The 71,211-nt window shown below is 38.9% G+C and overlaps 5 protein-coding genes across 9 annotated transcripts; 1 reads left to right on the forward strand and 4 right to left on the reverse strand.

The window, feature by feature from the left end:
* Window positions 1–2,535: 2,535 nt before the first annotated feature.
* On the reverse strand, window positions 2,536–6,050 carry LOC111022390 (transcription factor bHLH81). 2 transcript variants are annotated; one of them, XR_002602969.2, is made up of 6 exons: window positions 5,420–6,050; window positions 5,129–5,257; window positions 4,749–4,814; window positions 4,285–4,347; window positions 3,126–3,194; window positions 2,536–2,931 (listed from the first exon to the last, which is right to left on the reverse strand). XR_002602969.2 is itself a non-coding variant. In XM_022299558.2 (5 exons), exons 1-5 carry the CDS (start codon window positions 5,846–5,848, stop codon window positions 2,884–2,886), a joined length of 741 nt encoding a protein of 246 aa, XP_022155250.1. In that variant the 5' UTR covers window positions 5,849–6,047; the 3' UTR covers window positions 2,536–2,883. The 2 variants fall into 2 exon arrangements, 1 of the variants encoding a protein (XP_022155250.1); XM_022299558.2 differs by lacking the exon at window positions 4,285–4,347 and having other exon boundaries at window positions 5,420–6,047.
* Window positions 6,051–11,528: 5,478 nt separating this feature from the next.
* Window positions 11,529–14,733, reverse strand: LOC148208339 (protein NRT1/ PTR FAMILY 5.10-like). 3 transcript variants are annotated; one of them, XM_088119292.1, is made up of 4 exons: window positions 14,384–14,733; window positions 13,226–13,779; window positions 12,397–13,147; window positions 11,529–12,014 (listed from the first exon to the last, which is right to left on the reverse strand). In XM_088119292.1, the coding sequence occupies exons 1-4, from the start codon at window positions 14,699–14,701 to the stop codon at window positions 12,000–12,002; spliced, it is 1,638 nt and encodes a 545-aa protein (XP_087975418.1). In that variant the 5' UTR covers window positions 14,702–14,733; the 3' UTR covers window positions 11,529–11,999. The 3 variants fall into 3 exon arrangements, with proteins under 3 accessions (XP_087975418.1, XP_087975417.1, XP_087975416.1); XM_088119291.1 differs by lacking the exon at window positions 11,529–12,014 and adding an exon at window positions 12,026–12,207; XM_088119290.1 differs by lacking the exon at window positions 11,529–12,014 and having other exon boundaries at window positions 12,213–13,147; window positions 14,384–14,732.
* A 6,470-nt stretch (window positions 14,734–21,203) lies between these two features.
* LOC111022389 (protein NRT1/ PTR FAMILY 5.10) lies at window positions 21,204–24,009 on the reverse strand. Its single transcript, XM_022299555.2, has 4 exons — window positions 23,230–24,009; window positions 22,911–23,128; window positions 22,180–22,712; window positions 21,204–22,082 (listed from the first exon to the last, which is right to left on the reverse strand). The coding sequence occupies exons 1-4, from the start codon at window positions 23,348–23,350 to the stop codon at window positions 21,263–21,265; spliced, it is 1,692 nt and encodes a 563-aa protein (XP_022155247.1). The 5' UTR covers window positions 23,351–24,009; the 3' UTR covers window positions 21,204–21,262.
* A 1,059-nt stretch (window positions 24,010–25,068) lies between these two features.
* On the reverse strand, window positions 25,069–27,461 carry LOC148208340 (protein NRT1/ PTR FAMILY 5.10-like). 2 transcript variants are annotated; one of them, XM_088119288.1, is made up of 4 exons: window positions 27,120–27,461; window positions 26,812–27,029; window positions 26,170–26,720; window positions 25,069–25,976 (listed from the first exon to the last, which is right to left on the reverse strand). In XM_088119288.1, the coding sequence occupies exons 1-4, from the start codon at window positions 27,256–27,258 to the stop codon at window positions 25,145–25,147; spliced, it is 1,740 nt and encodes a 579-aa protein (XP_087975414.1). In that variant the 5' UTR covers window positions 27,259–27,461; the 3' UTR covers window positions 25,069–25,144. The 2 variants fall into 2 exon arrangements, with proteins under 2 accessions (XP_087975414.1, XP_087975415.1); XM_088119289.1 differs by having other exon boundaries at window positions 25,069–25,955; window positions 27,120–27,458.
* Window positions 27,462–68,400: 40,939 nt separating this feature from the next.
* On the forward strand, window positions 68,401–70,694 carry LOC111022354 (protein NRT1/ PTR FAMILY 5.10). Its single transcript, XM_022299520.2, has 4 exons — window positions 68,401–68,692; window positions 68,774–68,991; window positions 69,074–69,591; window positions 69,800–70,694. Exons 1-4 carry the CDS (start codon window positions 68,458–68,460, stop codon window positions 70,602–70,604), a joined length of 1,776 nt encoding a protein of 591 aa, XP_022155212.2. The 5' UTR covers window positions 68,401–68,457; the 3' UTR covers window positions 70,605–70,694.
* Window positions 70,695–71,211: the final 517 nt, after the last annotated feature.

Here is a 71,211-nt window from a genome sequence, read left to right on the forward strand (position 1 = left end):
GCTCAACTTCCACTACCCATCTGTGATTGCCTTGAGACTGAACAATCCTACGTGGTCTCATCTTCCAGGCATAAGAGACACAGCCACGTGCTCCCACTTGAATTAAGTGGTCCCCAATGCTTTCATTCTTCAATCGCACCCAATGACTCCTAAAGGAAAGCTTCTCTCACTGATCACTTGGCCATCCCAACCAAGTCTGTTACCAAGCTAAATACTTCATCCTTGATTTTAGTGCCAACTGTAGTTCCTCTCCTCAATGCACTCTTTCGCCTACATGACGTCATCAGCTCGCTAACCCATCTTACAATTGGGGCTAAAATCCGATAATCTACTGAATAACTCACCAAGTTATTATTCTTTTCCTTTCCTCTACTTTCTAGTTGTTAAACCTGAACTGATGGTAGATTCTCCTCATCTATCATGACTGTCAATGCTGCTAGTTCTATCAACTCTTTCCCTAAACCATCTGCAGTCATGTGCATAACATGTCTCTCTGATCTTTTAACAATGTCAAACCTCAACACATATATTGAAGCTTCTCTGTGGCCTACAACCACTATCTAGCTCGGATCCCCTCATGAGTTTCTACCTATTTTCTACAAACTTACTTCTATAGCCTTCGTCATCCAACTTCTCTGCACATATCAAATTCATTATGAAAATGGGTATATATCTGACATCACACAAAACTAATTAACTCGATCCCACTGTTAGTCCGCAGACGAACATCTCAAATTCCTCTGGTCTTGGAAATTTTACCATTTCTCATTCTCAACATGTCATGATTCCTTGTAGTGAAGGACGTGAACCAACTCCTTTCTGAAGATACATGCACCAATAATTCACTGTCCACTACTCATTCTGATGACAGGTCTATAGGTATCGTGTCACTCTCAACGCATGCCAAAAACATATCATCTGACACCACGTTTGTCTGTTCTTCTTATTCCTGGTCCTCCTTAAGCTTCTTGTAGTGTTTCTTGAAGTGACTCTTCTTACGGTAGTAAAAACATTCAATCTCGCCACTCCCACTCTTGTAGTTGTCTCTACTGTTTCCCTTAATTCATCTTCCCTTTACCTTTACTCTAAACTGTCAAAACTGACTCCATAGAGTTCTCTCCACCAGAAGTGGATGCGGAATTCTTCATTTCTTGTGAATCTTCTCAACAATTGCAGCATCACAGATTTCTGGAAACTCCAAATTTCAATTTCACAACAAATACGACACAGTCGTTTTCATTGTTTCCCAACTATCCAGCAAAGAAAGACAGCAGGTTTATAGCTTTCACTTCCTCTGAAAAAGAGATCTCCATCGACTCCAACTAATTCATTAGTTTAGTCATCTTGTTTATGTTGGAGCTCACCGACGTGTCTTCCTTCATATGAATGTTGAAGTATCTCGTGATGAGATACACCTCGCTGTTGGCAGAGGGTTTTTCATATCTGTCCATTAGCACCTTTTCGTATCTATCCGTCAGCGCCTTCATCAGTTCTATCGTCGTCATTTCATTCGCCACGAGACTTGCCACGTTCATCAACAAGCACAACCTGGTGATTTTTTACGGCATGTTCATCCATCTCCGTCCATTCCTTATCTGATCTTTTAGAGTTTTGTGCATCTTCTTATACGTGAGAAGATCATTCACTTGCATATTCCAAAACCCGAAATTCTCCTCGTCAAATCTCAAAATCCCTTTGATGTTGGACTTTCCATTGGATCTCATGACTCTGAACCTACGCTCTTATACCCTTGTTGGGAAAATTGCTTATCAAGAACTTTTTCCCTTCAACAGTTCGTTAGTGAAGAAACTAAGCCAACCACAATAATAAGAGAATATAAGGAAAACACATTAAATGACACAAGCAATTTATACTGGTCCACCCAACTGTGGGCTATGTCCAGTGTTCCGCGACAACGAGTTTTACTACAACAATACAATCTTAGGAAAAAACAAGAATGAAAAACCTCACTAAATACCCACGAGAACTGGTTGCCGATGATGCACAACAATAGCGGGTCACCTCTATATCTCTACCAAATATCACTGCCACTATCGCTGCTCACTTTGATGCAACACCACCAAAAGAAATGATTTTTTTCAATTTGTGACACCAACCTAAAACAATCCGCTAAATAAAGCATGATCGCATTAAGACACAGCCCTTGGCATCTCAACACTACGACCAAAGGCATTAAAACACAAAACACGTGCAGGCATTAAAACACAAAACACGTGCTATTTTTTTTTCACGACAATGCCACGACGCTACATCCTCGACTAGATGGCCTTATGCACCAACCCTTCACCTATTTTTCATCCTTCTTCATTCTTGCCTCGTCCTGACTCGTTCCAACATCGATTTGACTCCATCAATCCCAACATTAAAACTAATTCATCATCGTCCAAAACTATCGGTTCTATTATGAGATTACAATAGAAAAACAAAAAGAATAAAACGATCCTGCAATTTCAATCCCATTGCTTTTTCTTGATAATATTGGGTGGAAATTCAAAATACAATACACAGAACAAGTACCTTAAATCAGATACCTAATGATCTAAATGTTCTATTCAATAATTTTTTAAAAAATCCCCAACCTCCCCCCCCCCCCCCCCCCCCCCCAAAAAAAAACAATAATTTAGCAAATTTCTCCAGCATTTTGTTACACCTGTTTATTGCGTAGGAATGCAATATATTTCAATGCATGCATTACAACGTTGATATTTTCCTTAGGACCAGAGAGAATACAATATTGTTTTGTAGCTAAAACACCTTCATTTACTTTACTGCCTTTCAAGTCCTCAGAAATCTACTAATTTACACTAAACGTGTGGAACCACGATTTCTGTGAGCCCGGAGTGGCGTTCTTCGTTCGACCTATTATTCCTTAACCATGCATTTGCACCCGCGCTGGTGCTCTGTGAGTTCCTGTCGGTTTTCAGGAAACTTCAGTTTCTCAAAATTTCGACACATTTCAATTGAAACTTATAATAGCTATGCGACTACAGATTAGGGGTCAAAATCGAAGTAATAGCCGAAGAAATGATTCTCCAGTTTCTAGCAGTTTCCATATAACCTAATAGAAAATCATGAACAGGATCTAGTTCAGTTGAATTGAATACCTGAATCTGCCTTTGAAGGAATTTGACATACTCTACTGCTTCTTCTAACATATCTGCAGTGTTCGTCTGCTGCAAGACCAAAACAAAAAATCAATACATAAATTTACCAAACAAAATATACACGTCATCGTTTCACGTTCTAAGTTAATCAATATTGAACAATAAACTTTTAAATTAGTTATAAGTGGACAAGATTTTTTAATCTCCCTTTGACATAAGACCTTTGGAGTAAAATTCAAAAGAAAAACCATGTAGCTTTAATTTCAAACGTACTATGGAAATTTTAGTGGTCTTACCATGAGAAATTTAAATATTCAAAAGCCCAAATCTCAAAATCAACCATCTAGATAAGGCAAGTCACCAAAATGCATTAAAGTTCTTTCCATGCTTGACCAATAGTTATGAATGGTAGCGCGTAAAACAGTCAATAAATTTGAAAGTTGTCTTTTTTCACCAAATTAAAAAAGAAAAAAAATAGCAACCACCTGAAGGTAAAAAATTGACGGGAAAGGAATGACACAAAAGTTAAAGACAATGAGAGCTGTTCGGATGTCAACCGACAAGGTCAAACAACTATGCTATGCACAGGCCAGCTTGCATGCATCTCGACTAATCACGAGCCAACTGCCTGACCCTACTACATTTGGTTGACAAGGTAACTCGTAGGATATTAAATCCTAGGTAGGTGGCCACTATGATTTGAACCCAATCCCTCTAAACCCTTTGCTATTTACATTGGCCTTTATTGACCATTAGGTCATCCCATGATAGTTTATTACATCCATAAATCCATACATATATTTATGTATATAGACAAACGCATACATCGATGTTCAAATACTCTCTCAACCGAAGAAATAATCCTAATCTCACCCTTACACATCTGATATAAGTTGCTTTCCTAGTCAACCTAATCTTCATGGACTATTGGGCATAAAGGATGTAACTGAAGGTCTAAATACATATGTTTAGTATTAATGAGCTCCATCAACCTTGAAAACTAGTTCAATAGATGTTATAATTTCTTTTCATATTAATAGACTGACATTCCCTTGCACAATCCACAATCAATACACGAAAATACCTCAAATGAAATAAATTATAACATATATGTCATGTCCATTTAATTGTAACTTCGGTAAAATACAGGAAACTTTACCCGTGCAACAATTTGTAAGATAGCTTTGTTGCCCACCGGATGAAAAGTGCACTAATCATTCTTCTGATTGATTAACAGAAACTATTACAAACTGGTATGAATAAATAAATCACTCATAATCTAATAGTTTAATGTCATTTGATATTAGTACAGTATAGATTAAAAACAATACAGATGAAACTTGAAAGAGATCGACCTTTAAGTTCAAACCACACAATCTTGTCTCCATTACTCAACTAATTGTCTAATGTTAGACTTAGATTTCATTAATAATCATGCATAAAGTTAAATTCAAGTCAAACTGGAAGTTTAGAATGGAATTCATGGTAGAACGGCAAGAATAAGCACATGGCAGGACAAGTACATAGTCATTTCTTAATATATGCGCACGCGCACACAGCTGATAACATATAAGATAGATCTAAATTCATTTGTACTCCTATGATCAATCATGGTATAGTTACCTTATCCATGTTGGGCACAACCTCCTGAAGCTTCCTTATTCTGTCACTAATTTTAGTCCTGCGAACCTACCCACGGAAACAACGAAATTAATAATTAATGGACATCTCTTTTTGTTGTGTGTGTTAAAATGACATACGGATTGAATAAGGACGCGTGGCAACATGTTACACAAGGAAGCAAACTAGCTTGATAAAACAAGAACAGAGAAAATGGGCAAAATACATTTTAAATCAAACTTTTAGACACAAGCATCAAAGTTCAAAGGATGAAACGTCCCCAATGAACCAATCTGCAACTGCTGGTGCTATGTTAAAATCCACATGATGGGTTTACTTGGATGAAGTTGAAAGAAGATTCAGGCGAAAGATGAGAAACTAACCCTCTCAGCAATGCTCCGAGGATGCGTAGCACAGCCGCGCTTGGCCCGAACACGGCAGGGGACAGAGTCCTCCAATAGCTTCTCCATTTCCATGTCTAACAAACTGGAAACCCCACTTTCCTCCCTTTTCTGCCCAAAATTTCACTTACAAAATCAAACTATTATTCACTATCCCACATACTTGACTACTCAACTTAACTCTGCTCTACTCTCAAATCAAATCAAATCAAATCAAATCAGATAATTTCTACTCCTGATTTCGAATCGCGAAACAGAGCTTAAAGAGATTACCAGCTGAGACGAAAATTTGGAGTGGAAATTTTGGGCCTCCACCTCTCTCCCGCGCTTGGACGTGGGAGAGATGTCGAGACCCGGGGAGGGCAATTCGTACTTAGCGGAAGTAACACCATAGGCAGAGTAGAAACCCTCGCCGAGAAACTCGGCCGGAGAACTATTCTGGCGGGCGAAGGCGGGCGAGGGATTGGGATTGGGATTGGCGTCGAAAAGGCCTTGATCCGGCGGGGAACCGAGGGCCGGGGAGTTGCCGGCGAGAAGCTGAGTCAAGCACTGATTGGGCTTCAGAGGGTCTTCCTCGTCGTCCTCTAGAAGCGCTTCCAACCAGGTGGCCGGAGCTGAGCGGAAGCGAGCGAGTCCGCTAGCACGGGGCCCGAGGTCGCCGCCGCCGCTGCTGGTAGTACCGCCACCAGTTGTGGATTGCATCTGCTTCCCACTGACTGGTTCAGGAGATTTCTGATGGCTTTCCTGTTCTTTTTTATGGTTTTCTTTTTCTGGGTTATTTGGTTGCTGAAAGGAAAAACTTGCGTGGGTTGGGTTCTATTTTTGTTGGGGAAGAATTCAGAATTCTATCTATGTTTGGAAAGGGTCACAGCAAAGGGACCAGATTGTTCCTCTTCTCTTTTTTTATTTTGTTTTGTGTTTTTCCCTGAGCCTGAGCCTGAGCCTGAGCCTGAGCCTGATCCAGTGCGGGTGCGGTGTACGGTAATACCCAATTTCTGAATTATACGAACCATCTGATCTGTTGGTTACGGCCGGAGACGGAGATGAACGCTGATTCAGACTCGGTGACGTGTTACCGGGAACTCCGTGTTTAAATAATAATATTAATAATAAAGTAACCTCATGGATTTCATCAAATCGCCTTGATTCAATAAATACTTTCCCTACGCGAATCTCATGGCGCGTACGCTCCAACACCTTTTTTTTTAACTTAATAATATTTTCGTTTTTGAAAGAGAAAACACAATTAGAGATGAGATCAATATCCTACTTTTTTTTCTTTAATCTCTATCAATACTTTTCTTCTTGGTCATTTAACTTTTCAAAAAAAAAAAAAAATTTGGCTTCTTTTCGGTCAACTATTTAATAATCTGATAAAAAGTTAAAAAAATTCTCTATTTCGTCTTTCTGTTCTCTTTTTTCTTGACATAGTTATCTCATCATCTTGTTCGTCTTTGCTATCAATTATCATGACTAACAACTCAATTAAAGTTTAGAACATAATCGAAGCTATTTCTAAAAGGTCAATATCAAAAAATGTATTTACCTTTTCAAATGTTATTTTGTTCATGAATTTTTGTACTTTGATATTTAAAAAAAAAATCGTGTTGAATTAGCAACTTTATTGTCTAAGAGGTAAATAAATTCCCATATTAAATTAATTAAATTTGATTGTCTAATCTTTTAAGTTATATTTATATAAACTTATCGCTCGTAGGCTCCATAGATTCATTAAAAAATTGATATAGACCTTCAACAACTACTATCTACACATTATTTAATTCTATTAAGGTCAATCTTTTAATATTGGTTTATTTATAGCTATAATTAATTAAAAACTTATAAGAAAAGAGTAAAATTTAATGTCATGGTTACATAGATGGAGTTTGTTTCAAGTTTAGAATTAAACTCTAATCAATAGTAATTATTAATGAATTATAATAAATGAAAAGTATCTTATTTGTAGTTGTAGAATGAAAAAAGAAGAATATATGAAAATGAAGTTCGAAGAAAAAGAAAAAAAAGAGAAATTGAATGGGGCCGGGGAAGGGCGCGTGGAGGGAAAAGGGTTTGTGGTTAAAGAAAGTTTAATATGTAAATATGTTTAAGTTTGTTTTGTTGGTATTATTTGGGGTAAAATTAAGGAACGCCCATCCCCATCCCCATCCCCATCCCCATCCACACTTTCATGTTTCATAACTAACTTTTTCTTTGCTTTCATTTTCTTTTCTTTTTTTAGCGTTGTCCTTCCAAACACATTTGTTTTCTAATGGCTCGTTGGTAAGTTTTCATTTCTATTTTCTCTTTTTTTTTTATAAAGAAATATAGAATCACATGACTCCAACACCTATCAATTCAATAATGATAAAATAATCTTTATTTATGTTTTAGAACAAATAAGAAACGGGAACAAAAAAACAAGAAACTTATTTTGTTGTTTCTAAAATTCTATACAATTTTGAGAACGTTTCTAAAAAAGAGAAATAAAAAAATAAATAGTTGTCAAATGTTTAGGTTTCTTAGTAAAATTGAGAACGTTATTATAATATCATATATGTCCATTGTATCTAAAATCCATGTATCTCATTGCCTCCTATTGCCCATGTGTTTACTGTTTATTGCCCAAAATATCCTCAGCGTCTGTTGATGCAAAAATCTGCCAAGTCACGGAGGACGATCTGAGAGGTCAACACTTGGAGTATTCTTTAGAGATACCTGCAAAATAGGTAGGCCACTCCGACGTCCAAGTCAATAATAATCCGAGCTCAACAGATCAGCGTCAGACAGTTTTTCATACCTTAAGTGGGTGGAGTGGAGGTGTATTTATACGGATTTGAGAAGTAATTACCCATCCCATCGAGGTATTTCACTGCTCTGGGTCAGGTCACCTGCTATGGACCGTTGGTCCGTGTTGGTCTCTGGATTTATCCTTGCCTTGGAGCATAATACTTAGAAGGTTCTCATCCGCGTCTAAGTAACTGGGGTTGACCTCTAATCCTTCGAGAACAGCTCGACCTAGGACAGCTTGCCCTCCAATATGGAATCGTCGATGAATTTGCATGACGTCAAAGCTTGTCCCTTAGGAGCTCGGCCGTGGATGAGCTTAAGAGCTCTTCCTATATGAGCTTATGAGCTCGACTGTAGATGAGCTGATGAGGTCGGCCGTAGATGATCTAGCCACGTGATAGGTCATATTTTTGCCCCCAACAGCGTCTAATTAGATATGTTGCGCAAAAGCATCTATAAATAAAGGCCTTTATGGTTCATGATGTGGAGAGGATGAAAGAAAATTGAGACACAGAAAATCAAAGGAAAACAACATCCACTTTTATATTTTATCCGATTTTATAATCTCTTGTTCTTGCCTTGGTTTATTTCTCAATTTCACGGCACTTTTTCATTTTTGTTTATTCATACTTTTGAAAATTTAGCTAAATTTGTAAAACTATCTTTGTTATCTTTGAAATTGGACAACTTGTCTTGACAAAATTTAGAAATAAAAGTGGTTAACTAAAATAAGAAACTACTTAGTTTGAGAGTTTAGGGACACAAGTGCATGCATATCAATTGAGGAAGTTTCATGGTGTTCCTCTATGTTGACACACCTCGCTCTCGCTCTCGCTCTGAGATGAAGCAATATTTTTGGAGTCAATGCAACAAGATTTTCCAAGAAGCGTCGGAAAAACAGCAAACCAACTGGAAAAGCTGCTCTTGACGACTAAAAATTATCATCGCTGAAAGCGTCGACATAGGAAAAATAAATAGCAGAAAAACTTGGAGCAAAATCAATCGATAATATGTAGAAACTCACTTGAAAGAAACGAGAGGTGGTTCGCAGGAAAGCCTGTCAGATAAATAAACAAAGAGCTTAGACTCTAAAGTTCATGAAACTCAATCTGACAATAAGAAAACAAATTAGATAAAAAAACATAAAAAAGGGGGATTGAGAGGGGGAGAGTGTTAAAAGAAAGAATTAAGGAAGGAGTTTAATGGGCCTAAGTACAAAAAGCCGCAAGCTTTTATTTTTATTAATTTGTGTGCCACCTCTTCATTTTTAGTGTGCCCTTCTGTTTCATCGTGATAAAAGGGTTTCGTGAGATTTTCTTCCACACGGAGGGAGGTCATTTTCGAGAGAGACATTCTGTGAGCTTTACCGAGAGCTCTGTGAGGAATTTTTGTGAGGAATATTGAAGAATTTTAGAAGTTCGTCAGAGTGATTCGTAAGCATTTTTCTTTGAGAGAAAAGTGAGAGGAATAGAGGTTTTGTGAACTCTTGAAGATTCTCCTAGCATTTAGTAGAACCTGCAACGAACTAGACGTAGTCTATATTGGATGAACCAGTATAAATCCGATAATTTCTCTTCTCTATATTTTATTGTTCTTGTTGCTTGAGGTTTAAGTTGGTTTATCTACTCTTTGAGCATAGTTCCGATTTGATTTAATTATGTTATAATTGGAACCAAAACCTGATTTGGGATTAGTTAGCATATATAGTCTGAAAATATGATTGAAATAATATTTGTTAGCTTGTGTTTTATCCCTAACAGAGTGAACAAGAGTACGAGTGTGGGAGAGAAGACCGAGAGCTAGTGATGAGATGGGAGGAATCGAAAGTGAGATGAGAGAGTTTAAAAACAAATGAAACGACCTCAGAAAAGTTATATCCTAATCTTACGAAATATATATTTTGCATTGGAAAAGCAAACTTTTCTGAATTGATAGCGTCTGGTCAAAGTTAAGGCTAAGGCTATTAAGAATTGGTGCATAGATGCAAGTGAATTAATAAGCTTTCATGATCTTGGGGCTCTTATGCAACATTCTTAACAAGTCTAAGCACAGTTGCTGCGCAAGAAGAATGTTAGTTTAAATTTTATTTGTCTTCCCACTCTCAAAATTTCCATTTTAGCCCTAATCTTTTAGATTTGTTCAATAAAAAATATTTATTTTAGTTTCTGAACTTTAGAAAAATATAATCATTTTAGCCCTTACATTTATTTCATCTTTTAACAACTTGATACTGTGGCTTCATGTATGTGTATATCAATATATTAACGTGAGCATGTATTCGAACAAAATTGTACTAAGAGACCAATATAATATACTAAGGACCAAAAAATTACTTTTTTTAAGTTCGGGGACTAAAATAGATATATTTTGAAAGTTTAAAGACAAAATAGTTATTTTTAAAAAATGGCTAAAATACGAGAAAACTCCATTCAATTTTCGATGGAATTGGAGTTTTGAGAATATATAGAGAAGAAAATAGACATTTTGGGAGTTGGTCAAGGACTCTAAATTAGTAGAACAAATAAAAAATTTAGGGATTAAAATGAGATTTAAACTAAGAATGTTTTATTTGTATAGGCCTACGGCTCACGAGCATGCATCTAATGACTTGAAAGATAAATTGTGTAGCTCATCTACTAGCTTTACCTAACTTTATTTGACATTTGAGATCGAAGGTGATACGAGTGGAGTAGTGATTGATGTGTTCCTAACTTCATTACTAAAGAGTTGGAATGGTGCTTCCTTGGACTTACTACCACAATTATTCTGTAGACGATTTTGAAAAAATGTCACAAAATGTTTTTTTATGTCACTATATCGTCTATAATCAAGAAAACAATAAATACCACGATCGACAATGAGCCATCATTAATATAAGTTAACTATGACAATTAAAAGTTGTCACAGAAAAAGACTTCAATAACAATTACTAGCGTCATAAGCTCTCTTGATGACCGTTGAAAAGTGTCAAGAAAAAAAATCCATTCTTACAAATATATTAATGATAGTTTAGTAATAGTTTAATTGTTAAGAAAATGTCGTTGATAATGACAATATTTACCATTAAGAATATGTTAATGTATGATAATTTTTTTTATCACAATTGTGTTGAATTGGAGTTTCTAATCATCATATGATGATGGTTTTGAACGTCAGAAAAAGTCTCACGACTTTACTTTTGGTTTCACTCAAAATGCCTCATACCAATGAAGATAATTGTCCTATCTTATATACTTATGATCATTTCCTTTCCTAGCCAATGTGAGACTTTGTTTGCAATTATCCTACAAACCTAACAACATTCCTAAATTAAGCAAAATCAAATTTATACATTACATCAATTTTTACACAAAATAGAATTAAAATGGGAGAATATAGCATAAGTTTTAACTCCTAACTCACAAAAGCTTCTTGTTACAAGTCAATTAGTTGTAATCAAGCTTCTTGTCTTTAGTTTTTGCAAGACCTATGTAAGAAAACAATATCAATTATCAAATATAAGTCACAAAAACATTTTTTATGGTTTTTTTTTTCTGTTTAATTTTCTTTACTAAAGTTAGGCGTAGATGAGCTCACAAGACTCTCTCAACCCATATTGGTTGTTCTTCAATCCAAATTCTTGAATTTTGTTGTCTCGTTGTATGAATTAGCGTTTACGACTCCACTTTACTTACGTCCTATGAAAATGAGATTCCCTCGATTGCCCTATTCCTACATCTTTCTCTGATATCATCTCTATTATCAACTGTACTTTATTATCAAAAGCATCGTCCCAAATTGATTAGATTCTACGCCCTTTGGAATTCGTTTCAGCCTAGAGAAGTCGGATTCTAGCTTCAACTGCTACCATTATCCCCTCCATATAAATTCATTGTCTTTGTAAGCTCAATTGAACCTCTAAATTGCATAAATTTTGAAGCAGCCAATCATCATGGATGATCATTCCAAAACCGGCCCTTCCATCATCTGTATTTAGCTTGAAGTTCGGTGGGTCTGGATGTATATGTATCCACTTCTCTACTCTTTCCCTTGTGTTCTGTTGTTCATCTGATCGCTTTGTGATCGGCTACTTTCCAACAATCTGCATAAACTTGGCGCTTATGCAATGAGATCTTCTGTCAGATGCTTGGCTTAGACTTCTAGCTCAAGATGGATGCATGAGAGTTCTATGCATAGGTGAGAGCTTTATAAACTTCACAACATTATTCTTGAATCTTTGTGTAAATTGGACATCGTGTTGATGATTGGCATGGTGTTTGGGAAGCCATGCACACCTGAATGTAATAAAAAAGGCAAACATATACTAATTCTCCTTTCTTTCTAATTTGTTTTAAGGCCAAAGTTAGACAAAAAATACTCTTGAGGAAAATTTTTATTTGATGCACACACTAAACTGTTGATCTTCCTGCGCTGTATTTATATAAATAGGAGTTAGCAAAATACAAATATGCAACTAATCCTACCTCTCCAAGGCCAGCGAGAAGCCAGTAAAAGTAATCAAGATGCGCCCTGTTCATATTGTTATCAAGCCAGCCATCTCTTCCATACCCAACGGTTGCATCTTCAACGACGCACACGAGAACGCCGCTTAGTAAGCTCCCGACCCCGAAGATGCTGAGATTCAGTGCAAGTCCCAGGCTCTTCAGCTCGCTCGGAACTTGATCGTAGAAGAATTCCTGCAGACCCACCATCGTAAAAACGGTTGAAACTCCGAGCAAGGTGAATTGAGGAATCAGCCACCACACGCTGATCGGGATCGTTGCGTTAGGGTTGTCGGTCAAGCCGTGTTCTCTAGCAATCGACAGCCTTTTAGCTTCGACCAGAGCGCCAACCACCATTGAAATAGTGGATATGAACATCCCAACTCCAATTCTTTGCAGCATTGTGATCCCAGAGGGTTTGAGGGTGAATGTTCTTGCTATTGGAACCACAACTCGGTCGTAGATGGGGACGAAGAGCACGATGCCTAGGCAGGCGAAGCATTGGATCGAAGCAGCGGGGATTTTGAAGCTCGGTGTGATCGATCGGTCCATAGTGTAGCCTTGCTTGACGAAGAAAGTAGAGCATTGTGATAAAACAACGGCATATGTCAAGCTTGCTACCCAAATGGGAATGAGCCTTAGGACGGCCTTCGCCTCCTCGACCTCGGATACGCTACATGTCGTTCCACCTTTATCGGAGCCGACTGGAGCAACCAAAGCCTTGTTGAGGAAGCTGCAGAGTTAAAGATGGAGTGAGTGAGTGATATTAAATCAGAGGAACTTAACAATCTTCAGAAACAGAATGCTTAACTGTCCAGATTTTTGATAAAGCATTGCATCTTGATCACCTAATTCCTCCAAAACAACAATGTTCAAATTAGGCGTCGTCCTCCAATTTCGAGCGGCATTGACAAAAACCCGACCAATTCTGACGAATGGTTTGTCCCCGTGGTCGGGGACGGTGATGGTGACGCAACGATAAGTTGGAGTCCCGAGCAAGAAAATGAGGAGAGCAAGTAGTGAGGAGATGCAGGGAATGCCGAAGGCGAGACCCCAACCGAGGTTATCTTGAATGTAGCTTAAAATGAAAAGTGCAGTGAAGGAGCCAAGAGTGGTAGCAAAGTACCACCAGTTGAAGAAAGAGCATTTGGCTCTGCATTCTAGATCAGGATCTTCCCCATCAAATTGATCACACCCAAATGCCTGAACACAAGGCTTGTGTCCTCCTTGTGCAAATGCCACCAAGTACAGAGAGATGAAGAACATCACATCCATGAGAGTCCGAGACGAAGCTCGGGTGCCCGACTCGTCGTTGAAACCGCTGCCTGAAGCAACCACAGCTGAGAGTGTGAGTAGGCTGAGCCCCTGCAGTTGATCACTCCATTCAACAATTCTCTTCGGGACAGTATTTTGCAGTACTTGTCTCTAAACTCTAAACTACCAAAATTATCTTTTATAAATAAAAACAAATGACACCCATTTGATATCGTGAAAAATACTTTGGTCCTAACAACCTATCTTACGAAAAATATTTGACAAAGTAAGAGAGTGAGAAAAAGAAAAACAGAGAACTCTTTGAAAAAATATGAACTATCAATTTTTTTTACTGATTTCTTTTTTGTTGGTGATCTAAGTATTGTATTTTGCTTTCGGATTTGTATGACATAAATTCCCCTCCAACTTTTGTATTTATTTAGTAACTAACAAGTGCATCACAATTACAATGAGGAGAGCAAATCATAAAAATAAATGTACAGGGAACCAATTTCAAACTTTGAAGACCACATAACCCAAATTAGGTGAAATTGAAATTAAATTCATAACTGGACCTAGTAATAAGTCTAGAAACTGAGAATGGAAAGTTGAAGAGTCATTAGAAAGTTTTTAAAGTGGTAGGAGGTAAATAAATGAAGAGACCAAATAAATTAATATATATTGAAAAAGAGCATTATATTTAATATCTATATACCAGGACGTAAAGAGCGGAGGCGAGGAGAATTGTAAGGTAGCGTCCGAGGTAGGAATCGGCCAAAGAAGCGCCGAGGAGAGGGAGCAAGGAGGCGGTTCCGGTCCAGATGTTGACATTCCGGGCGGCGGCGGCCATGGACTGCCCCATCTCTCCGGTCAAGTACGTAATGAGATTGGTGTTTATCCCGTAGAAAGCGAAGAGCTCGGCAATTTCGACGGCGATTATGAAGGCGGCGGATGTCCACCGAGATCGGAGCCGGGGGGCGGCGTCGTTTAAGATGAGCGGAGTGGCGGCGTCGGAGTGGGAGGCGAAGGCCATATCGGGCGTGGATTGGATTTGATTATTGAAGAATATAATGTTAATAAGAAAAGAAAAAAGGAAGCAGAGAATCCGGAGGGAGTGACAGATGGGTGCAGGCCTTGTCACCACTTCCTACCATACGCTTATACTTGTCTTTCTGCATGTCTCCTTTGGAAATTCAACCATTTTTTTCTTTTTCTTTTCCTCTTATTTCCCAATGTTTACCCTCAAATTTGCATCACTTCACTCTCATCACATTCCTCTGCTCTTCTTCTTCTTCTTCTTCTTCTTTTCTTTTTTTAAGAAAATAAATGTAAAGAACTCTTCTTCCCACGTTAATTTTTGGAGTTAAGTTACAAATTTAGCCAATAAATTTTGATATTGTCAGTGCACCAACCTGGACTCATATTACAAGACAACTATTTAGTTGTCAAGAAAATACAAAGATATTATGTTTTAGGTAAGTGGTTAATCTGGTTTGAACCAGTCAATTTCTTTTAATTTTTTAGAATTTATATATCAATTTAATCGCTAGACTTGTAGTTTAATTATATCGTTTAAATTTGTAATTTTGATTTTATTTAAGTTTATGCCATTAATATTGTTAGTTAAAATTAGCTTATGTGAGAGTATATTGATTAAGACTAACCAATGATAATTTAATATAACATAGACATGTATGTGTACCATAAAAGAAGTTCGCTAGCAAGATAACTAGACTGGAAAAAAGGGGAAAAAAGGAGATATTCTGACCAATGACAATTCATGCACTCCCCCCGCCCCCCACTAATCATTGGCATCTCATGGATTGCTACTCACTAAACCAGCAAACATAATCCTACGAGCTTATTTAGATGAAAATCTACCTCAGGTTTTTGCATATATTTTGGAAATACCATATTGCATTGGGTTCGTAAAAGCAAGCAATAATTTCAAGATCTACTACAGTATTCTAATACTGTGCTTTGACACTTGCAGCCTCTGAACTCATATGGCTGAAATTTCTCTTACTGAGCTCCACGTCGCCATCTCGCAACAATCAGTCATCTGGTGTGACAACCTCAACTTTGTGCATCTCAGTGTAAACCTTGTGCTTTAATCTCGAACGAAGTATGTGAAATCGACATCTATTTCATTCGAGATCTAATATAGAAATGAGTGATCACAGAGTGTAGGAAAGCCTACAAGAGGAGCAAAAACTCAAATCAAACTCAAATGAAGCTTATGTTTAAACTCAACCCAATCATTATATCACAATGTCCAATCACAAGAGCTAGAGCTAAAAGAATACAAAAAGGGTTGAATGATCAGTTTCAAGTTAAGGTGTTCACACTTGGTGAAGTGTTACCTCCCTTCAAGCTTGAAAAGACATCTTGTCCTCCAAGAAATTTTATGAATCTAAAAATCCACATTCATCCACATATTTAATTTATTGTATTTTTCAAGGGTTGTGTATTTTCATCCCAGAGTTATGTCTTTTCAATTATTATAAATAGGGATGTATATTTGCTTTTCAAAACACAACATTTGAGGCAGAATGCATGTTTTAGAACTTTCAATCTAGTTTGATCAATTTCATCTTTTCCAAGCACAAATCTGTTTAGCTTTCTTTCTTGAGGTTGGTTCATTGAGGTTATTCTTGTTATTGTTGTGGGGTTCATTTTAAATAGGGGAGTTCTCATGGATAATTGAGATAGTTTCTTTATCAGATCTCCTATGATGATTGTGAAAGATTCGAGTTTAGCATCTTCCTTCTTTCGCTCAGGTCGTTGCTGATGCTCTCACCAAATACTTGTTCGTACACGATTTCAAACCTTAACCCCATGTTTGGAATCTCTAATTTGGAGAGTAGATTTTGAAATCATTTTCAGTGTTTTGATAAAAAAAAAAAATTGAGAAGAATTTGAAATCCCAAATAATTTCAAATCCCGTTTTTTCTTTTACTTTACATTCCATATATATCAGATTTTTGGAGATTCTTGTAACAAATCTCTATTTTACCCTGTTTTTTAGGAGAAAAAAATAACAATTTAAATTTTCCCTTATAACTTAACTACACCGTTAAAGATTCTCTTCTATGCAACCTACACCGGTAAAGATTCTCTTCTACGCAAAACTCTCTGCAGATCATCAAACCCAAGATTTGTTTTAAATTTTTTCTTTATCCTATATAGTTTTCTTTATTATAATAGTTCTCTTTATTTTAATAACTATAATTTAAATCTCTGCAAGGTAGACATTTTTTTTCTTTGCATCATCTAAGCTCCTTGTTGGTTTTCTCTTCTGTTCTAGTGTATTTAATTTTCCTTCTATTTAATTATTGCTTGGATCTTGTTTATGGTTTTTTGATACATTTTTCTTCTTTCCTCATTTTGCTTTTTTTTTCTAGCATTGTCTATCGTAAAATAACTAACTATGATTAAAAAAAAAGATATAAAAAAAAACATTGTTGCTAAATTGAGGTGAAAATGATTTTCATATGTGTTTTTGGTTTGTAATTTTTTTTTTCGTTTCCAATTTTATTATTCATTAAATTTTTTAAGGAGAAAAATAACAATTAAGTTTTTTTTGTTTGCATTTCTTTGAATACAGTGAAAACTAGCAAATATAACTTAACATACGTCAATGATGCTTAAGATAAGAAGTTAAAGAGATCTGTATAAACCCAAAATAAAGTTTTATCGGATTTGACATGAAACAAGAGTTAGAAACGAAACGCTAATATTTTTTAAGCCAAGATATGAGGCATACTTGTGTTGTAGCTTGCTTTAGCATTCATTAAGCAATTCACAAATTCTCTACATTGGAAAGGAAGACATAATAAATATGCGGTAAATTATTAAGGATATAATAGTAAAATGTTATACTTTCTTTTCATTTCTTTTGAACAACAAAAGAATTTAGAATCCTTGTTCCAAACGCAATAGGAATTCGAAATCATTTCCATAACTTAAAATCTTGGAATTTGAAATCATTTACTACCCATTCTACACGACGAAACGGAGCATAAAATCTTGGAATTTGAAATCATTTACTACCCATTCTACACGCTAAACGGAGCATAAAGGACCAACTCAATGTTACGACACCTTCTCGTGTAGGGTAGGGGTGGGGGAAGAGAGAAAGGGAAATTGTCTTTGGTGGGCCAAAATATAAACTATGTTTCACAAATGACGTTTTTCTTTTCATTATTTTTATATTTGGATTTCGAGATTTGATTTGATTTTTCCTTTTTTTTTTTTTTTTCTATCTCAAATTTGCCCTTAACTAATACTATTTGATATAATGAATTTTGTGTTTTATTTAAATAATTAGATTTAATATTTATTCAAAAATTTACTATATTTTGTTTTCATGTATTAAATATGATATATTCAAAATTTTAAAATTAATTCTATGGCTTCGTTCAATTTATTTCTCGATTTTTGTCCAATCAATAATAATATCTAAATCCTTCCATTTATAATAAATCTCTCTTTGCCATAAATCACCATTACATTTTTTTTTCTTTTTTTCAGCAGCTTTTTTCTGGCATCTTTTTTTTCGACATTTTTTTAGTAGTATAATAAATATACTCCTCTAATTCGATGGTAGGATAAACATATACTCTTCCAAAAGTTGAAGTATATAACAACAACATTATATAATATACTTTTTACTTTAATCTTCTAACATAATATAGGTATATAATATATATTTTTCATTGTTATATACTAAACCAGAAGGTTATAAAATATATAAACTTGCAATATGAAAATAAATACCCCAATATGTTATATAATATTGACACGATCCATCCTAAAACACCTACTAGTCCTAGAACGAGTCGCGCCGACCACAGACCCCGACTAATTACGAAGTCAATGGTCAACTTCTTCTTATCTTTGACCTGAACTTTGACTAACTCTGAATGGTTGCACGATAAAAATATAATAATTTTAACATAACAACCATTCTTACATCCATTCTATACATTATGTTTTATCAAAAGGGTGCTAACAGTTTTACAATAACTACATGTACGTACAAAGTGATATGCAAATCTCAACTACTCTGTGTGGCTGAAGCTGAACTAAATTCTCCTTGAAACTCAGAAACTCATATACTCAGGTACAACCTGGAGGAAAAAACAAAACATAAACAGTAAGCTGGGAAGCTCAGTGAGTGGTAGGTTAATAAGAAAATAACTTCGTCAACTTTCTTTCATAAACAACTGAAATTCAGTTCTCAAAGCAAACTTCATAAAACTGAAGTAATAAACATTCTCATTTAAATTCCATAAAACTTGAGTAAAAGTGGAGCAACATTATACATTTCATAAAACTCAGTAAATTTTTCAAAATCAAACTTGTAACAACAATTTTTTTCTGGACAAACTGAAAAGATCCCAAGTTCAGGATTCGGACCAAGATTCGGAACTCGGATTCGACCTTAATCGTCCCGGCATTCCCCTACGTCCTAGTTACGCCAACTTCTCAACCTCCTATAAAACATATTCTAAAACATATAAAATATTATTCTTTTAAACTTAAAATAGATAGATAAAACTGAACACCACACATGTATCCATATTCTATTATGGTTTACTAGCGTAGAGTAATCTCAATACATACAGCAGAATAATTCTGGTCTACTAGCATAGAGTAATCTCAATACGCATAGCAGAATAATTCTCTCAACACGTGGAGTCAAATGGTCCAAAAGAACTTCTATTTCTGTCATCCTCTACTCCAATTTTTGCCCGATGTGAAATATTGATTTAATATCAAATTATTCCACTTAATTCCAACATCAACTAATCCAAACTTTAATCACAATATATATTCAAACAAAACCAATTATCCAAATTCTTCAATTCTCTCTCTTCATTAAAAACTTACTACTTCTCTTTCTTACAATCTTTCTCTTTCTTACAATCTTACAAGTGTGGTACCCCAAGCTACCAATCAATTTCTCTTCCTTTCGTCTTCTCACGCGATTTCTCCCATTTTCTTTTACTTTTATTATATCTTCTTTATTTTAATCCATAATTTATTTCTCTCTCATCAACAACTATTCATCTTCTTCTTCTTTTCCTTCTCTCTTCTCCAAACAAACCCACGAGTTCTTCTTCTTTTCTTCCTCACTCCCTCTCTGTTTTCTTTTTTTTTTTCTCCACCAACAACCCTTTTCCTCCAATTTCTTTACCATTTACGACCATTAACGCATTCCAGGAAAATCTCAAGCAAGCATAATCATCTTCCTTCTATCTAATTAGCCAACAATTTTTGGTTTAACCTCCTAAACTCATCAACAAAACTTACCTTATCTGTAAAATCAATTAAGGAAACGAAAATCTATTTTCTTTAACTCTTTCATATGGGTTCTTGAACATAATATACACAACCACAAAATTACTCTTCAATTTCTACTCATTTTCAAATATTCCAAGGAACAGATTTCCTTACCAAGCTTTGTTGTCTTCCATAGTTGAAGTTCTTAAGTTCGGCTTCAAAAATACCAACCTTCTTCTTCTTCCCATTTGTTTTAGATACCCTTGCGATCGGGTCTCACCCTCTCCTCTGTTTTCTTCGAACCATCTTCCATTTTTTTTCCTTCATTTTCTTTTCTTTCCCTATTTCTTTTCTTTCCAGCTATTAACACATGTCACACGCACATTAAAAAAAACACACGTGTCCCACTAACCTCTTTTTCTTTTTTTTGTTTTTGTTTTTTTTCGTAATAAAAGCCAAATGACCCATCTACCCTCGAACTTTTAACTTATTTTTTCTTGTTCACTCTTCCAATGACGATCACGTCCTTACAAATATATAATCACTTATACATTTTTATAATATATACGGTATATACATCATTGGTCTCCATCTCTCTGTCTTTTTCTTCACGCCACTCCTCTGCCTCAACTGTCTTCTCCGTCAACGAGCAACAACTCGGTGGTGGCCTCCCTGCCACGACCCACATGTAGTAACCTCTGATGACATGCAGCGGTGCATCTTCAAGCAGCAATGACGGCTGACGGCGGGATTTGAGTTTTCAAATCATGGAGAAAGAAGAAAGTATATTTGAGAGGGATTTTAGGGATTTGAGACTCCATAAGTAATTTGATTTTATGATTTTATGTTTATTTTAATTTATAGTAGAAATAACCTATTGGTAATTTTCTTATGAATTCCATTATAAAGCACCCATCTTTAGATAGAATTGTAAATTCTTAATAATTAAGCCAATTTTATAATGTGTATTCCTAAATGGACTAGTTGTGTCACTGAATTCTATTGTAATTGGGCTTGGTTGCCATGTTTTAAAGATAGGCCTGACAGTTTATAAGATTTTGTATTCTACTCTTGCACAGAACCTAATCTAACTAAATCAATGAATTCAGATTTCAGTACAAGAATTCATTCATAGTTCCAGATTTAGTTTACATTCTGTTCTCCTCCTCTTTCTAGATATCATGACAATAAAATATATATCTAAAAGAAAAAATATATCAGGCTCAGCTATTTCTCACCCAATCACATGGCATCGGAATAGAAAGAAACATTTGCATTGACAATATTGAAGATTAGAACGATGGGTTCAATTTGTAGCTGACCTGCTACTGTAAATGTAAGATTTGGAACTGTACAAAAAGCCCAGAAATCCAAACAAGTTAAGCCCACCCAACAGAAAATAGAAGTAATCAAGATGTGCCTTGTTTAGATTGTTGGCAAACCAACTATCTTGGCCATCAATCTGAGTAGCTTTGTCAATCACAGACACCAAAAAGCTGCTCACAAGACTTCCCACTCCAAACAAACTCCCATAGAGAGCAAGCCCCATACTTTTCAAATCCTTTGGGACTTCTTCATAGAAAAACTCCTGAAGACCAACAACTGTGAAAACGTTTGCAACTCCAAGCAACACGTATTGAGGAATCAGCCACCAGAAACTCATTGGAATGGTAATTTCAGGCAGATCAATCAGCCCATGTTGGCGAGCAATTTTTAGCCTCTTTATTTCAACTAGAGCTGCAATCACCATCGAACCAGCCGATAAAACCATCCCAACTCCAATCCGCTGCAGCTTCGTTATGCCAACGGGGTTTCTTGTTAAAGCTCTTACCACTGGAACAAATAAAAGATCATAGATGGACACAAACACAACACAGACAAGGAGATTGACGGACTGAAGTGAAGCAGCAGGCACGGTGAAGCCCGACATAACCGATCTATCTATCGTAGCCCCTTGCTTCGTGAAGAAGGTGCCTGTCTGTGCAAACACAACAGCAAAAACAAGTGTTGTAATCCAAATTGGAATTATCCTGAGAATTGCCTTTGCTTCTTCAACCTCATCGTTCGTGCAAGCAGTCCTGCCATGGTTCAAATCATTCGGAACATAGCAAGCTTTGTTAAGAAATCTGCCAATTTCCACAAACCAATGTCAGTAAGCATACTACAACGCCGGCTATTGTACAATTGAAAATTTCAGTTGTGGAGAAAGTCCCATATTCTTACTTGAACTGTTGAGATGAAACTGTTGTATTCCCACTGTCTTCAATTTTGATTGGTGAAGGAGGAGGAGTTCGCCAGTTTCTAATTGCAGCAACAAAAACTCGACCAATTCTTAGAAATGGATTCTTTCCATGCTGTGTAATGCTATATCGATATGTTTTGGTTCCAAGCACAAACACAAGGAATGCAATCACCATTGCAGCACAAGGAATTCCAAATCCAAGGCTCCAACTGAGGTTTTCCTGTATATAGATGACGACAGAGATAGTTACAAAGGAACCTCCACACAGACCAAAATACCACCAGTTAAAGAAGGAGCTCTTGGCTCTACACTCCTCCGGATCCTCCCCATCAAACTGGTCAGCTCCAAAAGCCTGGACACAAGGCTTGTGCCCACCCTGCCCCACTGCCACTAAATACAGAGACACAAAGAAGAAGACCTTCTCGAGCTGGGGAGTGGAACAAGTTGCGGTGGAATTTTGGCAGCCGGAAGTTGCTGTGGAAAGAGATGCTGAGAGAGTAATCAATCCTAGCCCCTATATGCAACATGAGTGTGGTCAAACTATGAAATCATCCTGCTAGCCAAACGCATAAACCCATCCTGAAACTATGAAATCATCCTGAAATTAACCCATTGGCACGAAACTAAATTGACCAAAATCCCAAGGAGTTGTTGAAATTGAACCAAGTTTTAAATGGGGACATAAATTTGGGAGGGAAAGGCAGAGAGAGACCAAGACGTAAAGAGCAGAAGCAAAAACAATGGTCCGGTAGCGTCCGAAGAAGGAATCGGCAAGAAATGCTCCGAGGAGAGTGAGGAGCATTGAGAGGCCGGACCAGATGTTGGCATTCTCGGCGGCCGCAGCCACAGATTGGCCCAGTGGCCCCGTCAAGTAGGTTATAAGGTTGGAGCTGATTCCGTAGTACGCGAATCTCTCCGCCACTTCCACTCCTAAATCAACCATTGAATAATAAAAAAATGAGTCCACACATTCACATTCACATTTAAGATTAAGATTGAGATTAAGATTGAGATTGAGGAGCTTAATTTACCTATTATGAACCGCGCCGACCGCCAACCGCCGGACGAGGAGCGGAGGACCGGGTGGCCTCTGTAATCGACGGCACCGCCAACGGTGTCTGTGTCACTCAGCAGCGGAATTTGGGCTGCCATTATTGTGGAGGTGGAAGGTCCTGGTAATGGCAGTGGCAGTTGAACAACTTGTTTATCGGATTGTGGAAGATAATGCGCATCCGTTGCACATTGGAATTGGACATCTTGGCTTCTCCTCTATTATATTACCCACACGGACCATGAGGAGCACTAACTAATCCATTTGAATTAAATATTAAGGTCACCCTTCCAACTCACTATTTAGAAATAGGTGTTTTTACTGGTTGAGTTATATTTAAATTAACGTCAATAATTTAATATAATGCTTAATCTTTTCGAACTCTCAATTTTATAAAAGGCTGTCAAGTTTTGTTAACAAAAAAAATTAGTTTATCCTTAAATTATTATTTCGTTAACATATTTATGTAACTCAATTTTTTTTAATACAAGTGGGGGAGGGAGATCAAACTCGCAACCTCTTCATTGGAGATATATGTCAATTATCGTTGAACTATGGTTGCTTTGGCAAATATACCACTCTTGCCACCAATATTCTGGGCATGTTTAATTTAGAAACATTTTGCATTCTTATTGAGAACACAACTTCTAGTCCATTGACTTTCACAAGCCATAAAAATATGAAACATTGACAAATATATAACATCATAGTTTTTAATTTTAATAAAAAAATTTTAATTAAAAAAACAATGTACTATTGTCTTGTTTGACAATCGTTTTGATCTTAATTTTCTATTTTTTAAAATTAAGTCGATAAACAATAACTTTTTTTGACATTTTCAAAATCTAAATTAAAATTTAAAAACTAAAAAAAAAATACTTTTCAGAACTGCTCCTAGTCAGGTTATGTATCTTTAACATAAAATTTATTTATTTATTTTAAATATAACTATAAATTTATATTATAGAATTCTCATTATGTATAAAATCCGTCAAAATTTTACAAATAAAGACCAAAATAATCATTATTTAAAAGTATAAAGACCTAAATAATTATTGTAGTTCAATGAAATTGGAGGTTCTAACTTCTGATTTTTAGTCGATAATATATGTTATGCTCAGACTGACAAAGATCAAAATAGTATTCAAAACTAAAATTTATTAAAAGTTCAAAAACTAAAGTGAGACATTTGAAAATACAAAGTCTAGAACGGGAAATTAACTTTGCTCCTCGCACAATAAGCAAATGATTGGATTACTTTTCGATTTTAATGCAGAATTTCAATTGCTCCCCGCACAATAAAAAAAGAATATCGTGGTGGATAGAAAAAATCTTTTATGTATTTTAAAATATATCACTTGTTTTTAAAATATTCAAATATAGCAAAAATTTTCATTTATATCAGTAGTATATCAGATACTCATATCAGTAACATCTTACATGTATATCACATTCATATTATATAGACACTTATATCAATAGTATATCACATTCATACTGCAGAGACACTTATAGTAGTATATCAGATGTCACTCATATCAATAATATATATCACATACATATTGCATGTATGTCACATACTCATATTGGTAGTAAATCAGATGTACATCATATACATATATATTACAGATGTATATCATTTGAGTAAAGTAATCATAAAATTGGACTTCCGTTTAGTTTTTAAAGTGTTATATTTGAAAAAATTAATTGTGGTTACTATTTTACTAGATATTTTTGCCATATCTACCACTGTACCTGTGAAAAAACTAAATTTTTACAAAAGTAAAATTAAAAAAAAAAAAGTACAAGAACGAGAATGTAGGACTACAAATATGTTTTAATTGAGAGGATAAGATTTAATCGAAGAAAAGAAAAAAGAAATATTGCAAGGTGAGTCACCTGTTGTTATAAACGTGGGATTTGGCAACAAAAAGGAAAGCAATGAACCCAAGAACGCTAAGCCCAGCCAACAGCAAGTAAAAGTAATCAAGATGTGCCTGGTTCAGATTGTTGGAAAACCAGCTTCGTTTCCCACTGGCTTTAGTTGCCATATCAATGACAGATATCAAAAGGCTACTCAAAATGCTTCCCAAACCAAGCATGCTGATAAAAATGGCAGGTCCAACACTTTTCAAATCCTTTGGAACTTGATCGTAGCAAAACTCTTGAAGCCCAACCACTGTAAAAACATCTGCCAAACCATTCAGCACATATTGAGGAACCAACCACCAGAACCTCATTGGAATTGTTATGTCAGGCCTATCAATCAGACCGTGTTCGAGTGCGGTTCTTAAACGTTTTTTCTCAACCAGAGAAGCAACCACCATTGAAATGGTAGATATGATCATCCCAGTTCCGATTCTCTGCAATTTTGTTATGCCAGATGGATTTCCTGTGAATGTTTTGGCGATGGGAACAAATACAAGGTCATAGACCACGATAAAGGTAACAATTGTAAAGGAGATAACTGCTACGAGTGAAGCCGCGGGAACGACAAAACCTGGTAAAATCGATCTATCCAATGTAGCTCCTTGTTTGGTGAAGAAGGTGGCATCTTGCGCCATCACAATGGTGAATACTACAACTGTGATCCATACTAGAACAATCCTGAGAATTGCCTTTGCTTCTTCAACCTCACTGATGCTGCACCCTGTTGCGTTCTGGTAATTTGAACCAATGGGAACAATGCAAGCTTTGTTGAGAAATCTGCCGCAATGGAGAAAGGAACTACATAAACGCTTACATTATAAGTGAGCCAAAACATGTGCACTATGTCAATGAAAAACTGACAGACAGATACAAGTATGAACCAATAAGCTGCAAAAAGAGTGAAAGTTCAATAAAAGCTCTCACTAGTCAAGCCATTAGAGAATTTTCAATCTCATTTTCACCGGCCACAAGAACTTTGTAACATTCTTACCGGAATTGTTCCGAATTAGACAAGTCTTTGGTGCCAGCTTCCTCCTCTTCAAAGGTTATTGTTGAGGCAGAAGCTCGCCAATTCCTAATTGAAGCCACAAACACCCGACCAATTCTGAGAAATGGGCTCTCATCCGATTGATTAATGACGCTGTATCGATATCTGTTGGTTCCAAGTAGGAAAACAATGAAACCGATCGCCATTGCAACACAAGGAATTCCAAATGCCACACTCCAACTAAGATTCTCCTGTGTAAATGATACGGTGGGAATGGCCACCACGATGCCGGAGCAGGCACCAAAATACCACCAATTGAAGAAGGAGCTCCTGAATCTGGCCTCTTGGGGGTGTTGGTCATCGAACTGATGGGCTCCAAAGGCCTGGACGCAGGGCCTATGCCCACCTTGAGCTATCCCAATTAGACACAGAGAGACGAAGAACAAAATGAGCTGAATCTGGGGGGCGGAACAGGACGAGAATTTGTCGGGGATTTGGCAGATGGAGGGGCTTGCAGCAGGAAGCAGCGTAGACAGAACCAAGAAGCCCAGTCCCTGTGCGCAGTTGACTAAATAGTTTCAATTTCTGGATCATGAAATCAGAAGGGAAAGAGAGAGAGAGAGAGAGAGAGAGAGAGAGAGAGACCAAAATGTAAGAAACAGAAGCAGAAACAATGGTGCGATATCGTCCGAAGAAGGAGTCAGCAAGAAAGGCTCCAAGCAGCGTGAGGAGCATGGAGGTGCCAGACCAGACATTGACAATCTCCGCCGCCGTGACGACCGAAAGACCCAGCGGCCCGGTCAAGTAGGTTATGAGGTTGGTAGCGATTCCATAGAAGGCGAATCTCTCGGCAACCTCCACGGCTACGCCATCAAATTAGGGAACGTTACCGATTACAGGGTACAAGGGATAGTGAGAGAAATTGAAATTGGAGAGGTTTGGTTGAGGTTCACCTATTATGAAAGAAGCGGAGGCCCAAGTGCCGGAGGAGGATCTGAGGGCCGGGCGACCTTTAGAATCAAGGGCACCGTCGACGGTGTCGGGTAGCAGAGGAGTTGGCGGATCCGTGGAGGTGTAGTGTAGGAGCTCCATGATTGGAATAAGCGTTGAATCAGTAACACTGCAAATCAAATTGAAGATGGAACCTCCACCCTCCAACAACTCTGAATTAGAGAAAGAGAAAGTAGTGTGTTGCGTGCGTCGAAGTTGAAAACTTGATACAAAGGAGAGAAAATGGAATCCTAAACGCAGAAGAAAAGAGAGGGAAGTGGGATATGGGATATAGGCTCTCGTCCTGAGAATATGACGAATATCCTCGTACCCGCATATTGCATATATTAAGATAATTGTTTTTTCTTATATATCATATATTATCCATTTGAGTTGGGTCATGAGATTTTTCTAGACCTAACTCTGTTTGGGAATAAAAATACCGTAGACACGTGGAGGACGCTCATTGGTGTCTAAAATTAAAAGAAGTATTCCAAGTCCACCTCGAACCTGTCGAGGAGACTGGACTTGCCCGTAAACAAGGCTAAGTGTAAAAAGCCCTAGTTCGACCTGGACGGGTTCGATCTGCTCAAACCCGACAGGTTCGACATGAAAAAGACAAAGGTAACCGCCGGTCGTGAGTACTGTCGAACCCACCACCTATAAATAGAGGGTATCATTTCATAGTCAGGTATCGAATCTCACCTCGAACTTAATATTGAGTCCGACCTGAACTGACTTGAGCATTGGAGAGTTTGCCCTCTTGTGCAGGTTCACTCTTGAGTTCAAGTCGAGCTGGGGACCGGGTTCGAGCTTGGTTCGTCAAACAGCGTTGTGCAATTCTTTGCATAAACATTTGGCGCCGTCTGTGGGGACGACAATTTAAGTCATCCCAATCCAGGAAAAATAAGCAAAGATGGTTCAACCAGTAAACTCAACCAACACAGCGGACCGAAGAGCTCTGGCTGCTAACGATAGCCACCAGAGAGAGGTCGGGGTAGAAGTGGCAGAGGGCCAGATTCAGGAAGGCCTAGGGACTGAGCCGCTCCGTAGGTCGGCACGCATCACCATGCCTGTTCTACCGCCGGCACATCCAAAACCGTCTAAGGCCAATCGTGACCGAGGTGGTGCCTCGAGAAGAACCACTCGAGGAGCAGCTCTAGCTCTTAATAGGGAGAACTTTGATGCACTCCAGAAAGAAATGGAGACAATGCGCACCCAAATGCGCACCATGGAAGAGATGTACAATGAAATGGTGCAAGCTGTTGGTGCCGGGTCTCGATCTGAAAACCGAGCGGTGCGCGACGAGGTGCGTGAGCAAGGAGGTCTTCACCTCAACCCAGTCGATGAAAAGCACCCCAGAGGTGATGAAGATGAGGAGTACACTCGCCAGAGAGGCGATCTCCGTGACCATCTCAACAGAAAGAGAAGCTCGTCCCTCCGAAGAGGAGGAACTCCAGCATGCTCGCACAAGAACTCCAACCAGTAAGCCGAATCTTCTTACAACCCAATAGTTCCTGAGGGAATGATTACAAGGGAAGAGTTCGACCAGCTTAAAAGCAAATTTGATGCTCAGGTTAAAGCCTTAAAGACAAGGTGCAAGGTCAAAGGGAGTGCATTTGATGATAGCGACTTGGGAGAATCGCTATTCACCTCGGACATCTTGGAGGCTCTCATCTCTCCAAAGTTCAAAACTCCCACCATGAAACCATATGATGGGTCTAAGGACCCAAAAGACTATGTTGAGGTCTTCAAAGGCCTCATGGATTTTCAAGCGGCAATGAACGGCATTAAATGTCGCGCCTTCCAGATCGCGCTTACTGGCAGCGCGCGCTAGTGGTACAGAAGATTGCTGGCTAGGTCGATCTCGACCTACTCTCAGCTGAGGAAAGAATTCATCAGTTAATTCTCTTCTCGGCACTATGACAGAAAGACAGCGACCCATCTCACCACCATCAGACAGAAGGAGGGCGAGACGCTTAGAGAATACGTCACAAGGTTCCAGGAGGAGCAGCTGAAGGTCGTGCACTGCTCCGATGATTTGGCCATGTGCTACTTTCACACTGGCCTGGCCGACGAGACTCTTACCGTGAAGCTTGGAGAGGAAGGTCCAATCACCTTCGCTGAGGTTTTGCAAAAGGCGAAGAAAGTTATCGATGGACAGGAGCTTCTCCAGACCAAGACTGGCCGGCCAGAAAAGCAGATCGACAAGAAGAAGTCCGGCTAAGACAAAAGGAAGCCTGATTCCAAGTTAAGGATAAGGGGTCGTCCTCCTCCAATAGCCGAACTGATTACCGCAGGTCGGACAGCAGTCTCAACCGAAGCCGACCGTACGAACGTTATACTCCTACCACTATCCCCATATCTGAAATACTTACAAACATTGAAGAGACTGGGATGGAGAAGCTCCTCAAGTGACTGGAGAAGCTCCGAGGAGACCCAAAAAAACGCAACAAAGATAAGTATTGCCGTTTTCATCGTGATCACGGCCATAACACATCGAGTTGCTGGGAACTCAAACGCCAGATTGAAGACCTCATTCAAGATTGCTACTTCAAAAAAATTGTTGGCAAACCGAGGTCTAACTCGGTAGAAAAGAAAGAAGAGAGGAAGCGTTCAAGGACGCCACCTCGCCGAGATGACCGACCTGCGATCATCAACACCATTTTCGGAGGCCCAAGAGGGGGCCAGTCTGGAAATAAAAGGAAGGAATTAGTTCGCGAAGCCAGGCGCGAGGTGTGCATCATTAGAGAGCAAAGACCGACCTACTCCATTACCTTCGATGATTCCGACCTGCAGGGGGTCCACTTGCCCCATAATGACGCATTGGTGATCGCTCCTCTCATTGATCATGTCCTGGTCCGAAGAGTATTGATAGATGGGGGCGCATTTGCCAATATTCTGTCCCTTACAACATACCTCGCCTTGGGATGGACCAGGTCACAATTGAAAAAGAGTCCAACACCCTTGGTTGGATTCTCTGGAGAATCGGTCTCCCCAGAAGGGTGTATTAACTTGCCGGTTACAATAGGGCAAGACGATACACAAGTCACGCAGATGACCGAGTTCGTCGTGGTCGAGGTAGGTCAGCTTACAATGCCATCTTTGGGAGACCTATCATTCACTCGTTTCGGGCTATTCCCTGAACGCTTCATCAAGTCTTAAAGTACTCAACTCCCAATGGAGTGGGCACAGTCCGAAGAGAGCAGAAGACTTCAAGGGAGTGTTATGCCTCCGCACTCAAAGGATCAGCGATGTGCGCTCTCGAAAAACAAGCTGATTAGACCAAGAAGCAAGAATCAAAGGCCGACCTACCCAGGGAAAGCAAAAGGGAGTTCTCTCCCCCAAAAGAGGAGCTCGAGCCTGTTCCTTTGCTTAGCTCTGAAAAACAAGTAAGCATAGGAACCAAGCTGGGGGCCACTGATAGGGAGAAGCTGATCAACTTCCTCAGGACCAACTCTGACGTTTTTGCATGGTCCCACGAGGACATGCCTGGCATAGACCCAAAGATCATGGTGCATCGCCTCAACATAGACCCATCATTCCGACCTGTAAAGCAAAAAAGAAGACCTGTAAATAAGGAGAAGAGTGATGTAATTGTTGACGAAGTAAACAAACTTTTAAAAGCTGAATATATAAGAGAAATTCTATATCCTGAGTGACTCTCTAATGTTGTACTAGTTAAAAAAGCAAGCGGGAAGTGGAGAATGTGCGTAGATTTTACAAATCTAAATAAGGCATGCCCAAAAGATTGTTTCCCACTGCAGAGGATCGACCAGCTCGTAGATGCAACTGTCGGGCACGAGCTGCTCACCTTCATGGATGCCTACTCTGGATACAATCAAATTAAAATGCATGTGCCAGATCAAGATCATACCGCGTTTAGAACAGACCGAGGTCTGTACTGCTATAAGGTTATGCCCTTCGGCCTAAAGAACATAGGTGCGACCTACCAAAGAATGGTGAATAAGATGTTCGCCAAGCAGATCGGTCGGAATATGGAAGTATATGTGGACGATATGTTTGTCAAGAGCAAGCAGTCAAAGTCGCATCTTTCCGATTTGACCGAAGCCTTCGAAGTTCTACGAAAGTATCGAATGAAGCTTAATCCAGCCAAGTGTGCCTTTGGAGTCTCCTCAGGTAAGTTTATAGGCTTCATGGTAAATAACCGTAGGATCGAAGCTAACCCAGAAAAGATAAAGGCCGTGCTCGAGAGGAAGCACCTAAAACTGTTAAGCAGCTTCAGTGCCTCAATGGAAAGATTGCAGCTCTGAATAGATTCGTCTCGAGATCAACAGATAAGTGCCTTCCTTTCTTCAAAGTCTCGAGAAAGAAGGGGCCATTTGAATGGACGACAGAGTGCGAGCAAGCACTGGAACGATTAAAGACCTATCTCTGCTCAGCACCACTGCTCGCCAAGCCCTTGCTGGAAGACAAGCTCCATTTGTACCTAGCGGTATCCAATAGTGCCGTCAGCTTGACCCTAATCAAGCAAGATAGAGTGTGCCAAAGTCCAGTTTATTACACAAGTAAGGCCATGACCGAGGCTGAGACCAGGTATCCACAAATGGAGAAGCTGGCCCTCGCTTTGGTCACCTCGGCCCGAAGACTTAGGCCGTATTTCCAAGCACACACCATTGTGGTGCTTACTAACTTGCGCTGAAGAACATCTTCCACAAGCCAGAAACGTCAGGACGCCTGATGAAGTGGGCAATGGAGTTGAGCGAGTACGATATCCAGTTCGGGCCCAGAACTGCGTTGAAAGGGCAAGCAGTCGTAGACTTCATCGCGGAGCTCACTCCGCCATCTCTGTCCGTCGAGTCTGACCTCTCATGGACGATCTATGTAAATGGATTCTCCAACGAAAGTGGGTGTGGAGCGGGAATCCTCTTGCTCGCACCAGATGGCATGCGGTTCGAGTATGCCATGCGTTTCAACTTCAGGACTTCAAACAACGAGGCCGAGTATGAAGCGCTTCTTGCAGGACTCCGTGTTGCCAAAGGACTGGGGGCCACCCACATCAAGGTCTTCAGCGACTCCCAGTTAGTGGTAAATCAAATCAAGAGGAGTATCAAACAAAAGACTCCCGGATGGAAAAGTATTTAAGTAAAGTCAGATCGCACCTCACCCAGTTTAAAACTTACGAGGTGAATCAAGTACTAAGATCAGAGAATTCAAACGCAAATGTCTTAGCCAAACTAGCGTCAGCATATGAAATCGATCTAGCCAGAACGGTCCCGATCGGGATCTTGGATAGTCCTTCGATTCTGGAGCCAGACATGATGGACATCGACACGTTAGTACCCACATGGATGGATCCGATCGAGGAGTTCATTAAAGGAAACCCATCGCAAGACTTGAAAGAACATAAGAAGATGGTGCGAAGAGCAGCTCGGTTCATACTTTGAGATGGAGCATTGTACCGGCGAGGGTTCTCCCTACCTCTCCTTAAGTGTGTACCTCCTGAAGAAGGGAATTACATCCTCAGAGAAATTCACGAAGGAGTATGTGGCAACCATTCAAGAGCCAGGTCGTTATCAGCCAAGGTGGTCCGACAAGGATATTATTGGCCCACCATTGATCAGGATGCCAAGCAGTTCGTGAAGACTTGCGACAACTACCAACGCTTCACAAACATTATTCATCAGTCTCCCGAACTGCTTACTCCCATCTCAGCCCCATGGCCATTCCCACAATAGGGGGTAGACATCATAGATTCTTTTCCTTTGGGCAAAGGACAAACCAAATTTGCTGTTGTCGCTGTGGATTATTTCACAAAGTGGGCCGAGGCAGAGACGCTCACTCACATCACAGAGTCCAAGGTCACATCGTTCATATGGACAAGCATCGTATGTCACTTTGGAATACCAAACGTTATTGTGACAGACAACGGAAAGCAGTTTGATAATGCAAAGTTTAGGGACTTTTGCGGGAAGCTGAACATAAGCCATCTCAGTTCGTCCCCTGCCCATCCAAAAGCTAATGGACAAGTTGAAGCGATAAACAACATCATTAAGCGTGGACTTAAGCTGAGACTGGATTCCAGGAAAGGTAGGTGGGCCGAGGAGCTACCCGAAGTACTGTGGTCATATCAGACTACCCTAAGAGAGTCAATCGGTGAAACTCCGTTCTCACTGGCCTTTGGCTCTGAAGCTGTTGTTCCAGTCGAGATCGGCATGCCAACAGACAGGGTGGAACAGTACGAACCAGTAAGGAATGAGGAAGAGCTACTTCTCAACCTTGACTTATTAGAAGAAAAGAAGGAAATGGCTCAGCTACGCTTGGCAGAGTACCAAAACAGAATGGCCAGACATTACAACGCCCGAGTTTGACCTTGAAGTTTTCAAGTCGAACATTTGGTCTTGAGGAAGATTCAGAGACACGTGGACACCCTTGACCCAAGTTGGGAGGGACCGTTCGAAGTTAAAGGCATAGTCCGACCAGGAACATACATGCTGACCGATCTGGAAGGAAACGTGCTTACGCATCCATGGAATGCAGAGCACTTAAAGCGTTATTACCCTTGAAATGTTAAAATAGTCCTAAAATGGACTTGTAAAAATTTTCAAGGGGAGGGAACTTTAATAAATGGGGTTATTTAATTTCGTGACTCCGAGTTCAATGAGAAATTAAATTGGGGCCAAGGACTCCCATAGGGCTTAAACTTGGCAAGTTAATTACTGCCAAGGTAAGTTTTATAAAATTCAATCCTCTAAGCCTACAGGTTCGAGGTGCGATGTCAAAATTACTCATGAACTTAAAATTCAATCCTTTGAATGTCTAAGTTGAAGGTGCGATGTAAAAAAGTTCAATTGCTCAATGTTATGGACATCCGAGTTCGAGGAGAAATGTTGAAGTCAATAAAGGAAACTCTTAAGGTTTGAATTTAAGTAAAAGGTACGATGTGCAAAGTTCCTTCCAAACTCAATCCTTTAAACTTACGAGTTAGAGGTGCGAGATGAAATCATTTATATGTGATCAACTATACAAAGGCAAGTTCAAAAGCTAAAGGAAAAAGTAAAGAGAAGAACAAGACGCGAAGTACAGAGTTGGAGAAGTAACAATTTCATTAAAAGAGAAAAGGACAGAACCAAGGCTTATATACCTTGTAGCTCTGCCTAATGGCTTGTACAAAAATGAGAAAACAGCAAACAAACACAAACAACAAGAAGGCTCAGAAGCGTCAGCTACTCCCGAGGTGAGAGGACAACTCACCTTGGGAACCCAGAAGGTTGACCTCCTGGGATCTGCCCTGCTGCGAAGGGACCTCCTCTTGGGTAGTGTCGACCTCTTGAGTAGTGCCGACCTCGACCTGCTCTTGACTAAGAGCATCTTCCTCTTCAATATCGGAGTAGTTAGAGTCCAGTTCTCTGACGTACTTTTCCACTAAGGATGCATGGCTTGAAGTGTTGTTAGGCCTAGAAGCCCATTTCCCAGCATACCTCTTTTTCAGATCGCCGAGGTCGATCTGGAGGTGGGGCATGTCAGCAGCAATGCCCTTCATCAGAAATTTGAAACCCGCGTCACTGAAGTCCTTAGCGAACCCATCAAAGTCAAGGTGTTGCCTGAACGCTGCTTCCAAGAGAGCTCCGTTGGTAAGGCGTTCCTTCTCCTCCTTGAGCTCGGTGGTAAGGCGCCCTATCAAAGCGTCCTTCTCCTCAAGGATTTGAGCCAGGTCGTCCTTCTCCTTTAAGAGCTGGAACTTCTCCTTCTCTAACCCCTTGGTGATGGCATGAGCAGCTCGAAGGTGGGCCTTGTGCTTTTCTTCTTCTTTTTTCAGCAGTAGAACCTTGGCCTCCACCTCGGACTTCAAGGCCTCCATTTCGAAGCGAGCTTTCAGTAGCTCGCCCTTCATTGTGGTGGCAGCTTCCAAGGCAGCAGAGGAATTCGCACTCTCCCTAGCTGCCAGGATCTCTCTTCTATCTAGCTCGGCCTTTATCATAACTGTCTCGAGTGAATGGAAGCAATGAACGCCTGCGAAGACAAAACACATAAGGGTCAGACTGAGCTACGAGTTGCAAAAAGAAAAGCAAGTACGAAAGCAAGTCTTACCTCAGCGGTGTGGTCAATGGTCCGTTGCAGTACGGACCCAGGGTCGCTTACGAACTTGGACGCATTTCTAAGGTAACAGTCCAAGCATGCAGCCGAGATGGGGACACCTGGTCCTTTACGCTGGAGCTCGACGGTTCCATTATGAACCGCATCTTCACGTCGGACGTCCCCCCCATCCGAGCTTCGGGGTCGTCCACCAAGTCAGTATGACTCGTAGGCAGGGGCCCAGGTGGTTTTCTTCTTCTTCTTTCTCCTCTTCAGAGGAGTGTCTTCTCTTACCTCGCACAAAGGAGACACATCTAGCGTCTCAGACTCATTCCTCGGGCGCTTCTCTTTGGAATGCTCATCGGCAGAGTCCAACTCGATCACCGGAGTTGGGGCGTCGGCAGAGGGCCCAGCTTTGTCTTAAGCCGTAGGTTGAGCGACAGCAGGAGTTGCTGGCTCTGTGCTCTGAATAGTCTTGAGGGCGTGAGCACGGCCTTTAGACTTGCGCTTCACACTGCCAGTGAATACGCACACCATTGCTGCGATGCAAACAAATCAAAAGGTCAGAAGTCGAAGTTGAAGTACAAATTTAAAGTAAGGTGGAGCTCGACTTACCAAGCTCAGAGGTTGGCCTTGAAGCTTCAACCGGACGCACTAAAGGGTTGTAATCTAACAACCTATATTGAAGTAGCAGCTTGTCAGTCACCAAGGTTCCGATCTTCCTACCCCTTGGAAAGCGATATTTATAATACTTAAGGGTATTGAAGGACACCTGAGTGAGCTCGGGAATTAGTCTGATCGACACTGCACAAGACAGAAAAGAATTAAAGATAAGTATGAGAAGCAAAGGAGCTGTAAGATATAAAGCCACAAAAATAAATTGTAACGACCTCGTACCTAAATTCCCAAACTTAACGAGAACGTCAAAGAAATGACGACCAGACTCGTTCTTTGCCAGCCATTCTCCAGAGGCAAAGAACCACTTCCCCACCCATCCTTTGATAGAGGTCGGCCCTTTGACTATACCACCCACGCCCTTCCTTGCGCACATATAGTACCGACCTGACTTCTTAGCTATCCTTTTAGCTTCAAAGCACCCTAGAAGCTGATCAACATCTAGCAGATCGGTCTCGTCCTCTTCTCGAGCTCGTAGCCAAAAAAGGATGGCCAAAGCAAAAATGACACCCCATCCATTGGGGGCCACTTGAGCAGGAGCCAGTCTAGTTCGGTTTAAGAACTCTTGGGCAAAAGGGTGAAGGGGGAGTTTGAGGCCATACTCAAACATCTTTAAGTAAAGAGTGACCCATCCCTCTGGAGGATTGTCAGCTCTTTTCCCTTCCTCCGGAATTCTAAGGATGATGTCATCCGGAATACTAAACCCCCTACAGAGGGGTCCAAGATAGTGTTCAGGCATTTTCGAAGGGTATTCCAAACCCTGGCCCGAGGTGGAAGTGTCGCTATCTTCCCCATCATCAGAAAACCTAAAGTTCTCTACCTCTTCCAGTTCGAACTCTAACCTGCGAGCTAAATCCTCCAAAGAGCCACTTGGCTGAGGGGGCGAACTGCTTATAGTTCGACCTGCGCTACCTAAGCTATCATTACTGGAGGGGGAGGACATGAAAACCACCATATTCGAAATAAAGAGTAAAACGAGAATGACTGACCTACGGAGGGTTCGAGCTGGTTTTATATCAAACTCCAAAAATTCAGGGGACGTAAGGTTTGACTTGAAGTCTCGAAACTATTTATAGCTAATCAGAAAAACATCTATGCCGTACACGTGTAATGAACGAGTGGCTAGGATCATCTCGAAATTCATAACGACGAAGTACTCGAGTGCTCCGTCAACCTGGCAGATCGAAACATCTTCCACAATGGTCATATTTTATCTACGAATTAGAAATCACCACGTGTCCTAAATTGAATCAGGTAACTTCTATGCCAGATCGAGATCAAACCTGACAGAGAGGGGATCAATGTTTGGAGATAAAAATACCATGGACACGTGGAGGACACTCATTGGTGTTTAAAATTAAAAGAAGTATTCCAAGTCCACCTCAAACCTGCCGAGGAGACCAGACTTGCCCGTAAACAAGGCTAAATGTAAAAAGCCCTGGTTCAACCTGGACGGGTTCGATCTGCTCAAACCCGATAGGTTCGACATGAAAAAGACAAAGGTAACCGCTGGTCGTGAGTACTGTCGCACCCACCACCTATAAATAGAGGGCCTCATTTCACAATCAGGTATCAAATCTCACCTCGTACTTAATATTGAGTCCGACCTGAACTGACTTGAGCGTCGGAGAGTTTGCCCTCTTGTGCAGGTTCACTCTTGAGTTCAGGTCGAGCCGGGGACCGGGTTCGAGCTTGGTTCGTTAAACAGCGTTGTGCAATTCTTTGCATAAACAAACTCAAAAATTGGGATTAATAATTTCTTCAACTCGATTGAAACAAATGAAGTGGTCAACCCAACCCTTCTGTCTAATTCAGCAACAATGAATTAAAGAGAGAGAAAATTGGTGAGTGAGGTAGTGTGTTGCCTGCATGGAAGTTGAAAAGTTGATACAAATTAGGAGAGAAAATGGAATCCTAACGCGGAGGGGAAACACATAAGAAAAAGGGAAATTGACATATTTGACTCGAAATAGTTTTATATTTGATCAATTTATTAATATTGCATTTCATCTCAAAACTAATTGGTAATAAGAAGAGTAATTCATGTCTATTATAAAACGTCATTTTCTTTTCAATGCGGGATCCATGTCCCTCCAGATCTCATTTGAGCTTGTTGAGCTCTGATACCACATAATACACGTCATCAATGAATAATCTTAACACCCTGGTAGGCCAATGAAGACTGGACTACTGACATTGAACTTGGTCTTTAATAGTTGACATTGAGCTTGGCCTTAACACAACTGACCTAAAATATTGAGTTGGTTGGTGCAAGGGGAATAATATAAGAAATTTGTAACAAACAAAAAAATGTATTCCTTTTTAGATATAAATACATGGTATTAAAAAGATACAGTAAAAAAAATATATTGAACTTGAAAATAGGTATAGTTAATTTGAAAAAAAAAAGGATGCAATAGATAAATTAAAATAAATAAAAAGACAAACGAGGTATTTAGGATTTTGTGAAATGGAACCAAAGAGAGTCGGAAAAAAAGAGATAGAATCGGGTAGAGGCACTATAGGAGAGAGGAAAAAGGGACGAGAGAAATTGTAGCCAGGAAAAGAGAAAAATTGGAAGAAACGTACAAAGTTTGTGAATACATTATTTATTTATATTTTTATATATATATATATATCTAAATGGGGTTATCGAAGAGAATTTTTACCTTTCCATTTTGTCCCCAACTTTTAAATACATATCTATTTTGCCCTTCAAAATTCTATGAAAGACACGATTGTTCGAGTTAAAGTGTCTGTTGAGATAACAAATCCAAAAAAGTTATGACATTCGATGAAACAGGGAGTTTGATCCAAAAGAGTTGTAACTGTCCGAGTGAAAATGTGTGTTGAGAGAAGTTAATCTGATGAAAGGTACAACTCTTTGATGAAGTGATAGCCATAACAAATAATCTATAAAATGAAAGATTATGTCTTTTTCTTCTATGACCCTAAAACTCATATAAAGATTTTTCTTATCTTCATAAATGAAAACTGAACCATGTCAAAAGAATATTTGAGAATCCAGAAACATATTTAATCGATTAAGAGATAGAGTAACAAAATTATGTATTCGTATTACCTTCAACTTTTATTTTTTTTAGATTATTTTAATATCTTTATGTGGATTACTTTTAAGTTATATATTCATGATACCTTTGTATTTTAATATTTAGTTATTGTTATTTTCAAGTTTGATTTAATATTTAACTAATGTTCTTTTTACGTTTTAAAATATATTCATGCTATATTTTAGTATTAGTTTTCTTATTTATCTTAATATGACTTTTTTATTGTTGTTGTTCTTATTTTATTTTTCTTGATCATGCGATTATTTATCCCACATTTTTTCAATGATTTAATAGCAGTACATACTATTTAGTTTCTTTCTCAAATTTCAATTCTTTAATTTTGGTTCATTCTTTATTACATAATATACAAAAGATAAAAGAATGAGTAAATAATTTAAGAAAACACGCAAAAAGATTATTGTTGTTTTCTTAAAAAAAAATTGACAATGAATAAGAATTGTTCGGTTCAAATGAATTTTGCATTGAAATTATGTTTACATAGATAGTAATGAATCATTGTGGGCAGAAATTCATAAGAGAACAATATAAAATTCTCTTTAAAAATATTTTAAAAAAATAATTATTGAAACTAATAATTAATAAATTTAAGATAGAAGAGACAGATCCTCATCCATATAGTTAGATAAAATTATATTTTTTTTCTTATTTACAATTTTGGTTTAATTTATTTTTACGTCGTAAAGTTCAATTTTTGTATTGTGTCTATTTTATTTTTAGGTTTTTAATATCAAAACATTATTTCTTTAACTACATAATATTACCTTAATATATTTAATTATACCATCCATTTTTTAAATTGTCTAATAGTTTTGTATCCATATTTAGATTAAGAAAGTTATTAATAATTGTGCCAATAGGTATCCATGGTACTTTTAAATTTATTATTATATTTAAATGGCGTAGTATAATTTATATTTATCCTTTTAAAAATAGATTTTCAATTTTAGAAGGTAGCTTAAGAGTAAAAATAAGTAATTTTATTTGTTTCAATCATTTAATATTTAATTATAATTTTGATAATCTAACAAATTATTTCATTACTCTTCGAATTTTTAGTTACATAATTTGATTTAATTTATTATATCTCAATTAACAATAGACTTGATTATAAAAATTGATAACCACATTAATTATTTCAATTTTATAGTATATTCAATGTTTTTTATACCTCTTATTTTATTGTTTTAGTTCGAAGACTGTACTTCTTTTTTATTGAAAATGTCAACAAATAATAATATATTTTATTTGAAACAAAATATTAGTACCATTTAAAAGTTTCGTTGAGTTGTTATTCTATACGTTAAATTTGTAGAAATATTATATTAAATATATTTTATTTAAAACAAAATATTAGTACATTTAAAAGTTAGTTGTTATTTTATATGTTAAATTGTTAGAAATATTATATTAAAATGTTTATCAACGTGTGCAATACACGTGATATTAACTAGTATATAACAAAAGTTAAAGGTTTAATATAATTAAGTATTTGACAACTCATTATTTTTTTTGTTTTTGCATCTGTATCTCCTAGTTGTCAAATATTAATGGTGTTAAGGAATAAATTTCTCATCAACTTTTAAGGAGCCAAGTTTTTTCCTTGAATGAAATATTGATGAGATATTAGACTTGAGAGGGTCAGGAGTGACCGTTCAAAAGCCCTGTGAAAAGTTGGGAAGTCAAGTAGATCTAGATAGAGAATTCTTTTTGGAATTTTATGAATAAAATTTTTTAACAACTTCAATTTTACATAAGAAGGTGTGGCTTTCGTAAAGAACATAATCTTATAGGAAAGAATATGTCGTTTATCAAAGAACACAATGCTACGTGAAAAAACTATTTGAAGATATGACTATTTGAATGACGACCAATAGTCTATAAATATGTGGTTTTAATTTTAAAAAAGGTTCGCAACATAGAAAAATCTTTGTTCACACGAGATTTTCGGATAAATTTGTTTCATAGAGTTGAACTTTGATTTTGTTGTATGTATTTAGTAGATTCAATCTCTAGTTTTTATACTCTGATTCCTTCTCAAGACTTCAAATCTTCAAAGTCTTCGAGTTCTCAAGTCTTCCAATATTAAAGTCTTTGAGAGAGTCCTTTTGAATTCTCCAACTTTTAAACCTTAAAAAATGAGGCGACTCTTCTATTTATAGAGTTCCCACAAGCTTTAGTGGCTCTTGGGCTTTGGTAATTATTTTGGACTCAACCCGTGGATTTGGACTCTATTTGGGTCATTGACCCAATTTACTTTTGAAAGATGGATATTCAAATTAAACTATCAATCCACCCCAATGGTCTTATGGTAATTTGGGTTTCAGGCCAAAATATCATCAATGGATTTGTGAATTAATTTAATTATGGGCCCAATTTTGTATGACCCAATTCGACCAATTGGATTCAGTCTAAATGGCCCAATGAATGACATGGGGCATTATTTGGGAATTGCCATTTTTTGTCTTTAATTTTAATTTAAGGATAATTTATAATTGGGCCCCAATAAAATATAGTTTTGTCAAAAATGACGTGGTCTTTATAATTGGCCCCAAAATTATGGTTCTACAACATCTCGCATCAAAATTCTCCTTCTCCTTTCTGTGTATCATTGCTTAAAGGCGAAAAGTTCGTTGAGTCGAGTATTTGGAGTGTTGCATTCATACCTTGGTAATCCATCTTATCATGGGAGAAAATTGTACGTGATACCTTGAGCACCATAGAGGAAACAAAATTGTCAAACAGTGCTGTTGGGATTGGTGGAGCCAAAAATCGATGTTGGATCGAGTAGGGATCGTGTCAGGTCGAAGCAGGAATGAAAAGATTGAAAAATGGGCGCTACATTTTTTTGGCTGCGACGCTGCTTCAAAATCCAGAAAAAAATGCACGCGAGGCATCTTTCTTCGCTGCAATGTCCGTAGCGTTGAGACGTCGTGTACATCGTCTCAATGTTGTGGCAAAGGTGTTTAAATACACCTTATTTCTTCGTTTTAAGATGAGCTGGATTATGGGATACAGTCGTGAATTGAAAACAAAAGGGATAGTAGTGGGTCTGTCATCATCAACCTTTTGAGGGGATTTTGTGTGCCAAATTAGAGGTGGCGGCTCGGGTTTTGGCAGCACAGAAAGGGGCAGATTGAGATCGACGTTTTGGGTAATTGTATCTTGATAATTTCGTGAGTGTTATTCATTCATGTATCTAAGTATATTAGGTTAAATATTTAGAAGCTATCTAGATAGCAAATATATGTGGGGAGATATATTTGAGAGTACTTGTATCCAATCTGATTATAGTGCAACCCGTATCTAAGTGAGAGATTAGATATAGCTCATAAACTATTGTGGTCAACCAGTGTAAATTTGTTGTGTCGTTTTATCTCTTTCCCTTTATCTCTTTTGTGTTGTATGATTGGCTTAGTTAACTGGATAACTGTGGAATGAGAAATTATTTGGAGCGCCAAATTTTCCAACAAGTGATATCAGAGCTGTAGGTTGCAGTATCATGGGATCCAGTCAAAAGTCAAATCACTACTTTGAGGGGGTGTTGAGATTTAATGGAGACAACTTCGAGTTTTGGAAGATGCAAGTGACAAATCTTCTTACATACAAGAAGATACACAAGACCCTTAAAGAATGACCAGCCACTAGGATGACAGATAAAGAGTGGACAAAGATAGATGAGCAAGCGGTAGCAATCATTAGGCTGTGTTTATCGATGAGCATGGCGAGTCTCGTGGCGAGCCAGAAAACAACAATGGACTGATGAAGGCTTTGACTGACAGGTATGAAAAATCTTCTGCCAACAGCAAGGTATATCTCATTACGAGATAATCAACATCCACATGGAGGAGGATACCTCAGTGAACTCTCATATAAATGAAGTCACTAATCTGATGAACAAGTTAAAGTCTATAGAGACCACTTTTTCAGAGGAGGTGAAGGTCATTAAGTTGTTGTCTTCTTTGCCTGACAGTTAGGAGACCATGAAGACGACTGTGTCAAATCCAGTGGGCAGCGGGAGTCTGAAATTCGCAAATATTTGTGACGCTGTAATAGCTGAAGAGATTCGCAGGAAAGGAAGTCGAAAAAATTATGCTTCTACTTTTGGGTTTGAAAAACATTTGGAATCAACCTTGGTAGTTTAGAGCAAAGGAAAAGAGAAAATTGAATATGGGAAAAGATAGCAAAGGCGCAATCAGGACAATGAGAGTAGTTATGTTGATGTGGAGTGCTTCTATTGCCACAAAAAACATCAAAAGATTTTGCAAGAAGCTCAAGGAGGATCAAGAAAATTGAAGATTCTAAAGGGATGGAATCCCAAGCGGAAGCGATTTATCGCTTGTGATTCAACTCGGTTTACAAATTAAACGTTACCGGTTTTCAAAAACAGAACCGTTCTATTTTAAAGTAGAGGTTAAGCCTCTTAGGGAAGAAACAAACTTAACTTTGAAGACGGTTGGCAAAAGTTCTTCCTCGAGCACGGATCTTGTGGTAGCACGAACTAATGAACACGAATGCACGAATCCAAAGCTTGGACACCACCAACACGTTACTTTGCTATTCTCCTTAGGATCAAGAACAAGATTATTATGGGATCCTTCTTGGCAAGAAAACAAAAGGGAGTAAAATGAGATTGTGAGAGATAGAGTGTTTTTGTTCTAATGGGATGAACAACCAACAACAACTGGAACCCAAAACACAGAGATTTCTTATTGGGACGTCCACCTCACCATTTCCGAGCAATTTTACTGGGAAGTGGTGGTTGGTAATTATGGTTAATACCATAATTAACAAAATATATATATATATATGTATATATGTATGTATATTAATTTATTTAATTATATTTAATTTAATAAATAAATTAAATAATTAATTAAATCAAACCTATTTTAATTTAATTAATAATTAATTGAATCTAATTAAATAAACATAATTTAATTAAATCACATTTAATTAAATTAATATTTGAATCATATTCAAATATACCTATCCCTCATAACCTATAGTATTTAATTAGAATCTAATTCACATCAAACTTTAATCTATAGTATTTAATAGGAATCCAATTCATATTATTCTCTCATAATATATAGTTTTATAATGTATCATCATACATTAAACTGTGTCATACACAATTAACTCAAAATCCCTTTAATTAAATTTGAACAATTCAAATGTCTTCCAAGAATTAATGTTCTTAATTACTCTTTACGAGCTAGCAAGGGGACCTAATGGACCTATAGATCAGAAGCTCCAACGTTACGAGATTAATTGGTTAAACTCATTAACCACCTTAATCAACATACGTTAACTATTGGTTACTCCATTAAAATCCCACAGCTAAACTCTTCTCACAATAGAATATTTCTGTGTCCACAGATATTGACCATTGACGGCAAGTCAATCCTTCATCAGTGTTCGTAACCACATATGGATCAAATTACCGTTTTACTCCTGTGTTACATCTTGTACCTTAAGTACCGCTGATCCTCTAATGAACAACTCGGTTAAGGTCTGACCAATAACCGAAAGTCTCTCTCTGGCCAGTGAGAAGGTGGGGCTCTTTATTCAAGTCCCAGAGTTAGCACTAAAGGGAACACTCATCTACTCCCCTAAAATCGAGGAGGAGGGAATTCCATCTTGTAAAGTTATGTTCCCAACTCCCCACTCGGTCTCGTCCCCAAAATGGTAAGAATGTTGAGTCAGAGACTCGGGCCACTCTCACCCATACAGATCAAAGGATGAGCCCTTACGGGCAAAAGTCCATAACTCACTCAGGATTGAGAATGAGTTGCCTGATCATCCTATGAAATAGCAATCTATTAATTAACGGTGTTACATCTAAAGATTGATTGTTTCATGGTCCGGTCTTATACAAACTCATTGTATAGGATACCCCACTCGCATGTCTTCACACGAACGACCTAGATCAGGTCGTTTGTAACGTTTACAAAATGGGTTGTATTCCATAGTGTTGCCAGGATAAGGTAGGTACCCAGCCTTATCCACATACTATAGACCCTTTAGGTTATTCCTGGGACATTATCCACTTATATATCGAGGGTATATCAAATATATACCCGATATATATACTGTCTTAGTTACATTGTAATAACCTTGGATGTTTAGTTTATTGGATTAGATAATTGCAATGAATTCAACAACAAATTGATTGAACATAACTTTATTGAATATAAATTTATTTTTACAAAAGTACAAACTACGAGTTTAGGGCAACACACCCAACAGATTCTGCAAACTACTTGACAGCTGAGGTGTTGCTAGCTAGCGTTGAGATTAGCACAACATTTATAGAGCAGACATCAGAGTGGGTAGTCGACAATGCAGCCTCAGTACACATCACTTTAGACAGACAGTTGTTTACATCTTTCACTACATGGAACCTTGGTATGGAGTGAATGGGAAACAACAAACTCTCCAAGTTAGGGGCATTATGCCCACTTTCATGAGGAATATGATATTTACTGGGAAGCTGGATGAAGAGCGTTACGATAGTGAGTTTGCATATGGTAGCTGAAAGCTAGTGAGGGGAACCAAGGTAGTGGCAGTGGGCGACAAAGAAGCTTCAGTGTATGTGTTTAGATTTGAGGTTGCTAGGGAGTTACAGAGACAGATGATGCACAGGGCTACCGATGGTTCGGGCCAAGACTTGGAGGAATCAACAACATTGAAAACTAAGACAGAATATGAAAATCTACCATAAGTTCAAGTACAATAGCTGGGAAGTAGAGAAAAGGAAAAGGGGAACAACTCAGTGAGGTGCTCAACAGATTGTCGGTTTCTAGCCCTAGTTGTTAGGCGGTTTGGCGAGCAGATGAAGTTGCGTAGGTGAAGGAGTGCATCGAGGGAGAAGACTACAGTGAGTGCTAAAGTCAAGAGTCATGTCTCTGGAGTGGCAACAGACTTGGGTGAGAGTGTCAAGTCATCAGAGGGGAAATTTTCCTTCTGATTTCATTGTGGGAGGACGTGGTTGTGTCTCTAGTGTCTGGGAGACAAAGACCACGTAGGATTGCTCAGTCTTGAAGCAATCACAGACGGAGCTTGGGTAGGACTGCGCAGATGAGAGTCAGTTACTGTTGGTCTAGTCAGAATTGAGCCTTGGCAGGGTTGTCCTTGAAGGGATGTGAATCCCGGAGCGGAAGCGGATCTTCGTTGTTGTTTTTTGGGATACAAAATCGGATTTCAAAGAAGGAAAATACAGAGAAAATTCAATACCTTTGAAGAACGTTTCTTCAATAAAATTCCGACGAACACCACCACCGAGCCTTCCTCGCTATCCTCTAGGTACGAGATCGTTCTTGTGGGAGACATTCTTTGGAACGAGAGGGAAAGTTTGATAGAGAGATTGCACGAGAGAGAAGCTTGGGAGTTCTGTAACATCTCTGTTTTCTGTAACCTTTCCTGGGTTTTGCAGAAAAAACAGTGACATGAGGAGTTACCCCACGTCACATAACTCCCCCACTCCCCTGCAATATTGCAGGGGAGTTAATATTAATAATAATATTAATATATATATATATATTTATAATATATAATAATAATTAAAATATATATATAATAATTAATATATATATATATAATTAATTAATCAAATTAATTAATATAATTAATTATTAATCTAATTAATAATTAATAAATATATATATATACATAAATAATTAATACTTAATTATTTTTAAAATTAGAATCATATTCTAAAACATTTCTCTCGTATAACCTATAGTTTTAATGTACATCTTATGCACATTATTTTTAACCTATAGTTTTAATATGAATCTTGTTCATATTAATTTTATTTAAATCTCATTCAAATAATATCTCTCATAATATATAGTTTTAATTAACAATTAACTATATATTATAAAGTATCAATATACATATATTCCCTTAAGTAATTTGAACAATTCAAATTCTTCCAAAAACTTGATCCTCGTTTTACCCGTTATAAGGTAGCAAGGGGACCTAATGGACCTACAGATCCGAAGCTCCAACGATGCAAGATTAATCGGTCAAACTCATTAACCGAGTTAATCTAGATTCGTTAACTACGGGTCATTCCACTAAAGACACGCAGTTGCACTCTTCTCACTGCAGAATGTTTTCGTGTCCATGGATATACAACCATTAATGACGAGTCAATCCTTCACGAGTGTTCGTAACTCAAGTTGGGTCGAATTACCGTTTTACCCCTGAGTTACATCTTACTCCTTAAACACCACTGCTCCTCTAATGAACAACCCGGTTATGGTCCAACCAATAACTGGAAGTCCCTCTCGACCAATGAGAGGGTGGGGCCCCTTGTTCAAGTCCCGGAGTCAGCATTTAAGGGAACACTCATCTACTCCCCTAAAGTCGGGGAGGAGTGAATTCCATCTTGTGAGGTTATGTTCCCCACTCTCCACTCGGTCTCGTCCCCAAAATGGTAGGAATGTTGAGTCGGCGACTCGGGCCACTCTCACCCATACAGATCAAAGGACGAGTCCTCACGGGCAGGAGTCCATAACTCACTCAGGATTGAGAATGAGTTGCCTGGTCATCCTAAGAAATAGCAACCTATTAGTTAACGGTATTACATCTAAAGATTTCCTATTTCGTGGTCCGGTCTTATACAAACTCATTGTATAGGATACCCCTACTCGCATGTCTCCACACGAACGACCTGGATCGAGTCGTCTGTAATCTTTACAGAGTGGGCCGTATCCATAGTGTTGCCAGGATAAGGTACCCAGCCTTATCCATATACTATAGACTCTTTAGGTTATTCACGGGACATTATCTATTCATATATCAGGGGTATATCAAATATATACCCCATATATCAACTATATACCCAGTATATATACTGTCCCGATTACATAAAAAATAACCTTGGATGTTTAGTTTATTGGATTTTGGACAATGTAAAGCTATGATTCAACAACAAATTTATTGAATAAAACTTTATTAAATAGACATTTGTTTTTACAAAATACAAACTACGAGTTTAGGGCAACACACCCAACAAACTCCCAATTGAACTAAACTCGAGTGGGGTGTACATTATCATAAAGCAAAGGGAAAATACAATAACCTAGGGCATACACTATACCCAATTACATTTCTCCCACTTGCCCTAGACTAATGGTACAAAGCTCGTAAACCTAGACTGTCTAGATGGCCCTCAAACACTTTAGCTGTGAGTGTCTTTGTAAAAGGATCAGCAATATTGTGCTCTGTAACGATCTTCGTGACAATCACATCTCCTTGCTGCACTATCTCCCATATAAGGTGGTACTTCCTTTCGATGTGTTTGCCTCTCTTATGGCTTCGAGGTTCTTTACAATTTGCCACAACACCACTGTTATTACAATAAAGTGTGATGGGCAAGTTCATGTTTGGAATGACTTCCAAATCTGTCAAGAACTTTCTAAGCCAAACCGCCTCTTTTGCTGCTTCACAAGCCGCAACATATTCAGTCTCCATGGTGGAGTCTGCAATACATCCTTGTTTGATGCTTCGCCAAACTACCGCTCCTCCGTTAAGAGTGAATACTGACCCTGACGTGGATTTCCTTGAATCCTTGTCTGTTTGGAAGTCAGAGTCAGTGTATCCTATAAGGATCAAATCCTTAGCGCCATACACGAGCTTGTAGTCCCTCGTTCTCCTAAGATACTTGAGGATTCCTTTAACAGCAGTCTAGTGATCATATCCTGGGTTGGATTGGTACCTACTGACCAATCCCAACCACAAAGCAAATGTCAGGCCTCATGCACAACATAGCGTACATCAGGCTGCCCACTGCTGAAGTATAGGGTATACGTTTTATATCCTCAACTTCTTGAGGTGTCTTAGGACATTGTTCCTTAGACAGATGAATTCCATGCCTGAAGAGTAACAAACCTTTCTTGGATATCTGCATTGAATATCGAACAAGCATCTTGTCGATATAAGTTGCTTGAGACAGGGCTAACGTTCTGTTCTTGCGATCCCTTAGAATTTGGATGCCAAGAACATACTGAACTTCTCCCAAATCTTTCATTTGGAACTCAGTCGCTAGCCACTTCTTTATGTCAGTAGGTATCCTACATCATTCCCAATAAGAAGGCTACGGTGTTGTTGACGATCTTCGTGTATACACAAGGCTCATCAACGTTTTGGTCAAAACCATAAGATTTGATCGCAGTATCAAACCTTATGTTCCAAGATCGAGATGCTTGTTTGAGTCCATATATGGACTGTTTAAGCTTGCAAACCTTTTGCTCTTGACCTTGTTCTATGAACCCTTCGGGTTGAGACATATAAATACTTTCTTCAAGATTGCCATTCAGAAAAGCAGTCTTGACGTCTATTTGCCATATCTCATAGTCATAATATGTGGCAATGGACAGAAGTATTCTAATAGACTTAAGCATAGCTACAGGGGAGAAGATTTCTTCATAGTCCACCCCTTCCCTTTGTGTGTAGCCTTTTGCCACAAGTCTTGCCTTATAGGTCTGTACCATTCCTTCGGCGTCTCATTTTCGCTTGTAGATCCATTTGACCCTATGGGTTTTATCCCGTCAGGTTGATCTACAAGTTCCCAAACGGAATTGAAGTACATCGACTCCATTTCCAGGTCCATTGCTTTGACCCATTTGTCCTTGTCAGTATCTTCCATTGCCTTTTTGTAGGTCAATGGATCCTTGACGCCGTCATTAGGTATGACAACTTGAGTTTCAGTTAAACCCACATAGCGGTCAGGTTGTGACACAATCCTCCTACTACGTCGAGGCACCCTCAACACTTGAGGTGGATGAGACTGACGCGATGTGCTGGCTTCATCAACAACTCTTGTTGTAGTGCCAGTTTGATCAACAACTCTTGTTGACGTGTTTGTAGCTTCTTCGGAAATCTCGTTAATTACTACCTTACTCCGTGGTTTATGATCTCGAACATGGCCTTCTTCGAAGAAAGTAGCATTTGTCGATACAAACACTCTGTTTTCTTTATGATCGAAGAAAAGACCACCTCTCGTCTCTTTAGGGTAACCTACGAATATGCATACTTTTGAACGAGGTTCCAGTTTCTTCGGGTTAGTCATGAGCACGTGAGTCGGGCATCCCCAAATGCGAAAGTGAAGTAAACTAGGTTTACGACCCTTCCACATCTCAGAGGGTGTTTCAGAAACACTCTTTGATGGAACTACGTTCAAAATATAAACTGCAGTCTCCACTGCATAACCCAAAAACGAGTTAGGCAACTGAGCATAGCTCATCATTGATTGAACCATGTCCAACAGGGTTCTGTTTCTCCTTTCTGATACACCGTTTTGTTGAGGTGTACCAGGGGCTGAGAGTTGGGACATGATTCCATGTTCTATCATATAGTCTTGGAATCTCAAGTCCATATACTCTCTATCCCGATCTGATCGAAGTGTTTTAATGGTTTTACCTAATTGATTTTCAACTTCAGTCTTGTACTCCTTGAACTTTTCAAGGGCTTCAGACTTATGTTGCATTAGGTATAAATAACCATAACTTGAATAATCATCGATAAAAGAGATGAAGTATTCATACCCTCCTCGAGCTCTAACATTCATCGGACCACAAAGGTCTGAATGTATAAGTTCTAAGGGCTCTTTGGATCTATAACATTTTCTAGTAAAAGGTCTTTTAGTCATCTTGCCTTCAAGACAAGACACACATGGTGGTAAAGAATCGTCTTCTAACTCACTTAGAATGTCATTCTTAACCAACCTCCCAATCCTATTGAGATTAATGTGACCTAATCTTAAGTGCCAAAGATAGGTATCTTCCTTTTGAGAAACTTTTTGCCTTTTATTTTGAGTTCTAGCATTTTTAAACAACTCGGTACTTAAAACTGCTTTAGTTATGGTTGGTCTTAGCACATACAAGTTGTTTTCAAGTAAAGCTGAACAAATATTAACACCATTTCTTAAAATGAACGCTTCATTTAAATGAAATGAAATTGAATACATCTGTTCCAACAAACAAGAAATTGAAATTAAGTTCATTTTAATTTTAGGAACAACGTACACATTATCTAATAATATATACATATTCTTGTTTGTAAACAACTTGAGCTCCCCTACCGCCACAGTTGAGACGACCTCTCCCGTTCCGACGTTGAGAGTCATCTCTCTAGCGTCAAGCTGCCTCCAGGAATTAATTCCCTGAAATGAAGAACAAACGTGATTAGTGGCTCCTGAATCCAGTATCCAGACGGAGTCATCATTCTCCACTAAACATGTTCCAATACAAGTAAATCATATTTACCTTCGTTGGCTTTCGTCTTCTCGGCCAAGTACTTTGGGCAGTTGCGCTTCCAATGCCCGTCCATGTTGCAGTGGAAACACTTTCCTTTCTCTGCAACCTTGACCTTGCCTTTCTGGGCAGCAGCAACTGAGTCAGGTTTAGACCCCTTACCAGCAGCCTTCTTCTTCTTAAAAGTCTTAATTTCAGAAGAAGAGGGCGCAGACCTGGTTCCAGAGGACGATCCTCTGTTGAACCTCTTTGAGGTGGCAACATTTGCCTCCCCTTCTTGTCCCTTACATTTCATAAGAGACTGGTAGGTCTGCAGCTCGTTTAGGAGCGTGGTAAGAGTGTACTCCAGCTTATTCATAACCGCATTGCTGCGGAATGGAAGGAAACTCTTCGGAAGAGATTCCAGAATAAAGCTGACCTGACTCTGCTCGTCTATGACGTCCCCATTCGACTCAGCCACGTTGAAGTGGACCATCAGGTTGAGAACGTGTTCTCGCACTGAGGAGCTCTCCTTCATGCGGAAGTTGTAAATGAACTTAAAGGCTTCATGTCGAGCCTGTGAGGACGGTTGTCCAAACATGCTCTGCAGCGAGTCCATGATCTCCTTAGCGGTGACCGTGTCCTCGTGCTTCTTGGCAAGCACATCAGATATGCTCGCCAAGATGTAGACCTTGGCCTTGTCATTGGCCTTGATCCACCTGTCATAGGCATTGCGCACCACTACAGTGGCGTTAGGCGCAGGAGCTTGAGGACAATCCTCTTGCAAGACGAACCTAAGATCATCTATCACGAGAATAGTGTTTAGGTTTGACTTCCATTGTTTGTAATTTTCGCCATTAAGTCTTTGCGCAGCTAAAAGTGCAATAATAGAAGTAGACATGCTGAAAGTAAAAGCAAATCTATATTAGTTTCATGCATTAGCCTTTTAAACCCAATCAAAATTTAGCAAAAGTAATTAAGCACCGTAACAAAATTTTTTTGCAACGATGCTTCAGTGATTTAGAGCAACAGCCACCGTAGGGCGGACAAGTACTCCTTCACTGAATTGAGACATTCTCAACTAAATTTTACACCAGAATAACTCTTATTCCTATAAATTTTAGTCATCGTTTATTTGGTCAGGAAATTGCTAACTAACTTAACAACTCCTCGTAAGTGTGACCCAACATTTTCGGACCTCAGAGGTCCACCCCAATAATCCTGTCGTAGGGAAGGAAAATATTGAAGCAAAACCTAAGTGACTCCTATCCATTTCTGGAGTTTGCCTTGATTTTGATTTCCATCCATTGAACCCTCCGTAGGGATGGTCGCTCCAGGACGACACGCAGGTCATGTATGAAACCTCACGGTGCAAACCAATGGCGGAGACCGCAGGATGTGTTGTCACACGTCCTTCTCCCATTTACTATGAACACTATCTCCATTCACCTCGATATTGAACCATGCAAACACCTTCCGTAGGGAGGCCGCGCCCAGGGCGACACGAGGCCGAGCATGGAACTCACAGCGTGAATTTAAAGGAGAACGTGAGAGAGAGAGTAAAGTATGTTATATATACTTTGTATATCAAATATATACGCTGTATATTACATATTCTCTTTTGCTCCCACTTAGTATTCTAAGACTAGGGTATATTACTTAGATAAATCCCGGCTAAGTGAAATTAACTAAGTGTATTTTTAGTCGGCCCAATATAACTATTATATCGGAAGTTGTACAATAACGTTTTAGTTCCTTAAACACTTTAATAAACCAACGACATTATTGCTTGTATATAAAATATTGACTAATTCAACCCCCAGGTCGGTTCCTAGGTAGAGGTGTTCCCTTACGGTCAGCTTAAATACCTCAACCTAGACAGAACCTTCCTTAGACAGGGTTCCCTTATAGACAACATTTTATATTTAGTCTTTTATTATTTCATTTTAAACCTAGTTGAAACAAAATAAAAGACTACCCCCTAATTACATTAGAAGATTTAACCTAAGGTCTAATTAATTTTAAACCCCTTTAAAATTAATTAACTTAGACCTTATGTTTGCATGCAACTCTTTAATATAGATTTTAATTTCTATCTACCACATTTTATAACTCTTATAAAATTTAAGAAATTAAAACTATAAACATGCATTGAAAGCATACATTAATATAACAATTATATTATCCAAAATAATGTCATGCTCAATGCAACTTTATTTTCATCTAATTAATACAACACTTATATTAATTATGAAAATAAAACATGCATTCATACATTATAACATTTATAACTATATGATGCATGACCATACATACATACTATATATCAAACATACATATTATGCATGTAACCTATGGTGGGATTTTAAAACTATATGGCATACAATATGCTATATGATTTTAATTAAAAATATACATTCATAATGCATAAAATAATTAAATAGCAAAGTTGGAACGATTTTTGGCACCCTAAGAAAACGAAATAATGAAAAATAAGAAAATCGACTGCATCCGCCCTCGAACCGCGAACCGGAGCCTCGGAATCGCGTCGAAAGACACCCGAGACAGCACCTCGGCGCCTAAGGGCAGCGCCACGGCGCTGCTGCTGCTATGTGCTATCCCGCAGTGCAGCGCCGCAGCGCTATGTGCTATCCCGCAGCGCTATCGCGCTGCTGCATAGCGCCATGGCGCTGTCTGCGCAGTCTGCTTCGTCTTCTTCGCTGTTTTCTGCAACTTTTGCCCAATCCGACACCATGAATGACTTTCGAACGACCCGAACTTATAGAAATAATGCAGAAACTTAATGCCATAAACACCGGGCCCTTACATGATCAAATCACGAAGTAAAATGCTATTTATGTGCCAAAAATCCGGAAATTTTCCAACCCGCAAACCCATATTTCGAAAATATGAAATCACCCACCAAATTTAACGATTTTTATCCCAAAAAATCAGAACTACAACTTGGCTCTGATACCAATTGCTTAGCTCAGGACCCCACTACTCGTCGTATTTGGTTTGGTATTGCTACCGCGCATGACTTCGAAAGTCATGATGATATTACTGAAGAACGTCGAAGGGATGTGAATCCCGGAGCGGAAGCGGATTTTCGTTGCTGTTTTTCGGGATACAAAATCGGATTTCAAAAAAGGAAAATACAGAGGAAATTCAATACCTTTGAAGAACGTTTCTTCAACAAAATTCCGACGAACACCACCACCGAGCCTTCCTCGCTATCCTCTGGGTACGAGATCGTTTTCGTGGGAGAAATTCTTTGGAACGAGAGGGAAAGTTTGATAGAGAGATTGCACGAGAGAGAAGCTTGGGAGTTCTGTAACATCTCTGTTTTCTGTAACCTTTCCTGGGTTTTGCAGAAAAAACAGTGACATGAGGAGTTACCCCACGTCACATAACTCCCCCAATCCCCTGCAATATTGCAGGGGAGTTAATATTAATAATAATAATAATATTAATATTAATATATATATATATATATTTATAATATATAATAATAATTAATATATATATATATAATAATTAATATATATATATATATATAATTAATTAATGAAATTAATTAATATAATTAATTATTAATCCAATTAATAATTAATAAATATATATATACATATAAATAATTAACACTTAATTATTTATAAAATTAGAATCATATTCTAAAACATTTCTCTCGTATAACCTATAGTTTTAATGTACATCTTATGCACATTATTTTTAACCTATAGTTTTAATATGAATCTTATTCATATTAATTTTATTTGAATCTCATTCAAATAATATCTCTCATAATATATAGTTTTAATTTACAATCAACTATATAATATAAAGTATCAATATACATATAATCCCTTAAGTAATTTGAACAATTCAAATTCTTCCAAAAACTTGATCATCGTTTTACTCGTTATGAGCTAGCAAGGGGACCTAATTGACCTACAGATCCAAAGCTCCAACGATGCAAGATTAATCGGTCAAACTCATTGACCGAGTTAATCTAGATTCGTTAACTACGGGTCATTCCACTAAAGACACGCAGTTGCACTCTTCTCACTGCAGAATGTTTTCGTGTCCATGGATATACGACCATTAATGATGAGTCAATCCTTCACGAGTGTTTGTAACTCAAGTTGGGTCAAATTACCGTTTTACCCCTGAGTTACATCTTACTCCTTAAACACCACTGCTCCTCTAATGAACAACCTGGTTATGGTCCAACCAATAACTGGAAGTCCCTCTCGACCAATGAGAGGGTGGGGCCCCTTGTTCAAGTCCCGGAGTCAACATTTAAGGGAACACTCATCTACTCCCCTAAAGTCGGGGAGGAGTCAATTCCATCTTGTGAAGTTATGTTCCCAGCTCTCCACTCGGTCTCGTCCTCAAAATGGTAGGAATGTTGAGTCGGCGACTCGGGCCACTCTCACCCATACAGATCAAAGGACGAGTCCTCACGGGCAGGGGTCCATAACTCACTCAGGATTGAGAATGAGTTGTCTGGTCATCCTAAGAAATAGCAACCTATTAGTTAACGGTATTACATCTAAAGATTTCCTATTTCGTGGTCCGGTCTTATACAAACTCATTGTATAGGATACCTACACTCGCATGTCTCCACACGAACGACCTGGATCGAGTCATCTGTAACCTTTACAGAGTGGGTTGTATCCATAGTGTTGCCAGGATAAGGTACCCAGCCTTATCCATATACTATAGACCCTTTAGGTTATTCACGGGACATTATCCATTCATATATCAGGGGTATATCAAATATATACCCCATATATCAACTATATACCCGGTATATATATTGTCCCGATTACATCAAAAATAACCTTGGATGTTTAGTTTATTGGATTTTGGACAATGCAAAGCTATGATTCAACAACAAATTTATTGAATAAAACTTTATTAAATAGACTTTTTTTTTTTTACAAAATACAAACTACGAGTTTAGGGCAACACACCCAATAGTCATGATGAGGGACACTGCTGGTGAAGTGGGAGGCGAGGTCGTCACTTTGTCTCCAAGTGGGAGATTATTGGGATTGGTATAGTCAAATGGACGTTGGATCGAGTCAGGGTCGAGTTGGGATCACGTCGGGTCGAAGTGGAAATTAAACAATGAATTTTTTTTTTGTCAGGGGCACGGCGTCGCGGTGTTGCTTCAAATTCCAGAAAAAAAGATGCACGCGAGGCGTGTTTCTTCGCTGCAATGTCCGTACGGTTGAGCGTTGTGTATAGAGTATCAGCGCTGCGGGAAAGGTGTTTAAATACACCTTATTCTTCGTTTTAGGTTGGGTCGAGTTAAGGGGTGCAACTGTGAATTGAAAACAAAAGGGACAACAGTGGGTACTAGCAGCCTTTTTAGTGGATTTTGTGTGGCAAATCAAAGGTGGCAGCTCGGGTTTTGGTAGCATAGAAAGGGGCAGATCGAGATTGACGTTTTAGGTAATTGTATCTTGATTATTCTGTGAGTGTTTTTCATTCATCTACCTCAGTATATTAGGTTAAATATTTAGAAACTAGGGGATTTTTGTTGGGACTTCTAGAGAGCGAATATCTGTGGGGAGATATATTTGAGAGTACTTGTATCCAATCTAATTATAGTGGAACCCACATCTGAGTGGAAAACTAGACGTAGTCGATAAACTGTTGGGGTGAATTAGTATAAATCTATTGCGTCGTTTTATCGCTTTTCCTATATCTCTTTTGTGTTGTATGATTGGCTTAGTTATTTGGATAACTATAGAAGGAGAAATTATTTTGAGCTCCAAATTTCCTAACAAGTGCTACTATTGTGTTCAAATTGTTTAATTTCATGTTTCCTTAATATCTTAGCATTGTTCTCCAACAATCTTGAGACAATTTCGATCAATATTTTGGTAAGTTAGTAATTACCTATTTTGAAATGTTATACTCATGGTGTGAGATGCATTCAATATTTATCATGTGTTGCATGAGCTTAACGTGAGTTTGTGATTCTCCATTTGTTACTACTAATCTTTCAAAGTTTTGGTAATTTTATTATTGCCCTGTTAATTATATGCCCTAGTTCTTGTGGTTTGTTATATTGTTTAATTTTCTATTATTGAGTATGCATCACATAACACCAATGTGCTTGTCTAAAACCCAATCAAATGTGTATCTTGAATCTAATGTATTAAAACTTGAGATTTGTAAATATATTATGATTTGGTGAGTTGTTCCATATTTGTGTTAACAGAATGCAAATCGCACGATATCTAATATTGGATATATTATCTACCATCTTGAGTTTCTATAATTCATGAGAGTTGTGGTTTAATTCTTATGAACGAATGGATATAATTATGTGTTGAGTATTTACTATATAGTAGTTTCATATTTTTATATGAAATTACGTTTAACGGCATGGTAACCCAACCTAATCGATCGAACATCCCAAGATATAGGTTCAAAATGGAAAGCAAATTTATGTATACAACTCAAAATAGCACTAAGAAGGAATCATAAGTTCCTAACTGTTCCTATTATAAAAATAGTGTTGACATAGAAATTGATGAGGTTAATATAAGCTTGTAATGACTCTTTAGATCTTTTTTAAGGGTGTGTATTACCAGAATACCCTTTACCAGAATACTCTTTAGAACTATTAGGTTTGAAGTTTTATATTAGATTCTTGAAGTTTCAAAAGAAACACTTTAATTTAGATGTTTGAAAAGTGATTATAAATATTCTCATCCTTCTCTCTTGCTTACATTCTAATTCTTCTTCTCCTCCCATAGGTGTTTGTCATTGGTGCTGCCATCCTTCATTCAAATTTGACAATGAGAAGCAAGGAGGGTGAACGATAACAACAACGATTTGCATGAAGCCCTTTTGATCGATCACTCGAGAAACTCGAAGAGGAGATAAAGAGAAAGAGAGGAATGAGACAAAAAAAAAGTTATCTTAGAGTCCAAATAAGCAAAACGAGTAGATATTAATTATTGTCACCTAATTTAAAGTTGTCATGTCAACCAAGTATAAAAGCAAATTCATATACACATTAATTTTCTGTTGGTCAACTAATAATTAGTTCTAATTCAATATCATTTAGGAGTATTTTTTACATATTGAATTACATAATTACTATTGAAAAATTTTAAAGACCAAATTAAAACTAAACTCAAATTTTAAGGACAAAAAATGTAAATTTTTCAAAATTTTAGATTATATTTATTTGGGGTGAAAATCGTAGTGCCACGTGGAGTACAGAGAAGCGCCCACATGAGCAATGTTTAAGGACAGGTCTACCTCGGTCCTTCCGAGGTGGAATACTTAGTCAGTTACCCTCATTTTTGCTCACGCTAAGGATTTGATTTGCTACGAGGACTGACATGTCGAATCAGACATGTCTGATCTGCCATCTGATACGAATAACCACTGGTTGAGAGGTTTGTCGGATCCCAAACCTATAAATAGAGGGCACCATTTTCACACCAGGTGTCGAATTTCTCCTCGAACTTAGTATTGAGTCCGAGCTGTTTTACTGACTTGAGCGTCAAAGAGTTTGCCTTCTTGTGCAGGTTATTCCATAGCGTTCCGAGTTAGCAAGCTTACGTGTCCGACCTTGACCAGGTCTGACCTCGTCCCATTTTTTACGTAGACAATATTAAAGTTTGATAACTAGATAGTTACAAGTTTTAAATTATATAAACTAAATAATAACATATGTCAATTAAGTAGTTAAAAACATATATATTATATATAAAATGGTTTTTGGGTTGAATAACCTTTTCCAAAGGTCCACTATGAAATATGTCTTCTCTCCCCAATTTTATGTTTTGTAAATATTTGCTGACATCACCATCAATTCCAAATTATTCCCCTGCCCCTCCACTAACTTGGGTAATACGAATAGTCCCACTAGTTTCCCTCATTTTTTTTTCATTCTCTCCTTTACACTCGGACGATCAACGCTCACCTTCTGGTTATCTCAAAACGAACGACCCACTAAATCCAAGCTCGTTTTCGACATTAATCTGTCACTGCTTGTTTTCGTCTTCTTCGACTGAATGAAGCGTTTCTTCGCCATCTATTCCTTCATTTCAAAGAGCCTCCAACGACCGTTCCTGTCAATTGAAGGTGTGTTTTTTCGATTCATCTGCAGTTTTCGACACTGAAATCTATTATGAACATGTTTTCTGTATTTGTTTGGTCATTCGTTGGACGTAGGTGTTTCATTTGCCCCAAATATGTATGTATTTAGAATGTGATTCGGTTTGTTGTTTTGCTTGATATAATCTAGTTAGGATTTGCGAAACCGATTAGTTGTAGTTTGTGCTAGACCGTCACTTAGATTTTGGGATGAATTTGTATGTCCGAATTCCGATTGTTTTGATTCACAAAAACGAATGTTTGTGCTAGATTCACAAAAACGAGAGTGAGGGCGAGACAGAAAAGGAGAGTGAGAGCGGGATAACGAGCTTGAGATAGAAAGTAAAGCGAGAGTGAGAGGATGTACAGAATCCATAATTTCTCTGCTGCGTGTTCTTTTGTTGCCCCCTTTTCTTTATGCTTCTTCAATGCAATGTAATGACATCTGTTGTTCGTTTTTGTCATTGAAGCGCTGATTCCATTTTTGTTTTGCTTGTCTGCCGGAGTAACATGGCTTATGCATTTAAGATTTCTGAGGATGATAGATTTCCAGCCCAAGTTACTGGCTTGTTTCACCTGAGCAACGTGAACAAGTATATCACGCAGAAGCTTACTCCTGAACAGTTGGATATGTTCAGGAAAGGAAAAATATTTGGCCGATTTGTGGACCTTGACATGATGTTTTGCAGTGCTGGTTCATTACTTTCTGCTTAGGGAGGTGTCTGATGGGCTGGCAAATACAATGAGCTTTAACATTGGGGGAACCATTGTTACGTTCTCTAAAGACGAGGTTTTATTAATGACAGGCTTGTGGCGCCCATCTGGTACAGTTGTTCAGAAGGTCTATAAAAGAAGGCTCCACGTCCGATATTTCAAGATCGAGAAGGGTGACACATCTCTCGTTGATTTCGAAAGGATATACTAGGCGACTATATTCGATAATGACGAGGATGCTGTTAAATTAACATTGGTATATTACACTAAATTCGTGATGATTGGCAAGAACAAGACAAAGTCCAACTTGAATGACAATCTGTTTGGCGACGTTGAGGACCTTGACCACTTCAACCACATGAATTGGGGGATAACTATATGGAATAAAACACTGAATGGCCTCCAGAGTACGATGAAAGACAAGGTGTCGCACTACAAGTCAAAGTTCGATGATAAAAGTAGTTTCAAGGTGAAGTACAGTCCATCGGGTTTCCCTCCAGCATTCCATGTATAATATACATCCTTACGACAGTTGTACATGTGTCATTAGAAATTTGGATGATGTGCGAAACTGATATGATTGCTTCTATACAGGCTTGGGCGTACGAAGTCGCACCAGCTCTCCACAGACATGGCGTTGATGAGCTGAATGATACAACAGTGCCTCACATATTTTGGTACTCATGTCTCAAATCCGTCACCAAAGTAGTTCTCGAATGCGGGGTGTTCGATTCATCCGAGGTTGGGAAATGATTCCTGCCCTATAATTTTCTCTCTCTCGAATCAAGTCTAACCATGTGCGAAATAATTAAATGTTTGATCATGCACTTGTATTTTGTCGACACGTGCAGTTAGTTGTTATCCACCCTCTAATAGAGTCTGATGCAGAGAGGTTGTATCGAGAGAACCTTCGCAGACAAGGCTGGTAGCAATCACGCTGCTGAAGCTGTGACCACAGTGCAAGTTATGTTGATGACACCGAGTTCACTGACTTGCTGCAGCCGTACACTCAAATGACTTCTATACCAGCAGGTCTAGTAGACAACCCATTAGACGTACCCACTTCAAGGACGGTGGAAGAAGCTAGAATGACGGTTGAGCCCATCGAACCATCAGGACCCGAGCTAGTCTTGGACTGACGTTGAGAGGATCTGAATTAGTCCCTATGCCAGATGGACGCAGTGGATCGTAGGAGGACGTATCTAGTGGACCGTCAAATGATCGTATGGATGCTTTCGACAAAGGGCTTGACACCCTTCAATCGAAGATGAAGTCCGAGCTACGTGAGATTAGATTGGACATCAAGCAAATGATGACAATGATTCACAACTTTTTTAGGGTAATGTATCATTAATGTTGCAATGCATAGTCTTATGACCAAATGTATCTAAGTATTCATCGTATGTTGTAGGGTGCAAGCACGGGCACTGGTGCACCTGTTCGTTCTTAATGCAATGCCGAGAGGACGGCCATATCGGGTGATATGGACATTGAGAACATTGACGATGTTCGAGATGATCAGGACATGCAAGGCGCCGAAAAGATTGATTGAGGTGACGACGGACTAGGACGGTCGGTGGAGAAAGATACAATGGACAATGTACTTCCCTGTGATGTGTTGGACGTTGATGTGAGGGAATCACCGACAACCGTGGGCATGGACACCGACCCATCAGTTGAGCCATCAACGATGTTCGAAGAGAACCTTTACACCACCGACACTGTCCAGGCGGGACTCGATAAACCATGTCTTGCAATTATTGGCAGCTCAGCGTCGCATGATCAACCATCCCCCACTAATCCCTTCTGTCCAAGAAATGGTGAATAGCAGACTAATGTAGTAGACATCCCCTCAACGACCATGACTGTTGAGGCAGGACCCGATCAGCTTTGTCGTCAAACTACCGTTGACTAAGCATCTCATGATGAACCGTTCTCCACTGCCCTAGCCAATCAAACCACAAGTGAGCGAGAGTCCACCTTAGTAGAGGCCCATCCACTACCGTGACTGACGAGGTGGCACCCTATCAAGCTTGTCCCCTAACTACTCGACTCGGCACTGCACAATCAACCGTCCTCCACTACTCTCCACGGTCTAAACATAGATGAGCAACCATCCACCTTGACAAGTAATCCATCCCTAACCGTCAATGTTGAATCGGTTTTTTTTATCAAGCACGCCCTCCATATACCGTCCACACAGGATCTCTTGAGCATCCATCCTCTGGTACTCCCCTCGGTCTCACCACTTCCGATCAACCTTCCAACATCATTGGGAGGGACGCCACATTTGCGGACGATTGATGCCCTCTTATTCGGACGGAGTCCACCATATCGACGGATGTGTCTGCTGCCCCTCCCCTTGAGGCAGTCCCCACCATATGCATTAAGCTGCCGAAAGCACTAACCGAGGGCACATGTGTGGACATACGTCGTTCGACCAACTCTTTGCACGCATTTTTTTAAATTCATTAAACGTACGTCTACGTTCCTAATGCGTTCCTTTTCGTGTGCAGGAAACCCGCACGGTTGGACCACAAAATACTGTTGACACTGGAGACGACACCAATGTCAAGGTAGGTACCGTTGACACAGAAGTGCTCCACTTTTTAGTGTTATTTTATTCTGAAATATGGTTATCGGTTTTACAAGAAACTCTATGCTGGGGGGATCGAAAGCAAAAGGAAACGAAACCATGGACCCCACCCGGTTCAATTGATACAGTGGAGCGGCCACCAAAGAAAGTCAAGCCTACGAAGCCTAAATGAGGAACTGGAGGGTCTTCAAACACATTGGACGTTGGACTTCCTCCTACAAATAAACAATATTCGCTGACTACAAATCCCAATTGGGAATTGGGTGGTGCTTCGAGCACGGTATATGTCAACGGTCTTCGTACACAGCAACAATCTACGTCGGAGCCAGACTTCATTCCGACGTAAAACCCCTTGCACAAAGTACCGATTGACAAGACGCGTCACATACTGAAGAGGTGTAAGGAGAAGTGCCATGTGAGGTATTCTCAGTTGATAAGGGAATATCTTGGAAAACATTTAACAATATTGTCGACCCGCACGATCAACAGGAGGCTGATGTAAGCATTTAGTTATATTATGTATAGGTCTTATCGTAAGGATGATACTTACAATTATCTTTATAATATGCTGATATGGATACCAACTCTATTCTGCAGGCTGTGAATTCCATCGTGTACTAGATGATGAGGAAGTTCCAGAGGTGTCCAGACCTTTACCAACACAAATTTATCGTTCTTGACTCAATGGTACGTTCATATAGAACATATTTCATTTCCTTATGCTTCCCTCCTCCCCCCCCCCCCCAATCATGATTACTACTCATTCCTTTAAAATGTCGTGTATCTACGTATAGCATATTCTAAGTTGGCGTGAAGGAGAATACAAAGATATTAAGGGTAAGCTCATCTCGGCCACGTTGTCGGCATGGGAATCGGTGAGAGATACTAACAATGTTGTGCTCGATTTCAGCGAATCCTTCATACCAGAATGGAGGGAGGTTGACTTCATGTACGGAGTGCATAACATTGGCGACCATTGGATTCTTTGCACGTTCGATCTGCACTTGAGAGAGATATTGGTGTATGACTCACTCCCACAGTACGTCTCGTTCGAGAAGCTTCTAGAACCTCTCGCCCCCTTACGTGAGACCGTACCGTTGCTTATGTTCCTATGTGAGATGCACCAGTGTCGAAAAGGTGAATGATCAGACGACCGATGCATGCAAATGGAAGGAGCAGATGCTAACTGAGTTGATGTCCGTCAGGTCAAGACTTTCTGGAATACTTGTTGAAGTCGAGGAATCCCCCGGACGAAGTATCGAGTTGGACTGCACTTACACGTACTTACAGATTTTGTCGGATGAGCTCACAGTCCGTCTAGACGATCTGCAAGAACGACAGATGAAGCTACTAAATCGCTGCATGTCATGTGAAATCGAATTTGCTGGGACAGGAAAATAGCAGCGTCTAATCCACTGATGTGTAGAATCATATATTTTGGGATAATATAGGTAATCTGTAATCATCTTCATAGTTTCATCGTCTTATCCGTCGGTATTAAATAGATTAATTGTTCGATCAAGATCGCATGTTGTGGTATAGTTATGTAACAATGGACGTTAACTGAATAAAAAACAACCAATATTATATACGATGAACCAATTTATGTCGCTCTAATTATCGCTTTCGCTTTCATTACTGAACTCGCTCTCGCTCTCTATCATTCCTAATTAATGCCTGCAATCTGACGGTGTCTGTTTGACTTCCTCATGAATGATTGTACGCTCGATGTGACTGTTTGCCTTCCCCATGCGTCCAATAAATGTAACGATTGATATTCAACGGGTATATTCTCCCTCTCTTCATTCTCGTTCTAACGTTCCTCGAATTGTACCACCATGTCTTACAAGGTTACTTCTGCAATGTCGGAATCACAAGAGGAAAGCCCGTACGAAGATCCAACGAGGGCTGAGTTAGAATATAAGAGGAAATGACATCGCAAGAACAGACAAGTGTTATACTAAACGTAGCATCACTTGCAAGTGAGAGATAATCGGATTAAGTATTGGAAATGCTTGTAGAGGAGACCAGGAAACAAGTAGATTGCTGTGAGGAGGAGAAGTGGGAATTACAAAATAAAGTTGCAGTATTGGATCACGTTTGAGGGCAATGGGAGCATTATCACCGTGTCGTAGATTTATTTAACCTTATATGTAATCTTATGCAGTAAAGTACAACATCTTTCTTTATTTGTTTCACGCATGTAGACAAATGACAAATCAATTTCAATCAGAAAAATCATTATTAGGTTTATGGTTTCATCCTCTCGCTCTCGCTCTCGCTCTCTTCACTCACACCATCTCTCGCTCTCTTCTCACGTGCTCGCTTAAAAGTATAATATCTCGAAGTGGGCCTTTGTTGAAAAGGGCTATTCAGCCCAAAAACCCAATAAATATTAAGCATCATTGTACGGAACTTGTAAAATAAATACCAAAAGTATAATATCAGAAAAGGAGAAAAAACTAGAAAATTCAACTTCTCACTCTCGCTCTCGCTCTTATTCCAGTTCTCTCACTGATGCAACCATGCCTTCACAGTCGCTTCCTTTTTCCAATGCAGTCGCAACTTCTCGGATAACCAATGAACAAGCAGAACCCAACCGTCACACCCATCCATATCAATGCTTATATAACGTTACATTCACATTAATCCACATGCATCACACCAGAGAAACAACAACAAAGGAACCATTTAGCATAAAGCTATATTTCCAGGCCAACATCATGTCGGTTGATGAGGCAACGAGTCCCATGAGCGACAACCATACCTCGTCCTTCGGAGAAAATCAACTTCTTGACGCTACACAAGCTGCGCTTAACACATGCACGTGAAGAAATTGAAGAGCTTAAGGGAGGCTTCGCATAACGAAACACGATCTCAACAACAAACATTATAGATTAACTATGATGGAGAGGACAAGAGATTTAATGGAAAAGCTGCTCAAGGAAAAGCGCAACGATATACTACTTCTCGAAAAGCAAGTAGCCAATTTGAAGTCACGTATTTTTACGTTGGATCGCTTCAAATGAATTAATGTACTAATGTAGGCTTATTTGTTTTGTATTAATGACTAGGTCTTAATATGAACCAATATTATCACTCTCCTTCTCGTTATCTAGCTCTTGCTCTCGTTCTCGCAAAATACTATATTACATAATACTTAAATGTGGTTCTGTCTATTCACCATCCTAACGGATGGATGGAAACGTCCTACCTACCAATACAAATAGTTGCATTTAATGGTCATGAGGCCGCTATATATATATATTTATTTATATAGTAAGACCACTAACTACTATGGTTGTCAAAATCCGACAAATGTCTTCTTCTCAAGAGACAGTGTCTTCTCAAGAGGCAACAAGCCCACTAGCAATACCATCTTCCTCAGTGGGAGAAAATAGTCATGAAGACCCCACAGTTCATACGTTAAGAGTGGCGAAGGAGGAAATCTATAGACTGCAGAGAGAACTTAATGCCGTCAAACTTGAACTCCGAGAAACAAAATTTTCACTCATGGGGGAAAGGGAAACCGTTTCCTTAATGGAAAAATGGATTTACGATGAACAAACCCTTGTTACCCAATGCGAGACTGAGAACAGACAACTTGCTGCAAAAACCGTAGAGTTGGAGGCACGCCTCAAAAGATTAGTTGAATAGATGTCTAAAGCCTCGATTTCTTCTTATGTAATCTCCTTAAATATAAATATATTATGTTCCTTCCATTAACATCTGATCATGATCTCGTTACCTTCACACTTTCCACCATTTTAATCATCATCGTACCAAACTTGCAAAATAAATATCAAAAGTATAATATTGGAAAAGGAAAAAAACCATAAAATTATACTTCCTGCTCTCGCTCTCACCCAGAATTCCTGTTTACCTTCCCCATGCACGCAATGATAAATAAATGTAGCAGTTAATGTTCACCTAACAACACAATAATCAATGCGATTTCAAACTTTACAATCATTATTGCATTGAACATCCAAACATGTTGGCTCACGCTCTCGATCTCGTCCGCACTCTCGTTCTATCTCTTGCACTTTCCAGATCATCATAATACGAATTCTAAAACAAATATAAATAGTATATTTGAAGAGAGAAAAAGAAAACAAGAAATTAACTGATTCTACTCTCGCTCTCGCTCTCACCATCGCTCTTGCCCTCTCACATGCTCTTGTTCTCGCTCTCACCCTCGCCCTCGTCACTCACGCCAACAGGTTTGTTCTCTCGCTCTCGTTCTCACTTCTCTCACTCTGACTCTCGCTCTAGTTCTCGCTCTTCTCTATACACGTCCCCGCAACTACTTCAGTGTAGAACCGATTAAATGCGCTAGGAAGACGTTCCACGCAATTACACCCAATTAATGCTTACCAACCGAATTCAATGTATATTAAGTGACGCTTCATCTTATATATACCACATACATCTGCATTCGGTTTTATCATTTCTACTGTTTGCGAGAAAGATAGAGAAAAAAATGTGTGAGGGTAGCAGTGGATTGAGAGTACCCATAGCAGATCCAGATCAAACATTCGAAGACAAGTGGGTCGAGTTGCAAGAGGAGAAAAGAAACCATCGAAAAACAAGGAATATGTACATCGACTTAGAATGTACATGTCGTACATTCGAAATAATGGCAAGCAAATACCATGCAGGGGCAAACAGGTTGGAGGAAAAGAACAAACAACTCCAAGATAGGGTGGCAGCACTGGAGGCCCGTTTGCGCGATCTGAGGGAATTGTCGCCGTAGCTATAGGTTTTATGTTTCCTTTTCCATCTAGAATTTTGTTATTTTATGTACTTTGTCCATTCCGTTTCCTCAATGTATTTCATTTTGTTGCCCTAGCACGTTACAATGGATTTAATTCTAACTGTTTCATTAATTCAATCGGAATCCTATGTTGATCTTGGTTGAGAAACTCTAAACCCTATACCCTAAACCCTTAATAGTAAAGAACAAAAGGGAAATAAATTACACCTCTCCCGTAATTTGGAAGTCCATATCTATAGGAAATACATATCTCGTTATAGTTCTAGCTCTTAGTCTCGTTTTCGGTCTCGTTATAGGTCTCGCTCTCGCTCTCGTTTTATATCTTAGTCTCATTCTTGGTCTCGTTAGAGGGCTCTCTCACTCTCGCTCTCGTTCTATGTCTTAGTCTCGTTCTCAGTCTTGTTATAGGTCTCTCTCGCTCTGGCTCTCATTCTATTTCTTGTTCTCCTCTTCGTCTTCGTCTTCACTAGTTGTCTGCTCTTCGTACAGCTTCCTATGATCTCGTCGTCGTTCATCACGCTATACTGCCAAAGATACATAAACAAAGAACTTAATCTGAAACCAAAACCGTAAAACGATTTATTTGAAATTTAACACGTCAGCATTCGACATCGCACCGACCAAATAGGGCGAGGAGATGATGATGCAAGAGGAGAGAGGATAGGACAAATGAATTTTCAAATGAAAAAACTTGAGAGAAAACCATTTTTTTGGGTTTTTGAATTCGTGCTCGGATAGTGGAGGGATATGGAGTAATTTAGAATAGATAGTGATGTCAACTAATGTTTACAAAACATAAAACTGGGGAGATGGGACATATTTCATGTGGGCCTTTTGGCCATCCAACCCAAAAACCCTATATAAAGCATACCTCTAACTTGTTGGTTGTTGGACCACATGAGTTGTTATACTCAAGAATAAATCAATCAAACAATCACTTGTGTTGAATTTGAATTTGGAACTGCGGCGGAACATGACTTTTATCTTACAGCATTGATTGCGTACACGACTGGGAACCCAATCCGAATCTCAATCATGCCCCAGCGCCACAGCGATCCAAATCGAATTCCGTTTCTTCAAGTTACAGTGTTTCTTATTTTGCTGCTAACATTGCAGCGAACCTCCTTCCTATCGAAAATGGACCTTACAGACGCTCCGAACCGGCGAACTCCGCTGCTGAGCGACACCGTGGACGGCGCCGTCGACTTCAAAGGTCAGCCAGTCCTCCGATCCTCCTCCGGTGGCTGGAGGTCCGCCTCTTTCATCATAGGTAGTGTATGTACACTGTACACCCTACACTCTCCAACTTCCATATGTTTTGTTTAAATATCCAAATTGTGAATCCGTTTAGGAGTGGAGGTCGCCGAGAGATTTGCTTACTATGGAATCGGCTCCAACCTCATTACTTACTTGACTGGCCCGCTCGGTCTGTCTGTGGCCACGGCGGCCGAGAGCCTTAACGTCTGGTCCGGCACCTCCATGCTCCTCACTCTGCTCGGAGCCTTCGTCGCCGATTCCTTCTTCGGCCCATATCGTACCATTCTTCTCTCTTCTGCAATCTACGTCTTGGTCTCTATCTCTATTTCCCTACATTTCAATCACAGATTGAAGCACGAGTCAAATCTCTGATGCTGTTGAAAATTACTTACAGGGACTAGGCCTGCTCTCCTTCTCTGCCCTGCTTCCCACAACAAACTCCTCCGTCTCCCACAACAAGCTTCAGATTATCTTGTTCTTCGTCTCTCTGTATCTAATAGGAATAGGGCAAGGTGGGCACAAGCCTTGCGTACAGGCTTTTGGAGCGGATCAGTTCGATGGCCGACACCCGGAAGAGGTCAAATCCAAAAGCTCCTTCTTCAATTGGTGGTTTTTTGGTCTGTGCGCTGGTACCTTTGTAGCCATGTTGGTGGTAACTTATACAGAGGAAAATGTTAGTTGGAGTCTGGGATTTGGAATTCCTTGTCTTGCAATGGTGATTGCATTGGTTGTCTTTCTATTTGGGACAAATACATATCGTTATAGCGTCAAAGAGTATGGTAAGAGCCCATTTGTGAGAATTGGTCGGGTATTTGTGTCTGCAATTAGAAATTGGAGAGCTTCTCCAACAGTATTCTTTGATGAGGAAGACGGTGGAAGAGTCTTGTCACACCAGAATGCTGGACAGTTCAGGTAAGAATACACAAAATCCTTGCCCCAAATGAAAGGACTAAATTAATGGCTTCAATACTTTAAGAGTTATGAAGATTTTCAGCTACTCAACTAATGGGTTCACAATGCGAATTGCAATTGTTTGTCAGGATTTGATAACTTATTACAGTTGGATAGAATTCAACCACATTACATTGTTAATTATTGTTGGTTCTCTTCAATGTGGCAGATTTCTCAACAAAGCTTGCGCTGTCCCTAATCATTCCAGCCAATGTGGAATGGCGTGCAGCATAAGCGAAGTTGAAGAAGCAAAGGCAGTTCTTAGGATTCTTCCAATATGGATTACGATCCTTGTGTTTGCCATTGTGTTTGCACAAGATACCACCTTCTTCACCAAGCAAGGAGCTACAATGAATAGATCAATCTTTTCAGGCTTTATCATTCCTGCTGCTGCACTCGAATCGTTGGTTCCTCTTTCGATTGTCATCTTCATCTCAGTTTATGATCTCGTATTTGTTCCCGTAGCAAGAGCTTTTACGGGAATACAGTCCGGCATCACACCGCTACAGCGAATCGGAACTGGATTGGTCATATCCGCCATTTCAATGGTGGTGGCAACTATGGTAGAGAGAAAAAGATTAAGGAGTGCAGAAGAACATGGTGTAGTCGACAGTCCTGACATAACAATTCCAATGAGCTTCTGGTGGCTGGTTCCTCAATACAGCTTGTACGGTTTGGCAGACGTTTTTACGGTGGTCGGCCTTCAAGAGTTCTTCTATAATCAATGTCCTGCAGATTTGAAAAGTATGGGGCTTGCCCTTTATACTAGCGTCCTTGGCATGGGAAGCATTTTAAGCAGTGTGCTGGTTTCTGTTATTGATGAAGCAAGTGGGGGCAATGGACACAATAGTTGGTTCTCAGACAATCTGAACAAGGCGCATCTTGATTACTTTTATTTGCTGTTGTCTGGGCTGAGTGTTGTGGCGTTCGTTGCCTTCCTATTTGTTTCCAAATCGCATGTTTATAGCAGCTGAACAAGTATCACTATTCACTGCCACATAAATCTTACATTGTAGCATTTGTACCAAACAGCCATAAAATTTATTTCTCCTCTCTTGTCTCAACAGCTCCCTATTTTCTCATTAACTAAACTGTGGATAACCGAGTGGAATGGTCCGAACTTTTCTAATGGAGGACACTCCGAATTCTAAGGGTGTGTTTGGAAGTGATGATACTAAAATGAATGAATTTTGAAAAAAGAGAATTGAGTATACTAACACTTTAAAAATCAATTTAAAGTGATTTTAACTTAAAATCAATTTTTTAATTTGTCAAAGATCAATGGAAAAGAAGCGATTTTGACAATGGCAAAAGTGATTTTGCCCAAACACACTCTAAATGTCTTAGGGGTCATTTAGAACTGCTTTTTATATTTGCAATGAAATTGTGTCTTGGCTCTCATTTTTTACGTGATATATTGGTTTAAATGGGCAAAAGATTATTGAAAAGGCTAGATATATATATATATATAATGCTTCTTTTTTGTGCTATTTACGCAAATTATCAGTAATTAACTCTGAAATGTTAAGGAGTTCTAGTCTTTTTCTCAAACATAAAATTCTGATTTCCTTATTATATATA

This window comes from Momordica charantia (genome assembly GCF_013281855.1).
Source record: "Momordica charantia cultivar OHB3-1 chromosome 11 unlocalized genomic scaffold, Mcharantia_2.0 BLBB01000011.1, whole genome shotgun sequence".
NCBI classification, from domain to species: Eukaryota; Viridiplantae; Streptophyta; class Magnoliopsida; order Cucurbitales; family Cucurbitaceae; genus Momordica; species Momordica charantia.

Bases quoted from the DNA above. Each gene is read 5' to 3' on its own strand.
- LOC111022390 (XM_022299558.2), bottom strand. From the start codon at position 5,848: ATGCAATCCACAACTGGTGGCGGTACTACCAGCAGCGGCGGCGGCGAC. The intron at 3,195-4,748 runs GTAACTATACCA...TTGGTCTTGCAG, and splicing joins TTGTGCCCAACATGGATAAG to CAGACGAACACTGCAGATAT. The intron at 2,932-3,125 runs GTATTCAATTCA...GAAAACCGACAG, and splicing joins TCCTTCAAAGGCAGATTCAG to GAACTCACAGAGCACCAGCG.
- LOC148208339 (XM_088119290.1), bottom strand. From the start codon at position 14,701: ATGGCCTTCGCCTCCCACTCCGACGCCGCCACTCCGCTCATCTTAAAC. The intron at 13,780-14,383 runs GTATATAGATAT...GATCAACTGCAG, and splicing joins CCTCCGCTCTTTACGTCCTG to GGGCTCAGCCTACTCACACT. The intron at 13,148-13,225 runs GTTAAGCATTCT...TTAACTCTGCAG, and splicing joins CTTTATCAAAAATCTGGACA to CTTCCTCAACAAGGCTTTGG.
- LOC111022389 (XM_022299555.2), bottom strand. From the start codon at position 23,350: ATGGCAGCCCAAATTCCGCTGCTGAGTGACACAGACACCGTTGGCGGT. The intron at 23,129-23,229 runs GTAAATTAAGCT...TGGTTGATTTAG, and splicing joins GTCGGCGCGGTTCATAATAG to GAGTGGAAGTGGCGGAGAGA. The intron at 22,713-22,910 runs GTCTCTCTCTGC...TGTTGCATATAG, and splicing joins CTTCTGCTCTTTACGTCTTG to GGGCTAGGATTGATTACTCT.
- LOC148208340 (XM_088119288.1), bottom strand. From the start codon at position 27,258: ATGGAGCTCCTACACTACACCTCCACGGATCCGCCAACTCCTCTGCTA. The intron at 27,030-27,119 runs GTGAACCTCAAC...TTGATGGCGTAG, and splicing joins CTCCGCTTCTTTCATAATAG to CCGTGGAGGTTGCCGAGAGA. The intron at 25,977-26,169 runs GTAAGAATGTTA...GCGTTTATGTAG, and splicing joins TCTAATTCGGAACAATTCCG to TTCCTTTCTCCATTGCGGCA.
- LOC111022354 (XM_022299520.2), top strand. From the start codon at position 68,458: ATGCCCCAGCGCCACAGCGATCCAAATCGAATTCCGTTTCTTCAAGTT. The intron at 68,693-68,773 runs GTAGTGTATGTA...GAATCCGTTTAG, and splicing joins GTCCGCCTCTTTCATCATAG to GAGTGGAGGTCGCCGAGAGA. The intron at 68,992-69,073 runs GTCTCTATCTCT...AATTACTTACAG, and splicing joins CTTCTGCAATCTACGTCTTG to GGACTAGGCCTGCTCTCCTT.